Consider the following 72,089-nt stretch of genomic DNA (forward strand, 5'->3'; position numbering starts at 1 on the left):
AGGGGTGGGGGACAAACCATCTTTGGCCCTTTCAGTATATCACAATATTATCATTTTTAGTTTATTTCTGCCAGAAAATAATCCCATCATGCTTTATATCACTTTGTAGCACAAGATGGGCTGTTTCAATACAACACTCTCATGGGTCACTTATGAAGGCAGAAAGTTGTTCTATCCAAAAAAGACTAAACATTTACAAATGTTTCATGAAAAAGAAATCTGCCCTACCTGTACAGGTTTAACATACATAAACCCCAACTTACATGATATCCACCCTGACTCTCTCTGTGTGTGTGTGTGTGTGTGTGTGTGTGTGTGTGTGTGTGTGTGTGTGTGTGTGTGTGTGTGTGTGTGTGAGAATTTTACTGAAAGTTAAATTTTATTTTAAGTTTTCAGACAGTTTAGTAAAAAGTCATTGTTTCAGTTGGTGGCATTATTTCATCTTGTTGTGTAGTAAGTTTATTTAAGCAAGTATAGTGAGGTTATTTAACTTTACCCCCTAAAGATCTTAAATTTTTCACTTTTACTTGTTAACAAAGATTTAGAATGGACATGAAAAGTATGTGTTGGTAGAAATGTTGCACAATGGCTGAGAATAATCAGATGAAGGCACAGACATGGTGATTAGTGCTTTAGTGTGTGCTTACATCACCTCTAAACAGGACAGAATCTCCTGAAGATGACTGATACTGATTTATCAGTCATACTACTAGTAGAGATTTCTCTCCATTAATAACTACCTGCTCTATTATAAGAACAACTGTCCCAAGAGACCAAAGGACTCAGTACTGCAGTGCTGTGACTGGTTTCTGATGCTCCATGCACTGGGTGTGTGTAAATGTGCCTTTGTGGGGTCTTGATAAGCACTAGATAAATTCCATGCGTTGTTATTATTGTTATAACTGTAGTGTTTTGTCTTCATCCGCTCCAGCAGAAACAGAGAGATCATCTGCTCAAAGAAAAGAGAGACAGGAGAAGTTTAGGACCTTCTCCAGGTTTCTGGTGATGCAGCTCAGTCTGAGCTGTTATCACTGTCAGTGTCAACAGCAACATTAGCATTGTGTTTAATGGTGGGTTTCTTCTTGATGGATCATACTAATGTTCACACCTTCCATTTCTTCCATTTCTAACACATAGACAGCAGGAGTAGAATGACATATAGATCTACAAAACTCTCCTCTAACAGAAGTGCAACAGTGTTGTCTGTATTGTGTCTTTGTGATTCATTATAGATTTTTTTGTTGACTTGAGTGAGTGTGTTGTGGTTCCTAGAAGAATGATTTTCTATAGATGTGTGTTGTTCAGTAGTGAGTGAGTGTGATGGGGCATCTCTCCTGCACAGAGTGTGTCAATGTTCTGTATCACATCCTCCCCTTCAACACCTGCAGTAGGTCCCAGCTGCAGCAGTGCAGTCTCTGTGCAGTCTGACTGAAGGAGGTTTTTGTACGACTCTCTAACACTGTGTGAACAGCCAGTTTCCACCAATGTTGTGTTCACTCTGACAGTAATAATCTCCTGCATCTTCAGTCTGGACTCCTCTGATGGTCAGAGTGAAGTCAGATCCAGATCCACTGCCACTGAAACGAGCTGGAGTTCCTGACTGTAAGTTAGTAGCCCAGTAGATCAGGAGTTTAGGAGCTTCTCCAGGTTTCTGCAGGTACCAGGCTAAACGATGACCATAGCTACTGTCGTAATACACTGCAGGGTTTGTTCTACAGCTGATTGTGACTGTGTCTCCTGGAAGAGCAGATTTCACTGCAGGAGTCTGAGTCACAGTCCCCTGACACATGGATTCTGGGGGATAAAACAAAAAAAAACAAAGCAAATCCAATTTAAGTCATATGTTATTTTCCATTTCTTATGTTGCTTATATCTGTTAATAGAAGGTTTAGAATATTTTATTAAACAAGACATCTGTTTTTTTTAGGTTATTCACCTCAAAAGCAAAGCATAAATTGATCTTTTACCTTGAGTCCAGAGGACCAGTGCGTAGATGAAGATGGGGATCAAAGTCATGGTTGCAGTGGGTGAAGTTGCTGGGGCAGGCAGCTCTCAGTCATGAAGTGTTAAACTCACAGGACTATAAACACTCCCAGAGCACTGAAGCAGGTGCTGCACATGCAAAGTGACCTCTCTGTATTAATACATGTCTACCAAATACTCTCTGTGGCCTCTCTGTATTAATACACGTCTACCAAATACTCTCTGCGGTCTCTCTGTATTAATACACGTCTACCAAATACTCTCTGCGGTCTCTCTGTATTAATACACGTCTACCAAATACTCTCTGTGGCCTCTCTGTATTAATACACGTCTACCAAATACTCTCTGCGGTCTCTCTGTATTAATACACGTCTACCAAATACTCTCTGCCGTCTCTCTGTATTAATACATGTCTACCAAATACTCTCTGCGGTCTCTCTGTATTAATACACGTCTACCAAATACTCTCTGCGGTCTCTCTGTATTAATACACTTCTACCAAATACTCTCTGCGGTCTCTCTGTATTAATACACGTCTACCAAATACTCTCTGCGGTCTCTCTGTATTAATACACGTCTACCAAATACTCTCTGCGGTCTCTCTGTATTAATACATGTCTACCAAATACTCTGTGGTCTCTCTCTGAAGTAATGCCTCCACTGAATACCTCTTACATAACCATATTTAACAGAACCAACCATACTAGAGAACTATAAACCTTATAATACAATGTAATATATAGATGAATAGAAATAATATTTCTATTCAGTATGAACAATGTCATAAAACTATGCTACAGTGTGCTGATTATTGGATAACTGGAGCTGATGAACAGATTTAGAGAGAATGATAAATAAGAAGTATCTAGTACATTTTAGGTAAGTATTTCTAAAAGTGTGTGTGGTGTAGTGCTCTCAATCGCTCCTCTGTACAGGATCTCCGTTGTGCCTGCAGTCTACATACTTTCCACAAGGGGCGCTGGTGAGTTGCACAGTGGATGTCTAAGAGAGTGTGTTGACCAGAGTAGAAGAACAGAACTGCAGTTACAGCCACAGCAGCTCACTGACTGTTAGTGCTGCATTTAGGGAAGAGGAGGAGGAGCTCTACCATCTTCCATGATGACCTCAGTCAGCTGTAATGTGATGTAACACACTTACACAGCCCTGAACAATGGAGCTTATAGTCTGAAGAATGCTCTTTTTTCTTAATTCACCACTCGGGTGGGTTTAATTATTGAGTTTTGTTTTCACTTCAATAAAGCTTCATTTTGAACTTGGTCTGTTCTTGTATTATTTTATTATTCACTATCTGCACTGTAAGATTCTTTGCACTGGAGTGTGTTGCGCTTGAGTAAGTTGGGCTAATGAAAGCTGAACATCTGCAAAAAGTGTTGTTCTATTCTGGGAAGGAGCAGGTTTCTCAGGGCTGTAAACATTAATCTGTTTCACCCCACTGCTCTCGCTCTCTTTCACTCTGACTGGTAATGACATTACTAGAGACTAGTTTCAGTTCTTCATTTTATATCTGAACATTACATACACAGGAAAAGGAAATAATTACCAATAACACAGTATCAAGATTGAATAAAAATTATGTTCTCTAGTAAGTAAGTTTAGATAATGAATATAAAATGTATTGAAAAATGTAATGGAATGCTTCTCCCCCCATGAGTCACGTGGTTTGGCCCACCGCATGCAGGGGAATTACGTTTGTTGTCACGCCCCCTACATGATGGCACGCACCTGTACGGGGTTCACGCTGAGTGTATGTCTGTTTATTTAAAGCCCTGTCAGTGTGGGCCTCATGGTTGGTCATTGTTAGTGTTAGTGTAATGTTAGTGTCAATGAGTGTGTAGCCGCTGTTAGTATAACCCAACGTTTGTACCATTTTATGTTGTCTTTGTTGTTTGTGTGTTCCTGTCTATTAGTGTTATTATGTGTGAGTGCCACGCGTGTCCTTTATGTTTCATGTCATTAAATGTTTCAAGGGAGTCTGTGCGTCCTGCTCAACGCCATGATAGCAAATACATGAATGAATGAATGAATGAACAGTCACATACTAGAACACTTCTGTCCATTTCAGTGAGTTTGTAGGTATTTTATTATTTCTCTATTAGCAGGAGAGCAGAGTGGTGCAGTGGAAGTGTGCTGGGACCATAACCCAGAGGTTGATGGATCACAACCATCCTCTGACAATATCCTATACTAAAATAAAACTACATTAACTCCCTAAGTGATAACACAGAGAAAATAACCCAGGGCCCAAACACAACGGCAGCCCTTCCCTGCTTTCCAGAGCACACACAAATACATACACACTATATACAAATTTACAACAGTGGCCAAGTTAGAGGGATCAAACAAGCTCAGAATCAGAGCAAGTGGGAAAAGAAGCCAAGCACTGAATCAAACATCAAAACTATCACTCGAACAACCAGATGTCCAAAATATCATCTTTCTCTTTCTTCTTCCTCCAAAACACTTCCTTATATCCCTCCTCCAGGCAGGGCCTTGTTTCAGGGCTGGACAGTGAGTATGAAGATCTGTAGAGGAACTCTGGACTGGGTCTTGGGTAACTGGAACTGGAGAGAACAGAGCTTCACACACATACATATGACACAGGGGGACACAGGACGTAACTACTGTCTCATGCTCTTCACCTGCAGGTCATGAGCATTAATGTGACTGTCCCCACTTTTACATCTTAATGAGTTAAATGTAAATGTTGTGATAATCTTGTGTCCCTCAGTGTGGAGGTGCAGGTGTATCCAGTACAGTTCAGAAGCAGCCCTTCACTCTCTGTTCTGTAATGGTGATTTAGATCAGTGGATGTGTGGAAGCACATGAACAGACAGCACTCCAGTTGTCTGGTAGATGTGGGGACTCTTTAGGAGGAAGGATTTCCTGTCTGCTGGTGTTTTGGTCCTCCTGGGCTAAAATTTATTTATTTATTTCAACGTCAGTAAAATATTAATCATATGAAACTAATAATACATTATTTGTGTTGAAATGATGTTCCTTCCTTCTTAGCATAGCAAAACTTTAGTTTGTGTAAATGGTAAATATTGTGACTTTTTCCCTGGAGAGAAATTCCCAGGATGATGGACTCAGCTACACTACACAGTAATTCTAGATTGTCACCCTTTGTCCCATCATCACCTGAAATTATCCAGAAATTAACATAGCAGGACTTTAAAATAACTCTTTTATTCTAAAAAGAGGGAAGAATTAACTTCACATACCAGTTGCTGTCTGGACAGTTTAACACAGTATTTCCTCAGCAGCTTTTCCAGGATCTCCAGGCTAAAAACAGCAGTAAAATGATTAAAAGAATCAAGAGTAACTCAGACCAGTTCACTAGGTAGTGATCACCTGTCCTTATACACCACAGTGATGTTCATATATTACTGCCTTTGTCCAGAACCTGAGTGTGGAAGCAGGACGTTATCAGGGGTTGGTTTAAAGGAAAGATGTTAATCTGCTACATATGTAGTGATGTAAGTATCTATTACACAATGATGACAATTTAAAAGAGCAAACGGTTCAGTACTGTAGTGTTTTGGAGTTGATGATTTGAGTTGAGTGCAGATTTAGCAGCTATTCAGCTGATCTCAGATCAGTCTGTGTTTGAGTCAGAGCAGTTCCTCTACAGCTGAGGGAGGTTTTTGTACAGCATTCTAACACTGTGTGAATGGAGTGTAACCCTGCTGACAGTAGTAATCTCCTGCATCTTCAGCCTGGACTCCAGTGATTTTTAGAGTAAATTCTGTACCAGATCCACTACCACTGAATCGATCTGGAACTCCAGTCTGACGGTTTGATGCATAATAGATCAGGAGTATAGGAGCTTCTCCAGGTTTCTGTAGGTACCAGTGGAGATAATTGCTAACACTCTCACTGGCCCTGCAGCTGATAGTAACAGTCTGTCCTGCTGTAAGAGACTGAGATCCTGGAGTCTGAGTCAGGATTATTTCCCCAAATGATTCTAAAAAAATGATCACATACATAATAACATTTAAATTTGGATGAATTTTAAATAAATAAAATCCAAATTAAAAATATTGTAACTCTGAAAATTAAAATTGCAGCAAATAAACATGAACATCCAAAACCAAGTAAAAATGAAAACTAAACTTATTTCAGTTTGTCTCACCCTGAGTGAGGAGTCCCAGTGTCCCCAGCAGTAGAATGAGTGACATCATCATTGTGCTGTGTGTCAGTGTGTGTTAAAGGACTGAACACTCTCTGATCACCACTACAGCTCTTAAAGTGTGTGGAGCAGTGAAGCAGCTCACATATGCAAACAGGACAACTGACATTTCACCTCACAGCACTAGTTTGTACGTCTGATTCACTTTATCAAATAAATGAAAGAATCTCTCCTCTTCTCTCCTCTTCTCTCTCTCCTCTTAGAGCTCTCAGTAATCCTCTCTTATGTGCTGCACTCTCACATTCAGTCATGATTTTTCTACACTTGGTTTTCCTGACATTGAAGATCATGTTGGTATTGATGACACCTGTGTTATGTCTGCATCAGTAGAACATTTAGAAAAGACAGTATGTAATGTCTACATTCAATAGCACTATGGACACGTGGTAGTGGAATTGGAACTCTCCTTTTTACTAGGTCATTCACCCAAGCTATGTGAATATAGATAGCAGCAAGTTTAAGCAATACACATTTCTTCCCACCTTATTAAGAAAGTCTTAGAAATTACAGTTCTCTAACTTTTTTTTTTTCTAGAGGTAGAGGGTAGACGGCATCTGACCCTGAGCCAGTTTAGGGGAATATTCTGCCCCATAACAGAACAGGCCCCCTATAGCAGACAGTACTCTGGGTCTCAGAGTATCAAGTACAAAACTGCAGCCCTGATGTGGAGTATTACAGTAGGTCAGCAAAACTGTGTCTAACCTCTGCTGGACACTGGTGGAGGAGGACTTGGAGGATCTCAGTGCAAACTTGCACAAACCTTTCGGCAGCTGAGTGAATGTTTCAAGTTTCAAGTTTGAAATTTGGTTTATTCTTCCCACAGGCCATTCGGGCCCTGAATCAGGGAAACTGATAAACTGTGGGGACCACCACCACCATGTAGCATAACTGTATATATATAGATATTCTATTACCACCATGTAACATAACTGTATAACTGTATATATATATATATATATATATATATATTCAATTACCCTGTAACACAACTGTAACTATGTTATGTTATTATACAAAACGGATCTGTACATTCTGTACATTGTGTACATATATACACAACCATATACTTTGTAAATTGTGTATATAATCATATTATACATATATTGTACATACATTGTTAATATATTTTGTACATACATAGAATATATATATTTCTCTTTGCATATATATATTTCACGTATATAGAATATCTATGCACCCCTGTTTTCTTTCCTCAGTTTGGGCAGAGCACTCTAAACCATTTCCCTGCGAGTTATACTGTGTATGACTATGTATGTGACAAATAAACCAAACTTGAACTTGAACTTGTGTACATATGTGTGTGTCACTATAATGTCAGAGGTTTTTGAATGACAGCTTCATTAGAATGTATCACTATGGGTGACTTGTGGATGAGGCACTAAACTCAGTGAGTGGTAAGCTGGACTGTGGATGTCTCAGAGGTGCAGGAGGCAGTTCTGACCAGTGCAGGAGAACAGAATGCAGCAGCTCTGTCTGTATTCTGTTCTGTGTCCTGGCATTTCTGTTACTTCCACTGAAATAAAGCTTCATTTTGGACATTGTCTGCTCTTTTATAACTGATAAACATCTTTAATAATGTTACCAGACAGTTCTTGGTAATGGGACAAGCAGGAATGATTACTACTTTAAACAAATATAACGCTTTTACCCTGTGATTCAACTTTCGGTGCTTTGTTGTAAACTTCATTTTTATGCATATTTTCCAACTTCAAGTTGAATGGTTAATGATTTTAAGCATATCAGGTGATGTGTATTTGTGTAATGAGGGAGGGTGTGGGCTAAGGAGATCAACACCCTATAAGAAGCTGTGCATAATTATTAGGCAGCTTCTTTTCCTCATGCAAAAAGGGGACAAAAAAGAGATTTATCTGACTCTGAAACATCAAAAATTGTAAAAAGTATTCGAGACGGATGCAGCACTCTTAAACTTGCTAAGATATTGGGGCATGACCACAGAACTGTCAAACATTTTGTTGCAAATAGTCAACAGGTTCACAAGAAACATGTTGAGAAAAAAGATTCAAATTAAAGATTAGAGAAGAATCAAATGTGAAGCGACCAGCAACCCATTATCCTCCAGTACTGTCATATTCCAGACCTGCAACCTACCTGGAGTGCCCAGAAGTACAAAATGTTCAATACTCAGAGATATGACCGAGTGAAATGTCACATAACGTGAAATGTCAAGACTGGGCCAAGAAATATCTGAAGATATCTGATATCTGATTTTTCAAAGGTTTTATGGACTGATAAGATGGGAATGACTCTTGACAGATCAGTTGGATGGACCCCTGGCTGGATTAGTATTGGGCACAGAGCTTGACTTCGACTCAGACCCCAGCATTGTGGAGGTGAGGTACTGCTATGGGCTGGTATTATTAAAGATGAGCTAGCTGGACCATTTCTGGTTGAAGATGGATGCAAAATCATCTCCCAAACCTAAGGCCAGCCTTTCGAAGACACTTTCTACAAGCAGTGGTAAAGGGAAAAATCTGCATCTTTCAAGGAGACCATGATTTTTATGCAGATGTAACGGCACTCCGGTCTGTTCCATGTGGACAAACAGGAGAGCCAAATATTAGAGGGATAACGTGGACAGTACAAGGGGTTGAAAGACTTTTATAGTAATTACACTGTTATTAGAGGGAACAAACTTGCTGGAGTTCTGTAAAATAATAATTGTAATTGTCTTACATTGTTCAGGGTGGCCAACTGACTGTGTAGGTAACTACTCGAGTTAATGCATATGTGTAGGTAACTACTAGAGTTAATGTATATGTGTAGATAACTACTAGAGTTAATGCATATGTGTAGGTAACTACTAGAGTTAATGTATATGTGTAGATAACTACTAGAGTTAATGTATATGTGTAGGTAACTACTAGAGTTAATGTATATGTGTAGATAACTACTAGAGTTAATGCATATGTGTAGATAACTACTAGAGTTAATGTATATGTGTAGATAACTACTAAGGTTAATGCATATGTGTAGATAACTACTAGAGTTAATGAATATGTGTAGGTAACTACTAGAGTTAATGTATATGTGTAGGTAACTACTAGAATTAATGCATATGTGTAGATAACTACTAGAGTTAATGTATATGTGTAGATAACTACTAAGGTTAATGCATATGTGTAGGTAACTACTAGAGTTAATGTATATGTGTAGATAACTACTAGAGTTAATGTATATGTGTAGATAACTACTAGAGTTAATGCATATGTGTAGGTAACTACTAGAGTTAATGTATATGTGTAGATAACTACTAGAGTTAATGTATATGTGTAGATAACTACAAGAGTTAGTGCATATGTGTAGATAACTACTAGAGTTAATGTATATGTGTAGATAACTACTAGAGTTAATGTATATGTGTAGATAACTACTAGAGTTAATGCATATGTGTAGATAACTACTAGAGTTAATGTATATGTGTAGATAACTACTAAGGTTAATGCATATATGTAGATAACTACTAGAGTTAATGCATATGTGTAGGTAACTACTAGAGTTAATGTATATGTGTAGATAACTACTAGAGTTAATGTATATGTGTAGATAACTACTAGAGTTAATGCATATGTGTAGATGTAGATATATTTACTATAATAAGGTAACGGGAGTTTGGCTTCAAAGCATGTACTTGTTTTGTTCAGCGGTTGTAAGGGGACAAGTCAAGCGTAGTGCCCCGAATTGAGGGGGAGATGTAGTTTTGGTTCACGTTATTGGAGCAGGTAATTTTCCAAATAGAAAGGAGGAAGATAAAATTGTGACTACTGGCTCTGTTTGGATATGGGTATATTTTATTTTAATAAGAGAATATTTATATAATGGGAAAATGTTTTAAATTTAAATGTTTTGAACCATAGGGGAGAGATATTATGAATTCTAGATTATGAAGTATCTAGAATTGTTCGTTCTAAGGGGCAAAGATTAAATATAAGGAGTGGCGTTGGAATGCAAGGGAGAGATTGAATGCCATAATTGGATGTACGTTAAGTTGCCTTATTTGGGTATAATTCTTTGTTGGCCTGGATGACTGATTTTTTTTTTTTTCTCTATGGTTTTTTTGGATTTTTTTTTTTTAATTTTTTTGTCTGCTTATGGCATCATGCCCCTCTCACTGGACTTTTTGAATAAATCTCCATCATTGGCACACTTACTACTGGAATCATTTTGACTGATAGACTTACAGTCCTGAAGATGTTCAGAGGAGGCTGCAGTGTCTCGGCCAAAGAAAGTAGGTGAAACCAACTGACTAGCTACAAATGAGGCTGCACTGTGGCTCAGCAAGGGTTTAACAGAGTCCTCTACAAATATATCTGACACTGAAATTGGCCTCTCACAAACAGTGCCATCCTCTCTGATGGTTGAAAGTACTGCACACAGCAGAGCACACTCACAGATTCAATGAGTTTAACAGGTGAGGAAGCCTGTCCCTCTCTTGAAAATGATTCCTGTATCCCATGGAGCAACCCCAAAACCTTCTTCTGCATGGTTCTGTAAATACTCAGGGGAGCAGAGAAGGAACCCTTTTGTTTTGGGCTTGGTCCAATTACAGTGCTAGCATTCTCAGACATGGCAGCTGAACTCTATGAAAAACCTTCAGTTTCCTTCTTCAGCTTTTCTTCTTCACTGAGACCTGCTTCTATCCCACGTACAATAACAACTGTTGGATACAGTGAGATAGCAGATTTTGTGACTGATCACAATGGTTGCACACAAAATCCCAAACTCTGGTCGTTGTATTTGGCTATTAGGGAAAGATGGATGTGTGTGTATATGTGTTCCAGGTACACTGCCAGGATTTCTACCCTGTTTGAGACTCCGCCCCGTACCTTGCCGGGTTTTCCAGGCAACTGTATCAGCTATTTAAAAGTCCTTCCCACAATAGAGGGAGAGAGAGAGAAAGGAGACTGTGTGTTAGTTTGGAGTTTGTTTGGTTGTGATTGAAAATTTGTATGTTTTGTGTATGACCTTGTTTTTCTCCATTTTTGAACTTTGGCTTCACCCCTCCTGCTTCGTTAGCTGTGTATATATACATATATGTAGATTGTGTAAAGAGTGTAAATATTGTTTGTTTGGTACTTTGGTGTTGGACACTGGTGGTAGGGAGTGACTGCCATTTTTGTTGGGTGTGGGTTTTCTCTCTGTTTATGTATCAGAGAGTTAGGAAAGTCTTTTGCATGTTTCTGCTATTATTAGGATTAGTTAGTGTGTAGTTTTATTTGATTAGTGTCGGTTTTGGTTATTATTTTGGCCTGGGTCACTCCTGAGGGAATTGCACCAATAAGATTATTTGTAAATGATAACCTCTGTACAATACACTAAAAAAAGCTTCCATTTGTGTTTCTGTTTGTTTTGTTGCTGTTCCTTTTTTTCACAAATTCTATTACATTAGCCATTTGCACTTCTTTTAGCTTGATACGGCCTCACAGCCTAGACGGGGGCGTAACATTGGCGTATACTTCATCAAAGTCATCCATTCCCAGGAAACATGTTACCCATGTTTAGCACATATATGCTTAAACCCCATTCTCGTGTACCATATCATAATGAATAATATAGAACTGAAGGTCAGATAATGATCATACTCACTGCTCATATTTATGACTTCTCCCAACGTTCAGACGGCTCAGACCCCTACTGGGTCTTCTGAGCAGTTTGTCCCACAGGGTCTGGTGCTCCCAGATCACATCTATATCTATCTATCTATCTATCTATCTATCTATCTATCTATCTATCTATCTATCTATCTATCTATCTATATATATATATATATATATATATATATATATATAAAAATTGTTCCATAGGTAGGATAGACTGGATGGATATATATTCTTCACATAAAATTAATTCGGTTGTAATATGTTGGACCAGTTATCGTTAAAAAAAAAGTACTATTAAATAACACATTAACAAGCTTCTTTATACAACAACTGATCTTTATATTCTCATTCATGTTCAGACATTCTTGCATCAAGCCTGTAATTCAGATACGAGTTTGTCTGTATTCTCAGTAAAACCCATTTAATAATGTGCAATGTACCCAATAAATGTCCATTCTATAGGCCCAGCTTACCAGATATGTGCAGCATCCTGAACATTTATGGTGTTATGATCTTCCCAATAGTCGAGAGAACAGTTTTAAATGTGAGACCCTTCTGAAACAGATTAACAATTTTTCCACGACCACAGGATGTGTCTTTTGACATGGTTGTTTAACAAATGAGAAGCTACTCACTGCATCAGTTAGGGTTAAATAACTTGTTGCCAGCTGAACCATAATCACCCACACAGTAATTAGCCAATGGGAGGCTCTTACCTATTTGCTTAGTTAAATACAGGTGGTGACCTTTTTTTTTTTTGTCCAGGCAGTGTATATGGAGTTTTAAGCATTCCTCATTTGTATATGTATTAGCGTTGATGTAAACAAGGACATTGTTGGGAAAATACTTTTAAATTCAAACAATCCATGGTTTTCAAACGTATTTCATTCTTAAAAATCTACTCCTCAAAATAATTGATTTGAGTGAGTAACGGTGCTTTTGTTATTTTTGCAGTGGTGCTTTTGTTATTTTTGCAGTGTGGTGGGTAGCATTTAGCTCGTATAGTTCCATACTTTTACAACTCAACAGTTGTTTCACACAATAGGACATGAAATAAATTCCTATCTGCTGTTAGAAGTGAATTTAGTCTGATTAAATGATCAGATTTCAAAAGTGGCCTCTATTGGCGGTAACTGCTGAGTGACACGAGCCTTTATGTAGAGCACAGCGCTTGTGACGTCATCGAACAATGACGTCACTCAAACGCTGGCGATAAAGACTTTTATGTTTTTGTTCTACAATAGGCAGAGGCACAGGCAGAGAAGCAAAGACTGCAACAACTGTGTTATACTCCTGCCTCTTCATTTGCAGCTCTAACTCATGCAGCCATACCAGTAAGTGAGGGTCTTCCAGTTTGGATGGAGACTCCTCTGATTCTACGCCCAACTCTGACTGTGGTTCATCCCCACCACTAGCCTCTGCTGAAGGTGGAGATGTCACTGGTTGAGCTGGAACCCAGGGACCTCATTTCTTTATGGCAGGATACCCTCCACTACCGATACTTCCTAAAAAACAGCCTTCACCGCCACCTCAAGGTATCGCCACATCAAGGTATCGCCACATCAAAGAAATCCTCTGTAGTGTGAAGTGTTACAACACCTATCAAACACCTCCAAATTAGAGCAGAGTGAGAATTCCACTATTGTGAAAGCGTCCATCCTAACACAACAGCCAACAGTAAACTCACACCCCCTGGACAAAGTGAAAAAATGCCAGACAAAGCACACAAACAAAAAAGGGATGAGCCCTTAATTTCTGTTATGACCCAGTCCAGGTAGGGTCTGTGACAGAAATCAGCAAATGCAGAGTTGGGCTTAAATGTCAAATGCAACTGAGTGTGAATGATGGATATGTGAGTTTAGTTTACTCGTATTTTGCACTTCTAGGTATCAGCATTGATCCCTGTATTCTACAGTATTCTAGTTCATTGGTATATTGGACTCTAACCTACTGTACTGTACTTGGATATATTCTATGAGTAAATGACAAAGCGCTTTTGTAAGTCGCTCTGGATAAGAGCGTCTGCTAAATGCCGTAAATGTAAATGTAAATGTAAATGTAAATGATATAAGAGTGTAATACAATAGGCACAAATAACACCAGACAGACTTCAGGTGGGTCAACAATGAAAATGGTAAATCAGCAAACAAAAATAAAGAAACTGACTGACCAAAGTGGAACTGCATAACCTAACGAAAACAAAATGAGAAAACAAAAACACATACACACTTTCCTATCTCCCTCACCAGACACAAAACAGAGACAAACCCAAAACTGCAAAACAAACAGCAGCCCACACTACACCTGGTGTGAAGTGACACAAGTGAACACAAACTATATGCACTAGAATATAGACACTGTATACACTATATACACTAGATATAAGGGCAACAGAACAAGCAGAAGGCCAAAGCGAATCTCAATGTGGAAGTAGACTAACAGGGTCAGAGCACAGAACACTCAGAACAGCAAAGAACAAACACACAAGTGAAAGCACAAGATTGAGCATGAAACTTCCTAATACCGTCTTCAGGACCCTTTTATACCCATAGGAAGGGAAGACGTGGCACGTGGGTGACGTCATCGCCAGGTATGTGGACGTCAGGGTCTTCAGCTATCTGAGAGGATTAAGGACTCAGTGAGGAACCGGAAGGTCTCAGTGGGGAGGAATCAGATACACTGATCCTGGATCAGATCATGCACATGGATAATCTGTTTAATCCACTGAAGCCTTAGGGCATTGTCTCTGTTTTTGCATATTTTCTTAAATTCAGTTTAAAGGTTCTTAATTATAATTACATTTAGTTATTTTTGAACAAAAATATAATATTTTCAATTTATGATATTCTTACTTATCAAGTTCCTAGTACAATTACTGCAATCTGGACTTTCAGATTATTGTAGTGCTTTCTCAAGAACCAGTGGAGGGCAGCCTCACATTGTTCAATGCATCTTAAATTTTGTTTGTTTACAGTGTCACTCTCTGTGACTGTTGTTTTTGTTGATTCTTTGGTTTCATATTTGTTTGTATTGAAGATGCTGCCAAACAAAATCAAGGCAGTAAATAAATCAATATTTTATTGGATCATTACTTGGTTATATAGTTGAATTTCACAGTAAAGTTAACAGGGCCGTTCAGATAGAATCTTTACTTTTCTCAGCATTGATTATTGGTTTTGTAAAGTTATATTGACACGTCCCAAAAAAGAACTCTCAAAACGTTATTTTACAATAAAATATTTTTTTAACATTTTAGTGAACAGATATTTTGATAATACAAATTAAAACTAATTTTAATATTCAAAAAACGAACCAAAGGAAAAATATATGGGCTGCAAGAAATTGATTTATTTTTAGTCTTTCTAATGCCTAGATATTTCCCTGCATATTTTAACAATTAAAAATTGTAGCAGTTAATTATTGTTTTGTAAAAGGCTTTCTAAAGGTCAGAGTGAGCGGCTTCTTTACAGCAGGAGGTTTTTGTACGACCACTGAGCGAGTTTGTATCACTGTGGAGCACTTTTGGTGGCGGCACAAAACTCTCAGTTGGACGTGAGTATCTTTCACTGCTTATCCAAAAGTTCGTATTTTCTGAAATAATAATCGATATGTTTGATCTTTGATAATGATGGAGACTTAAAACATGTTGCGGTTGCATTTCTTGTGGTTTACGGTGCAACAGGTGTTACGAGGTAATTTATCTAATAATATAATGTATGTTTGTATTTTGTTTAATTATTTTAAAAATCTGAAAAGCGTTTGGCTAAGTTTATGAGTTTTCTAAAGCATTAATGTCGAAGCTCCATATTACGCGGTATATAGTGGAGAGAGCGGCGTGTTTAGATCAGGAGGTTTTTGTTCGGACAGTAAACGAGATTGTAGCTCTGTGGTGGACTTTCGGTGGCGGAACAAAACTATCAGTTGGACGTAAGTAGACTTTAAGTTTTCTTCACAATTAATCCACGTTGTCTAAGCACGTCAATATGCCCCATGGTTCTGTAAACCACCCGTAATCTTTTGTAGACTAATTGTGACTTTTTTAAGTATCTTCCTATATAATAACCGTTGCTATGTCGTTAGCAATATCGACTTTTTAATTTATACCGATGGAAAGTTTCTTAAGTGTCGTTCAGTAGTAAAAACATACATGTTTCAGAAATATCTCTCAACAAGCCTTCATCTGCTTGCTGGGTTCATTTTAAAAGGTAGTAATATCGGTGCATGATTGGATTTTATCGGTGCAGTTCACTTATACCGTAATACTCGCATACTGAAGATCAAAACGTTAGCTGTTACAAATACTCAAGTTCTTATATTGTACATCTAGAACACAATAATGTATGTCTTTAGATAAATTATCTTGACCTGGATGTTGCCTTAAACGTTGTTATTAGCGTACAAGAATATGAAAAATATCTCTAAAAACACAATTTTTGTAATCAATTGCTGTGATTCTACAGAGTCTACATATATCTAACGCATGAACAATAACGATATAAGTCTGAAATAGTGTAAAGGGAGCACCGAATTCAGTTTCATACACACAGTTTTAGAGGGACAAAACTCTTGTATTTAAGTTACTTTCACTCCTTACTCAAAATTAATTTAGTTTCTGTCTTTGTTTTTCTATCTTTATTTCTAATTGTATATTGCATGTATGTAGTATCTTTAATAACTTCTTTCATTACAAAAAAGAAAAGAAAAACAAGCGTCTTTGGGGTTGTATCGTTCACTAACTCTGAAGCTAAACTACGGCGCTGTAAAGAGAGGAGACGGCAGTGTGTTTAGAGCAGGTTTATGTACGGACCTTAAACTAAGTTAGTGTGTAGGACACTGGACGTAAGAAGAACTTCACTTTTTATTCCCAGTAAATCACAGTTTTAAGTAGGTATTGTTTGTAATAAAGGTCTCTTTATTAAAGCGCATTAAAGGTGAATTTATTAGCGCGTTTATCCTAACCGTTACAGTGTTGTTACAGCTTTTAGTGTAAATCGAACCTCATTTTTATCGTTTTTTTTATCAAAAGCATAAATGTTTCAGCAAAATCCCTCATCAAACATTTATTCTGCCTACTGGATTAATTTTCATTAGTATAAGTGTTTGTCCCTGACTGGAGGTTGTCGATGCAAAGCAGTTTAACCGTCATACTCGCATACTGAACAATCACCGTCTGTTAAATATACTTCCATTTTAATTCATGTATGATTAGAAATTATATTGATTTAAATGGTTCATAAATTAAATATACTGCCAGGGCTTTAATGCCAATGGAAAATTATATTGTTGATCTAGAACATTTAACGTTTCTTGCCTGTCTGAGCTGTAGACCGTGTTGTGTCTCCTAGGTGACGCCCCGCCCACCCTCACGGTCCTGCCCCCCTCCAGTGTACAGCTGCAGCAGGAGAAGGTCACACTCGTGTGTCTGGCCAACAAGGGCTTCCCCTCAGACTGGAAGCTGAGCTGGAAGGTGGCTGGTAGCAGCTGGAGCTCGGGGGTGAGCCAGAGCTCCGGGCTTCTGCAGAAGGATGGCCTCTACAGCTGGAGCAGCACCCTGACCCTCCAGAAGGAGGAGTGGCTGAAGAAGACAGTGACCTGTGAGGCCACCAAGGACTCCCAGTCTCCTGTCACACAGACACTGAGTAGAGAGCAGTGTGCTGAGGCGTGAAACTCCCACATGTGTACTGAAGTGTGCTCCTCTCACTCATTAATGTGCTGTGTTTAGTCTGTGTTTATTACTCAAATGTTCCTCTGTTTATTGGTCAAAATGAAATAAAAAAAATTTGAATAAATATTATAGTCTCTTATTTAAAACATTTCTCACAAGATTACTCATAAGAATAAATACCTTTAGTCCTAAATTTCTGTTCTGCAGAAATACTAATGTGTGATGAGGTATAGGATTAAACTTTGATACAGCTGCCATTTCATTAATCACGGTAAAGAATGAAGCAAAAAATAAGACATTTCAACATGTTTCATTCACTAGAAACTGTAACACGAGTAAGTTGGTATATTTTAGGAACATCAGGGGCTGGGGGACAAACCATCTGTAGCCCTATCACTATATCACAATGTATTAAGAGTAATAACAAAGAACTGCTTAATATTTGGTACATGTTCTTTTTATTAATTGAGTCACACGGTGCTATTATGACACAGCCTGGTTTATCACACAGTGTTACTGAACTAAATGTGTGTTGCTCTAAGTTACCCTGTACAGGTTTAACATACATACACCCCACTCACCTGATATCCACCCCGACTCTGTGTGTGGGAGTGTGTGTGTGTGTGTTACTGAACTAAAGGTTTGCTGCTCTAAGACACTGGAAACCTGGACACAGTGCTGCTCTGTTCTGGGTGACAGAAATCTGCATTGCCTGTACAGGTTTAACATACATACACCCCACTCACCTTATACACAGCCCAACTCAGTGTGTGTGTGTGTGTGTGCGTGTGTGTGTGTGTGTGTGTGTGTGTGTGTGTGTGTTGTGGGGGCGGCAGAGGGCGTAGAGCGGGCCATGCGTTTGTGTGTGAGAGAGAATTTTACTGAAAGATTTCAGTCAGTTTTTCAAAAAGTCATTGTTTCATTTGGTGGCATTATTTCATCTTATTGTATAATAAGTTTATTTAAGCAAGGATAGTGAGGTTATTTAACTTTACCCCCTAAAGATCTTAAATTTTTCACTTTTACTTGTTAACAAAGATTTAGAATGGACATGAAAAGTATGTGTTGGTAGAAATGTTTCACAGTAGCTGAGAATAATCAGAGGAAGGCACAGACATGGTGATTAGTGCTTTAGTGTGTGCTTACATCACCTCTAAACAGGACAGAATCTCCTGAAGATGACTGACACTGATTTAGCAGTCATACTACTAGTAGAGATTTCTCTCCATTAATAACTACCTGCTCAATTATAAGAACAACTGCCCCAAGAGACCAAAGGACTCAGTACTGCAGTGCTGTGACTGGTTTCTGATGCTCCATGCACTGGAAGTGTGTAAATGTGCCTCTGTGGGGTCTTGATAAGCACTAGATAAATTCCATGCGTTGTTATTATTGTTATAACTGTAGTGTTTTGTCTTCATCCGCTCCAGCAGAAACAGAGAGATCATCTGCTCAAAGAAAAGAGAGACAGGAGAAGTTTAGGACCTTCTCCAGGTTTCTGGTGATGCAGCTCAGTCTGAGCTGTTATCACTGTCAGTGTCAACAGCAACATTAGCATTGTGTTTAATGGTGGGTTTCTTCTTGATGGATCATACTAATGTTCACACCTTCCATTTCTAACTGATAGACAGCAGGAGTAGAAGGACATATATATCTACAAAACTCTCCTCCAACAGAAGTGAAACAGTGTTGTCTGTATTGTGTCTTTGTGATTCATTATAGATTTTTTTGTTGACTTGATTGAGTGTGTTGTGGTTCCTAGAAGAATTATTTTCTGTAGATTTGTGTTGTTCAGTAGTGAGTGAGTGTGATGGGGCATCTCTCCTCCACAGAGTGTGTCAATGTTCTGTATCACATCCTCCCCCTCAGCACCTGCAGTAGGTCCCAGCTGCAGCAGTGCAGTCTCTGTGCAGTCTGACTGAGGGAGGTTTTTGTACGACTATATACACTGTGTGAATAGACGTGTACTACTGATATCATGGTAACTCTGACAGTAATAATCTCCTGCATCTTCAGTCTGGACTCCTCTGATGGTCAGAGTGAAGTCAGATCCAGATCCACTACCACTGAAACGAGCTGGAATTCCTGAATGTAAGCTAGTAGCCCCATAGATCAGGAGTTTAGGAGCTTCTCCAGGTTTCTGCAGGTATCAGTTTATATAATGTCCATAGCTGCTGTGATAAAACACTGCAGGGTTGGTTCTACAGCTGATGGTGACTGTGTCTCCTGGAAGAGCAGATTTCAGTGCAGGAGTCTGAGTCACAGTCACCTGACACATGGATTCTGGGGGAAAAAACCAAAACAAAACAAAGTAAATCCAATTTAAATCACATTTTATTTTCCATTTCTTATGTTGCTTATATCTGTTAATAGAAGGTTTAGAATATTTTATTAAACAAGACATCTGTTTTTTTAGGTTATTCACCTCAAAAGCAAAGCATAAAATGATCTTTTACCTTGAGTCCAGAGGGCCAGTGTGCAGATGAAGATGGGGATCAAAGTCATGGTTGCTGTGGGTGAAGTTGCTGGGGCAGGCAGCTCTCAGTCATGAAGTGTTAAACTCACAGAACTATAAACACTCCCAGAGCACTGAAGCAGGTGCTGCACATGCAAAGTGACCTCTCTGTATTAATACACGTCTACCAAATACTCTCTGTGGCCTCTCTGTATTAATACACGTCTACCAAATACTCTCTGTGACCTCTCTGTATTAATACACATCTACCAAATACTCTCTGTGGCCTCTCTGTATTAATACATCTTTACCAAATACTCTCTGTGGCCTCTCTGTATTAATACACAGTCTACCAAATACTCTCTGTGGCCTCTCTGTATTAATACACTGTACTACCAAATACTCTCTGTGGCCTCTCTGTATTAATACTCATCTACGAAATACTCTCTGTGGCCTCTTTGTATTAATACACATCTACCAAATACTCTCTGTGGCCTCTCTGTATTAATACACGTCTACCAAATACTCTCTGTGGCCTCTCTGTATTAATACATGTCTAACAAATACTCTCTGTGGCCTCTCTATATTAATACACATCTACCAAATACTCTCTGTGACCTCTGTATTAATACACACCTACCAAATAAACTCTGTGACCTCTGTATTAATACACTCTACCAAATACTCTCTGTGGTCTCTCTGTATTAATACATGTACACCAAATACTCTCTGTGGTCTCTCTCTGAAGTAATGCCTCCACTGAATACCTCTTACATAACCATATTTAACAGAACCAACCATACTAGAGAACTATAAACTTTATAATATAATGTAATATATAGGTCAAATAGTATTTCTATTTAATATAAACAATGTCAGAAAACTATGGAACAGTGTGCTGATTATTGGATAACTCAAGTTCAAGTTCAAGTTCAAGTTCAAGTTTGGTTTATTTGTCACATACATAGTCATACACAGTATAACTCGCAGTGAAATGGTTGAGAGTGCTCTGTCCAAACTGAGGAAGAAGAAAAACGGGTGCATAGAGAAATATATATTCTATATATGTACAAAAATATATTAACAATGTATGTACAATATATGTATATTATGATTATATACACAATGTATAATGTATAAGGTTGTGTGTATATATATATATATATGTACACAATGTACCGAATGTACAGATCCAATTTGTAAAATGGCATATTCACAGTTTTTATGTTACATGGTGGTAATAGAATATCTATATATATACAGTTATGCTACATGGTGGTGGTGGTCCCCACAGTTTATCAGTTTCCTTGATTCAGGGCCCGAATGGCCTGTGGGAAGAAACTCCTCTTCAGTCTCTCTGTCTTGGTTTTCAGGAAGCGAAAGCGCCTCCCTGACCTCAACAGAGAGAAGAGTCTATTGTAGGGATGGGTGGGGTCCTTCACAATCCTCCTGACCTTGGTCTGGCAACGCTTGTAGTAGATGGTCTGCAGGTCAGGAAGTTCCGTGTGAGTGATGCGCTCTGCTGAACGCACTACCCTTTGGAGTGCTTGTCTGTCCTGCTTGGTGCTATTCCTAAACCAGACTGTGATGTTCCCCATGAGGATGCTCTCGATAGTGCAGGTATAGAAGTTCCGCAGTACCTTGGAGGGCAGTCTGAAGTCTCTTAGGCGTCTGAGGTGGTAAAGACGCTGACGAGCCTTCTTTGCCAGGGAGTTGGTATGGCAGGACCAGGACAGGTCCTGCGAGATGTGAACACCAAGGTACCTGAAACTATCTACTCTCTCCACCGTGGTTCCACTGATCCTCACAGGTTGGTAGTGCCGCTCCTGCTTCTTGCTGCAATCCACGATCAGCTCCTTTGTCTTACTGACGTTTAGGAGGAGATTATTTTCCTGGCACCAATTTTCCAGGTGTTTAATCTCCTCCAGGTAGGTCCTCTCATCATTGTCCGAGATCAGGCCCATGACAACGGTGTCGTCAGCAAACTTGACAATGATGGTGGAGCTGGAAGTGGCTGTGCAGTCGTAGGTGTACAGTGAGTAGAGCAGAGGGCTTAGGACACAACCCTGAGGAGCTCCAGTGCTGAGTGTGAGGGTGGATGAGGCACAGTTGCCCACGCGTAACTGGAACTGATGAACAGATTTATAGAGAATGATAAATAAGAAATATCTAGTATATTTTATGTAAATATTTCTAAAAGTGTGTGTGGCGTAGTGCTCTCAATCGCTCCTCTGTACAGGATCTCTGTTGTGCCTGCGGTCTACATACTTTCCACAAGGGGCGCTGGTGAGTTGTACAGTGGATGTCTAAGATGTGAAGCAGAGTGTTCTGACCAGAGTAGAAGAACAGAACTGCAGTTACAGTCACAGCAGCTCACTGACTCTTAGTGCTGCATTTAGGGAAGAGGAGGAGGAGCTCTACCATCTTCCATGATGACCTCAGTCAGCTGTAATGTGATGTAACACACTTACACAGCCCTGAACAATGGAGCTTATAGTCTGAAGAATGCTCTTTTTTCTTAATTCACCACTCGGGTGGGTTTGATTCTTGGGTTTTGCTATCACTGCAATAAGCTTCATTTTGAACATGGTCTGTTCTTGTATTATTTTATTATTCACTATCTGCACTGTAAGATTCTTTGTACTGGAGTGTGTTGTTCTGGGGTATGTTGTGCTTGAGTAAGTTTGGCTAATGTAAGTTGAACATCTGCAAAAAGTGTTGTTCTATTCTGGGAAGGAGCAGGTTTCTCAGGGCTGTAAACACAAATCTGTTTCACCCCACTGTGCTCGCTCTCTTTCACTCTGACTGGTATTGACATTACTAGAGACTAGTTTCAGTTCTTCATTTTATATCTGAACATTACATACACAGGCAAAGGAAATAATTCCCAATAACACAGTATCAAGATTGAATAAAAATTATGTTCTCTAGTAAGTAAGTTTAGATAATGAATAAAAAAATTATTTAGCAAATGTCATGGAATGCTCCCCCCTCACGAGTCATGTGGTTTGGGGGGAATTACGTTTGTTGTCACACCCCCTACATGATGGCACGCACCTGTACGGGGTTCACGTTGAGTGTATGTCTGTTTATTTAAAGCCCTCTCAGTGTGGGCCTCATGGTTGGTCATTGTTAGTGTTAGTGTAATGTTACTGTCAATGAGTGTGTAGCCGCTGTTAGTATAACCCAACGTTTGTACCATTTTATGTTGTCGTTGTTGTTTGTGTGTTCCTGTCTATTTAGTGTTATTATGTGTGAGTGCCACGCGTGTCCTTTATGTTTCATGTCATTAAATGTTTCAAGGGAGTCTGTGCGTCCTGCTCAACGCCGTGACAGCAAATACATGAATGAATGAATGAATGAATGAATGAATGAATGAATGAACAGTCACATACTAGAACACTTCTGTCCATTTCAGTGAGTTTGTAGGTATTTTATTATTTCTCTATTAGCAGGAGAGCAGAGTGGTGCAGTGGAAGTGTGCTGGGACCATAACCCAGAGGCTGATGGATCACAACCATCCTCTGATAATATCCTATACTAAGATAAGACTGCATTAACTCCCTAAGTGAGAACACAGACAAAATAACCCAGGGCCTAAACACAACGGCAGCCCTTCCCTAATTAGCAGAGCAAACAAAAATAATAAATTTGTATGCTATGCGCAAATACATACATACTATATACAAATTTACAACAGTGGCCAAGTTAGAGGGATCAAACAAGCTCAGAATCAGAGTAAGGGGAAAAAGAGGCCAAGCACCAAATCAAATATCAAAACTGACACAAACAGATGTCCAAAATATCATCTTTCTCTTTCTTCTTCCTCCAATACACTTCCTTATATCCCTCCTTGGGGCAGGGCCTTGTTTCAGGACTGGACAGTGAGTATGAAGATCTGTAGAGGAACTCTGGACTGGGTCTGGGGAAACTGGAACTGGAGAGAACAGAGCTCCACACACACATACATATGACACAGGGGGACACAGGACGTAACTACTGTCTCATGCTCTTCACCTGCAGGTCAACAGCATTAATGTGACTGTCCCAACTTTGACATCTTAATGAGTTAAATGTAAATGTTGTGATAATCTTGTGTTCCTCAGTGTGGAGGTGCAGGTGTATCCAGTACAGTTCAGAAGCAGCCCTTCAGTCTCTGTTCTGTAATGGTGATTTATATCAGTGGATGTGTGGAAGTACATGAACAGACAGCACTCCAGTGGTCTGGTAGATGTGGGGACTCTTTAGGAGGAAGGACTTCCTGTCTGCTGGTGTCCTGGTTAGGAGGAAGCTGGAATGACAAAGTCTCAACTTGATTCATAACTCTTTGAGTAGTAGTGGACTTGTGTGTGTGTGTGTGTGTGTGTGTGTGTGTGTGTGTGTGTGTGTGTGTGTGTGTGTGTGTGTGTGTATATGTGTGTGTGTGTGTGTGTGTGTGTGTGTATGCGTGTGTGTGTGTGTGTGTGTGTGTGTGTGTGTGTGTGTGTGTGTGTGCGTGCGTGTGTGTGTGTGTGTGTGTGTGTGTGTGTGTGTGTGTGTGTGTGTGTGTGTGGGGTCCAGCTGATTAAACTGAGTCTGCTGGTTCTTGGTTCCCAGCAGTTTGGTCTCTTTTACTCTCTCTGTATTGAGTGTTTTTGTCCTTTAAGGAGTTTGTGTTTTGCCTCCTTTTCTATGTATCATCTGGTATACAAAGTTATTTTCTCCCTTTTTTTAAATAAATTAATTTAATGTACTACTGTATTACTGTCCATCATTACAGTGGAAGCTGACTGATCTAGTCTGGATGGTGGAATCCCTTCACTCTGTGCTGTTTGTAGATCTCTGGGTGTGTGCTGTTCTATATGTGCCTGTGTGGTCCAGGAATATGATTAGTCTGCCCCCCATGGTCAGTATCGGTATTGCACCCTGGTTTGCCAGTTTCCTCCTCCTGTGGCAGACAATAATTTTGGAAAATAAAAGTGTAAAGTTATTATTAATTTAATTGCAAAATGTGGAGATCACTAAAACATATGATTGTATAGTTAATGTTGGTTTAAAACGTTGTAATACAGGTGCATTATTAATGCAGGCTTTTAAGCTGAGCCAAATAAAATTCGTTCATTTATTTCAACTTCAGTAAAATATCAAATCATACGAAATTCCTTCTTAGCATGGCAAAGCTATTTAGTTTGTGTGTAAATGGTTAAAATTGTGAATTTTTCCCTGGAGTGAAATTCCCAGGATGGTGTATTCAGCTACACTTCAACAGTTATTCTAGATTTTCACCTTGTCTGTCCCATCATCACCAGATGTTCCATTAGCAGGACTTTAAAATAACTATTTTTATTCTAAAAAGAAGGAAGAATTAACTTCACATACCAGTTGCTGTCTGGACAGTTTAACACAGTATTTCCTCAGCAGCTTTTCCAGGATCTCCAGGATAAAAACAGCAGTAAAATGATTATAAGAATCAAGAGTAACTCAGACCAGTTCACTAGGTAGTGTTCACCTGTCCTTATACACCACAGTGATGTTCATATATTACTGCCTTTGTCCAGAACCTGAGTGTGGAAGCAGGACGTTATCAGGGGTTGGTTTAAAGGAAAGACATTAACCTGCTACATATGTAGTGATGTAAGTATCCATTACACAATGATGACAATTTAAAAGATCAAACAGTTCAGTATTGTAGTATTTTGTAGTTGAGTTGAGTGCAGATTTAACAACTCTGCAGCTGTTCTCAGATCAGTCTGTTTGAGTCAGAGCAGTTCCTCTACATCTGAGGGAGGTTTTTGTATGGTGCTCTAACACTGTGTGAATGGAGTGCTGTAATCCTGCTGACAGTAGTAATCTCCTGCATCTTCAGCCTGGACTCCACTGATTTTTAGGGTAAATTCTGTACCATATCCACTACCACTGAAACGATCTGGAATCCCAGACTGACGACTTGATGCACCATAGATCAGGAGTTTAGGAGCTTCTCCAGGTTTCTGTAGGTACCAGTCAAACTCATTACCGCAGTGCTGACTGGCTGTGCAGGTGATAGAAACAGTCTCTCCTGGTAAAACTGATAGAGATGCTGGAGACTGAGACAGAATTCTGTCCCCCAAGGACACTACAAGTTAATAAATACAGAAAAAGAACATAAAAATCAAATAAGAAAATATTAAGGTATATCCTTTTTAAAGCAATTTTTAATTATGATAGATAGATAGATAGATAGATAGATAGATAGATAGATAGATAGATAGATAGATAGATAGATAGATAGATAGATAGATAGATAGATAGATAGATAGATAGATAGATAGACTGATTGATTTTCATGTTAAGTAAAATCCTCTCACCCTGAGTGAGGAGTCCCAGGGTCCCCAGCAGTAGAATGAGTGACATCATCATTGTGCTGTGTGTCAGTGTGTGTTAAAGGACTGAACACTCTCTGATCACCACTACAGCTCTTAAAGTGTGTGGAGCAGTGAAGCAGCTCACATATGCAAACAAGACAACTGACATTTCACCTCACAGCACTAGTTTGTATGTCTGATTCACTTTATCATATAAATCATAAAATCACTCCTCTTATCTCATCTTAGAGCTCTCAGTAATGCTCTCATGTGCTGCACTCTCACATTCAGTCATGATTTTTCTACACTTGGTGTTTCCTGACATAATTGAGCTCATGTTGGTATTGATGACACCTGTGTTATGTCTGCATCAGCAGAACATTTAGAAAAGACAGTATGTAATGTCTACATTCAATAGCACTATGGACATGTGGAAGTTGAATTGGAACTCTCCTTTTTACTAGGTCGTTCACCCAAGCCATGTGAACAACACTGCCACCTAGTGGTGTATAGAGATAGCAGCAAGTTCAAGCAATACACATTTTCTCCCACCTTACTAAAAAAGTCTTAGTAATTGCAAATATCTGTCTTTTTTTTCTAGAGGTAGAGGGTAGACTGCCTCTGACTTCGAGCCAGTTCAGGGGAATATTCTGCCCCATAACAGAACAGGCTCCCTACAGCAGACAGTACTCTGGATCTCAGAGCATCAAGACGAGTACGCAACTACAGCCCTGATGTGGAGTGTTACGGTAGGTCATCAAAAATGTGTCTAACCTCTGCTGGACAGTGATTGAGTAAGAATTGGAGGATCTCAGAGCAAACTTGCACAAATCTTTCAGCTGGATAGTGCGCAGCTGAGTGAATGTGCTTGACATGGTAGGCCTTTAAGAATGCAACAAATCCCTCTGCAATGCATTGTGGTACATTATTACTGACATGGACCTCAGGTATTCCATAACAGCAGAATAGAGTCCTCAGTACCCATATGGTCCTGTTTGTGGTTGTGGCCTCCATGAGCTCCACTTTAGTCCACTTTGAATGGGCGTCCACAATAACCATGAACATATGGCCTTCACTTGAGCCTGCAAAGTTCACGTGTTTACACTGCCACGGTTACTGGGCCAAACCCTCAGGTGGAGAGGAGCATTGGCACAGCATTTTCTGAATCTGCTGGCAGGTCTGACAATTCTTAGCCTGAAGCTCAATGTGAGCATCAGGACCAGGCCACCACACACAGCTTCAGGCTTTAGCCTTCATTCTGACCACCCCAGGATGGCCAGTGTGCAACTCTTCAAGGATTCTGGAGCTCAGTTTAGGAGGGACAGTGACTCTCATGGCCTACATTAAGCACCCTTACTGCAAAGTTCATTAAGTAAGGAAAGGTGTCAACTCACTGTCACTTGCACTACTCATTGTTTCCTTGCATGTCCAGTGTCAGGACTACTGATAAGTTGGGTCTACCTGTGTCTCATAACCAATGCCACTGAAGCTCACTGGTACTGTGCAAGCCTGCGGCATCAATTTTGAATCCCAAATGCTCCAAAGAGTCTGAATAATTCATACTTTTCCTTTTCAGCTTGCAAGCCAAAGTCCTCCAAACATCCAAGAACTGTATCCAAATGCTCAGGGTGTTCAGCATCAGTATGTCCTGTTACCAGAATATCATCCAGATAGCAGTGGACGTTAAGTAGCCCTTGCAGTATCTGGTCCACACCCTTGTGAATGATAGCTGGCACTGAGGCAATACAAAAGGTAGATGATTATAACAAAAGAGGCCCTTCTGTGTGGTGATTGTCAGGACCTTTTTGAATTTTTGTCAACCTGCATTTGCAGATAGGCATGTGACAGGTCTCTCTCTCTCTCTCTCTCTCTCTCTCTCTCACACACACACACACACACACACACACACACACACACACACACACACACACACACACACAGAACCAGCTGCATGATCCCAATCAGTCTGGCTTCAAACAGGCACATTTTACAGAAACAACCCTCATAGCAGTGATGGAGAATCTTCATGCTGCTAAAGCTGCCAAACTGTCATCTGTTTTGATTCTTCTAGACCTTTCAGCAGCTTTTGACACAGTGAACCACAACATTCTCCTCTGTTCTCTCCAGGCTTGGTGTGACTGGCTCTACATGGAGATGGTTGCAGTCCTACCTGGAGGGACGGTTCTATCAGGTGACATGGCCCCTTTCTCCTCTCTTTGTATACTCGTTCTCTTAGTGATGTAATATCTTCTCATGGTTTCTCCTACCACTGCTGTACTGATGACACTGAATTATTTTTATTTTTTTCACCCTCTGACACGCAGGTCTCCAGACATATCTCCACATGCTTGACTGACATCGCATCATGGATGACAGCGCACCACTTGAAGCTCAAGCCAAGTAAAACCGAGCGTCTGTAAATTCCAGGTACTCCAAACCCTTATCATGACCTCACAATTTCCTTCGAGACCTCCCTGGTATCACCATCCAAAGCTGCTCGTAGCCTGGGCATAACTTTGGAAGGCCAGTTGTCATTCTCAACTTCTAACCCAGTCTTACAGATTTCTCCTTTGTAACATAGGAAGGATTCGCCTCTCACTCCATGGCTGTGGACATTTTTATTTATCACCACAAGGGGAGCTCTGGTGACATGAGCATGTCCTGGCAGGAACACAGAAGTGGACCTGCAGTGCTGTGTGCATTTTGGCTTTATGGTTCTTGACAGATGTGTGTGTTCAGTAGTGAGTGAGTGTGCTGTGGTTCCACAGAGTGTGTCATTGTGCTGAGTGGTGCAGGACAGAAATACATCTGTGATCTACTTGTGGAGTATAAACCCAACAGGCCACTGAGATCACCAGCAAGCAGTCAGCTAGTCACGCCTAGAGAGCTTTTTAACATCCTTCACATTTAACTTTCACTTTTAATTTTAGCACTAAATTCACTTTTATGCCTTTACATTTTTTTCTGTTTTTTTTATTTTTTTTTATTTTTTTTTTTTTTACCTATATTTGAATTCTTTGCACTTAAATTTTTAGCAGTTCTGTCACAGTTGGCCAGTCATCCAGAAGGCTGGACATGCCCACTCCTGCTAGAGATAGCACTACATACCTGCCTATTAATCACCTAAACCTGTTCCTTGTTCGCTTCCTCTATATAAACTCAGAGGTCAACAGTGAAGGCGCTGCACATTTGTGAAAGGCCAGACTGCTCGCTACCATGTTGTAGAACATGCTACACCATGTAGTGCACTGAGTATTGTCTCTTCGTTGCTGGGATTGTCTAAATTAAATATGGAGAATAAAGAGCACTTTGGCTTGACCTTGCCTACAGCGTCCTCTGTGCCACTACCGCCACAATTTATTTTAGTTCCTAGTGAATTTACATCTTTCTTCTTGACACCTTCCATTTGAAGTTTGTTGTGATTAATCACTTCTTTTTTGTTCTATTATATTTTCCCTTTGCATCAGTAGTTTTATTTATCTGTGTAATCCATTTATTTTTTACATAAGCATGATTCCTAACATGATAGATCTAAGGATGTAATAAGGTTGTTATGTAACTCTTTTGTGAAGTATTTTAAATTACCATTGTGTACAAAGTGCTACATAAATAAACTTGTGTTGCTTTGTATCACATCCTCCCCCTCCACACCTGCAGTAGGTCCCAGCTGCAGCAGTGCAGTCTCTGTGCAGTTTGACTGAGGGAGTCCAGAGGGCCAGTGTGCAGATGAAGATGGGGATCAAAGTCATGGTTGCTGTGGGTGAAGTTGCTGGGGCAGGCAGCTCTCAGTCATGAAGTGTTAAACTCACAGGACTATAAACACTCCCAGAGCACTGAAGCAGGTGCTGCACATGCAAAGTGACATCTCTCTACACAAATTCATCCGCAAACACACACACACACAAATAAAACTTATCCCCAAATGTAATTTAACAGACCATATTACATATCTGTAAATTGATTTTTATGGAGAGGGTTTTGAAATTCTATAAGGGATTATTTCCAACATTTCAGAGCTGCATAGGAATTAATGACACACACACACACACACACACACACACACACACACACACACACACACACACACGTAGCCATGTGCTGATCAGTATAAACAGGGACAGGATCAAAACTGCCACTGAGGTTCACTTCTAAATGTTGTAGAGCAAACAGAAGTGCAAGGGACTCTCTCCCTATTGTGCTGTACACTACCTGGTCCTTGTTAAACTTATGCGAGAAATAACAAAGGGGTGATCTCTTCCACTGAAATCCTCTTGTAGGAGGACCGAACCAGCGCCAGTCCTGGTGGCATCTAAGTTGCCTTTTCGTTAGGGGAGGAGGAAATGAACATATGGCTTGCACGTTGGCATTCAGAGGGCGCACTGTACCACGTCCAACAACTTTTACAAGATGGGTGATCTCGCCTTTAACAAACTCACACTTTTCCAAATTTAGAACCTGAGAAGCTTCTTGCATTCTTAAAAACAGTCTTTAGTGCCTGCATATGATGAGCCCAGATGTAAGTATAAACTACCATGTCATCCAACTAAGCTTCACAGTTAGGCACATCACCCAGTACCAAAGTCATTAGCCACTGAAAGGTGGATGGCATCCTACATTATATATATATATATTGTTGTAGCAGGAAAGTGCGAGTGGGGACAGCAGAAAACAAAGAGGGGAAGGCCAGACAACTTGCAGAAGAGCTTGCAATGTGAGGGTATTGGGGAGACGGGCACAAGGTAAGCAATTCCAGCTGAGATGCAGGTCATCCTGCTTGGGTGAATACTCACTAGTGACTGTGGTGGTAGCTACTGGAACAGACACAGGAGAATGAGTTTGTACGGTAGCAAAGTGATCTGAGTTAGGTGAGTGCTGGTGGTCTACATATGGCTTTAACAGGTTCATAGGACATAGACGTGATTTGTGTCGACGGTCTGGGGTAGCTAATACATAATTATTGGGAGAAATCTTGGATTGCACAACATACGGGCCAGAAAATCGTATACCTGAAATGGGCAAAAAGGCAAGCACACAATCTCCTACTTCAAAAGAACGTGATACAGTTTTCTGATCAAAGCAAGTTTTCTTAGCTGCTTTGGCTGAACATAGGCTTTTGCTAGCTAAAACATGGATGGCGCACAACCTCTCACCAACTACTTGTGCAAACAGGGTCGACATGAAATTAGAACCATGATCTGTCTGTATGCATTTAGGTAAACCAAATGTGGTGCAGAATGTAATTAACACTTTTACTATAGCCTTAGATTTAAGGGAACGCAAGGGAATGGCCTCAGGGAACCTTGTAGCAGCACAATTAAGCGTAAGAAGATCACTATTTCCAGAGCAGGTCTTGGGCAAGGGCCCAACATAATCTACTAACAATCACTCGAAAAGGCTCACCGACAACTAGTATGGGGCAAAGCAGAACAGAATGGATCACTTGGTTAAGTTTCCCAACCATTTGACAAGTGTGACAAGAACGACAGTAATGGGCTATGTTGCCATTTACAGAGGGCCAAAAGAAATGTGACAAAATGCACTGAACAGTTTTCCTAACTCCTACATGTCCAGAAAGTGGATGTTCATAATCCAAATACAAAACATGAGACCTAAATGGTGTCAGGAGGACTATTTGGTGGACAGCCTCCCACCCTTCACTTACAGTAGACAGAGACCAGATCTTCATTAATACACCATCTTGAATGGAGTAGCGCTGTTGCTGAGTGAGGGTACATGTTTTTCCTTCAGCCAACTCAAAGCAGTTTGTAAGGGATTGGTCTGTCCTTTATGCAGACATCAACACAGCTCAATCTATAGGCTCTGTTGAAATGGAGCTAGACAGAACAGGCTTATCAATAGCAGCACACACATTGTCGGATGTTGAAAGAGCAGGCTTAAGGACAGAGGGATCACTCATAAATGTGTCAGCCAACGACAGAGTATTCCACAATTTGTGTTCTTGAGCACACTTTAATACACAAGCAGGAAATACTGCCTGTTTAATGGCAACAAGACTATCTTCAACAGGGCATTGCTAGTGGAATTGTATTCCCCTAACCTGAAGTAGTTTCGAACTACTTCAGGTTAGGGGAATACAATTCCATTAGCAATGTCATTTCCTAATATAAAGGAGACCCAATTCACTGGAAAAGCTGAACTAACAGCTACTCTAACCATGCCTGTGATTCTGTCAGTTCTTAGGAAAATGTCTTGCAGTGGGAGCCGGAGTATGCACCCGTTTTTCCCTGTTTATCCCTATTTTTCTTTTCCTCAGTTTGGACAGAGCACTCTCAACCATTTCACTGCAAGTTATACTGTGTATGGCTATGTATGTGACAAATAAACCAAACTTGAAACTTGAAACTTGAGTACTCCACTAACCTGTCACTACCACAATAATACTGATTTGAAAAAGACAACACAGTATCCAAGATAAGAGACACAGCAGCAGCCGTATCACGTAAACCTGTGATGGGCTTTTTGTCTTCATCTGCTTCGCAAAGAGAACCAGATCGCTCAGAAAGAAAAGGCTGAAACACAGCATCTATGGGAAGAAGTGTAGGCTTATCTGTAGATACAGTACTTACTGCATTTACCATTTTTATTAAGGCATTCTTGCGCTTAAGCGCAGGACAATTAGCTATAATGTGTCCATGCCCATGGCAGTAGAAGCACTTTCGTGTTTCCACAGAAACAGACAAAAGGGGGCATCCGATTTCGGGAAGCTCACAGGAGTACTTGAGCGAGTTGAACGACTGGGAGCTTCACTACGGGAAACAGGTGCATTGAAAACATTTCTGTAAGTCAGCACTAATTCATCTGCAAGCATCGAAGCAGCAGATAGATTACACTTTTTTTGTTTATTTAAATACATTACAATGTTATCAGGAAGACAATTCTTGAATTCTTCAACCTGTATGAGCTCTTTAATTTGGTCAAATGTGGTAGTTAAGCAGCACACCACTTCTCTAATAAAACATTTCTCTGAAAAATTCCACAATTGTCTGCCTGGGGTTATTCTTTTAGCATCTAAAATTCTGTCTGTTTGCTTCCTGCACTGGTTCATATGCTCAAAGAACAGCTGCTTTCACAAGGTGGTAATGTAGGCTCTGCTCAAGCATTAGGGACGAACACACATCTCCCTACTAATTTACACTGTAGTAAAATGGCCCATACATCCTTGGGCCAATTTTAATCCAGCACACAACCCCATACTGAAAACACTGCAGACCAGCCTTAATCCAGCACATGGACCCGTTACTGAAAACACTGCAGACCAGCCTTAATCCAGCACACAACCCCATACTGAAAACACTGCAGCCTTAATCCAGCACATGGACCCGTTACTGAAAACACTGCAGACCAGCCTTAATCCAGCACACAACCCCATACTGAAAACACTGCAGCCTTAATCCAGCACACGGACCCGTTACTGAAAACAATGCAGACTGGCATTAATCCAGCACACAGACCCCATATTATATATGGAATATTAAAATTTTATCTGAAAATGCACTTTAAGCACAAAAATCTTGCCTTAAGACTCAGTAAAACCATGAGACATAGCCTTCTTGTTTTGAGGGAGTTCATGTTGTCTGTTGTAGTGGTAGTGATGTTTGATTATTATTTTGTATTATTATCCCAGAAGATATCTTCAGATGTATTACACTATTTAACAGACAGGAGCTCAGGGATAGTGGGAGTAAAGATTTCTTAGCCTGTCAAAAACTGAATAAAATGCAGGGAGCCAATATGCCTGTTGTCTGTGTATGATCTGATTATGCAATTTGTATTCTTATGACTACATGTAGAACACAAAATAAATATTCAACCAAACTGATACACATCATGCACACATCTATGTACCTTCAAAATAAACAGAAGATAATTCAGTCTGGAAGATCATCTGGTATTCTGGAATGTTCTTCATTCTGATGGGATGACCCACAGTTCCCACAGTTATACTCCGTGACGTCACTAAAGGAGAGGTTCTGTGACTTCACTGATAACAGCCTCATGTCCATTTATTTTGCCAGAATATTTTGTTAACGGGAGTAGGAAAGTTCTCTCTTAGTGTGAAATGGCTGGGATGTAACAGGAAGGACACTGGTTGGGTCAGACCTTTATTGCCTTTTTGATTTGATATCTGACATTTTTATTTATCACCACAAGGGGAGCCCTGGTGACATGGGCATGTCCTGGCAGGAACACAGAAGTGGACCTGCAGTGCTGCGTGCATTTTGGCTTTATAGTTCTTTACAGATGTGTGTGTTCAGTAGTGGTGAGTGTGGTGTGGTTCCTGTCCTCCACAAAGTGTGTCATTGTACTGATTGGTGCAGTACAGAAATACATCTGTGATCTATTTGTGCAGTATAAAGCCAACAAGCCTCTGAGATCATCAGCAAGCAGTGAACTAGTCACGCCTAGAGAGATTTTTAACATCCTTCACATTTAACTTTTCACTTTTAATTTTAGCACTGGAATTCACTTTTATGTCTTTTAAAGTGAAGTGAGTTTTCTGTTTTTTAATTTTTTACCTACATTTGGTAAATCCTAGTGTATTTAGAGCTTTCTTCTTGGCACCTTCCATTTGAAGTTTGTTGTAATTAATAACCACTTTATCATTGTATTATATTTTCCCCTTGCATCAGTAATTTTATTTATCTGTGTAGTTTTTTTTTTTTTTTACATAAGCCTTCCTAACACGATAGATCTAAGGATGTAATAAGGTTGTTATGTAATAATCTTTTGTGAAGCATTTTAAATTATCATTGTGTATAAAGTGCTACATAAATAAACTTGTCTTGCGCTGTATCACATCCTCCCCCTCAACACCTGCAGTAGGTTTCAGCTGCAGCAGTGCAGTCTCTGTGCAGTCTGACTGAGGGAGGTTTTTGTATGACTCTGTAACACTGTGTAAACAGCCAGTTACCACCAATGTTGTGTCTGCTCTGACAGTAATAATCTCCTGCATCTTCAGTCTGGACTCCTCTGATGGTCAGAGTGAAGTCAGATCCAGATCCACTACCACTGAAACGAGCTGGAATTCCTGACTGTAAGCTAGTAGCATAGTAGATCAGGAGTTTAGGAGCTTCTCCAGGTTTCTGCAGGTACCAGGCGAGATCATTATTAGTATACCCCGCAGGGTTTGTTCTACAGTTGATGGTGACTGTGTCTCCTGGAAGAGCAGATTTCACTGAATCCTGAGTCACTGTTACCTGACCTCTGGATACTAAAGAATGAATACAAAACACAAAAAAGTTAACAATTAACTGTACATATGCTTTTATTTAGTCGTATTAACATTGTGAATATTGAATTTTAAACAAGAGTAGTAGACCTGTGTCACATGGATAGTTCACCACAGAGGTAAAGCAGTGAGTTACCTTGAGTCCATAGGACCAGTGTGCAGATGAAGATGGGGATCAAAGTCATGGTTGCTGTGGGTGAAGTTGCTGGGACAGGCAGCTCTCAGTCATGAAGTGTTAAACTCACAAGACTATAAACACTCCCAGAGCACTGAAGCAGGTGCTGCACATGCAAAGTGACCTCCCTGTATTAATACACATCTACCAAATACTCTCTGTGGCCTCTCTGTATTAATACACTTCTCCCAAATACTCTCTGTGGCCTCTCTGTATTAATACACATCTACCGAATACTGTGTGTGACCTCTCTGTATTAATTCATGTCTACCAAATACTCTCTATGGTGTCTCTATATTAGTTTTTCATGATTCATTACACACTATAATTAAAAATAACTCAAATTTAGTGAAATCTGACACTCAAGAAGCAAAACCTCAGTCCAGATCTGAACATCTATAAGCACATTCTCAGCCTCAAATCACTACACACGTACACCACTTCTACTCAACACACTTCTCTATATTATACACAGAAATTTAACATGACATGTCTACTCAACACACTTCTCTTCATTAGACACAGAATATAACATGACATCACTTCTACTAAACACAGTCTCTACATTAGATACAGAAATCTAACATGACGTCACTCCTACTAAAAACACTTCTCTACATTAGACAGAGAAACCTAACATGATGTCATTTCTTTGCCTTTCAAAACCTCCCACCTGTGAACCAACTGATCAAATACAGGTGTCAAATGTACTTGGGATGATTAATTGGGATGATCACGTGGATGATTAATTCAGGCATAAGCACTATAAAATGCAACAGGTGAGTTTATCTGTCTTTAAGTAAAAGACCTGTGACATAAATATATGGAGGTATGTAATGTGTTCATGTGATGTCTGCACTTCAGTATCGTTTGCTGCACACAACGTTTTTACATGTACGTTTGTAGTAGTTCTGCACAATGTTATATGGACCTGACAAAAGTAAGAAGAGGGAGAGGCATCACTGGCCACAGAGATATTTTGAATGTCCAGGGCCAACGTGGTGGTGGTAACATCACAATGTGGCTGTAATCACACAGAATGGAGTCCTCCATTGCCACGGCAACCTGGGTCCTTACAAGAACACAGTTCACAAACTCATGTTAGACAGACTACACACCATCATCACAGTCCACACTCACATTAGACAGACTACACACCATCACCACAGTCCACACACTCACGTTAGACAGAATACACACCATCATCACAGACTACACACCATCACCACAGTCCATACACTCATGTTAGACAGAATACACAACATCATCACAGTCTACACTCATGTTAGACAGACTACACACAATCATCACAGACTACACACCATCACCACAGTCCATACACTCATGTTAGACAGACTACACAAGGCCCTTAATCCTCAGTTGCTCAAATTGTATTCATTCAAAATTGTAAGCTGTTTTAGATAAAAGTGTCAGCTAAATTCCATACAATGTAAATTTTATTTTGGGTAAAGATGGGAAAAGTAATTAAAGATTTAAAAACTGATCCATTTCTGAAATATGAATCTTAGGGTTGTGCATGTGTGTGTGTGTGTGTGTGTGTGTGTGTGTGTGTGTGTGTGTGTGTGTGTGTGTGTGTGTGTGTGCATGTGTGTGTGTGTGTGGTCACTATAATGTGAAAGAGGTTTTTGGATGACAGCTTCATTAGAATGTATCACTATGGTTGACTTGTGGATGAGGCACTAAACTCAGTGTGAGTGGTCAGATGGACTGGGCGGCTCAGAGGTGCAGGAGGGAGTTCTGACCAGTGCAGGAGAGCAGAATGCAGCAGCTCTGTCTGTATTCTGTTCTGTGTCCTGGCATTTCTGTTACTTCCACTGAAATAAAGCTTCATTTTGGACATTGTCTGCTCTTTTATAAGAGATAAACATCTTTATTAATGTTACCAGACAGTTTCTTGTGCCTGAGTGAGCTTATCTGAACAGACCAGAACATCTGGTGAAAGTCCTGCTGAGGTGGATTATGTCGCCCCCTGCTGTCCAGGTTGGTGGCTCACTCTCCCTGCAGCTACACCAACACCACCTAACATTCATTCCTCTTGTGGTGGTGAGTGTATCATTACCCTGATTAAATGAACTAAATAAGAAAAACAAAAGGCCTCATTCTTAGTAAAGAGAACATGTTTATGCCCCATAACAACACAGTCCATTTTCCTACACTCACTTCACTGTTCACACTTCCTGTTTACACTTCATTGTTTGCACTATCTAAGTCTGATGTATACATATGTAGCACTGCTAATATTTCTATTTCCATTCTATAGCTCTTATATTATTTATTATTGTGATTCCTGCTGGTGCCTCTGTGAGCTAAGTTTTGTTGTACAAGTACAATGATAATAAAGTCTTTTCTTATCTTATCTCATCATAGACAAGAACTAACACAGGTTGTGTTTGACCCCCACCTCCACACCACATGGTTAGACCTTTAGTGTTTAACATGTGGATGACCTCACAATCTTATGCTGAAATATTCAAAAACTTCCAAGGCTAATATCTTTTTTTTTCTGTAACTCCTTGTTATGTCCTTGTGATTTTCTGAGTTGTTTCCTCGTGCTGTGGTGTTAAAATTTGTTTTTCAGGTTACCCGCATGAGGGCGCACTAATAACCAGTGAGCTGTAGAAATAATACGGTCAAAACAACGGACAACCTGATTGGTTAAAGGGATAATTAACCTTCTATCTGTCATATACAGTCATATACAGATATTTGATTGTCAGAAACATTAAGTGTTGTTCTTTTCTTATTGTTTGGAGTTGTAGGGATGAAGTTGTGTTCTTTTTGCTTTGTTGTTGTATTTCTGTTTTTGTGATTAAGGAGTTGAGGTAAGAGTGATTTGTGTTTTATTTTCTTTTGTTTTAGGGGGGTTAGTGATTGAATTCACTTTAGTAGATTTTTTTGTTTGTTGTTTTGTTGTAAAGCCCACCCTGAAGAAACACTCCTGTTTAGATTCGGTTTTACATATATATATATATATATATATATATATATATATATATATATATATATATATATATATATAGTGAGAGAGAGAGAGAGAGAGAGAGAGGGAATGTGTTTTTGTTTCCATATAAAATAAAAAAAACAAACATCACTGACTGAAAACCCTGTACAGAGTGTGTCTCCGTGTTTCTTTTTATGTTGTGCCCTTCTTAGTCCTTACAGCATCTTACAGCATTTCTTTTGGCCAGTGTTAGTCTGACGTGAGGGACTATTGTCGGTCTTGTCACACCTGTCAGCTAACCGGCAAACCAAAGCAAAAGATGCCGCCTGCCCTGTTTCGGCCTATACCTGTGGTGGGTGTTCCTTTTGATACACTTCTTTTAGACTGCGTAGGCCCACTGCTCAAAACAAAAACGGGAAATCGGCTTCTGACAGGAATGTGTGCCATTACAAGGTTTCCAGAGGCTATTCCATTACGCAACATAAAAGTTAAGTCCATAATTTAACTTTTGTTCTATTTTTGGTTTACCACAGTACATTCAGACCGACCAAGGATCCAATTTTCTATTCAAAATATTTGCCCAAGTTTTACAACAGTTGTCTATGAACAGTTGTCTATAGGGTATCGAGTACTTACGACTCTGAGACCCAAGGAGCTTTGGAATTCCTTTAGTTTTATTTGCGCTTGGACAGACTGTTCAGGAGTCTCTTGGTTTCAGTCCTGCTCAATTAGTGTTTGGATATACGGTTAGAGAACCTCTGAAACTTTTGAAGGATTGATGGCTATAAAGCGATGAGCCGCATTTAGGATTGCTAAATTATGTGAGTCATTTTAAAGAATCGTTAGAATCTGCTTGTTAACTTGTTAAAAGGAGTTAGCTGCAGTGCAATCAAAAATGAAGAGGAGATACGATAAAATTGCTACAGTCTGTTCGTTTTAGCCAGGTGATGAGGTGTTGGTTTTGTTGCCTCATGTCATTCTAAACAAGATTTTCAGGACCATATGTTATCACGTTTGCCCAACTCCTCTATACTACAGGACTTGGATGGTTATTTATCAAATCTAGAGCCAAAAGAGTGTTCTGATGTTAAGTCTTTAATTACCCGATATCATGGTTTGTTTTCTGATATACCAACTCAGACCTCCGAGATCGTTCATGATATGGATGTGGGAGATCATCCCCCAATTATGCAACATGCATATCGAGTTAATCCAGTTAACTGCGCATGTATGCAGGCCGAAGTGCGATACTTGGTAGACAATTTGCTGTTCCGAGCTCCAGTCTTTGGAGTGAATCCTTATACGTAAGCCTGATGGCACATCACGTTTTTGCATGGACTACCGCAAAGTAAATGCTGTTACTTGATCGGATGCTTTTCGTTTGCCACTAGTAGAAGATGATATAGACAATATAGGCTCAGCTCAGTATGTGAGTAAATTAGACATGTTGAAGGGTTAGTGGCAGGTCCCTTTGACATCACATGCTTCTGATATTTCTGCTTTTGTTACACCGGATTATTGTCTCCAACACAATGTTATGGTTTTCGGCATGAAAAATGCACCTGCTACGTTTCAGCAATTAATGAATCGTGTGTTGAGCTGGATATCTAAGTGTGATGCTTATTTGGTTGATGTCATTGTACATTCGGCAACCCGGTCTGAACATTTGAGACTCTTTTTGTTCACTTGCAGACTGCTTCTCTTACACTTACTTTAGCCAAGTGTCAGTTTGGAAAAGCCATGGATGTGTATCTGGGTAAGGAGGTAGGACTAGGATGTGGACGCCCTGTTGATGCCAAAATTGTCGTCATAGTGAAGTTTCCAGTCCCCACTACTAGACAAGAATGACGTCGATTTATAGGTATGATTGGGTACTATCAAGGTTTTTGTCACAATTTTGCTTCATTGGTGTCTCCCCTTACAAATTTGTTACAGAAATTCTCTGAATTTGTTTAGTCTCCAAAATGTCAACATGCATTTGAGTCTGTAAAGGCATTGCTTTGTTGCTCTCCTGTGTTTGCTGCTCCAAATTTTGAGTGCCCTTTTAAATTAGAGGTGGATGCTAGTAACATCGGTGCAGGTGCTGTGTTGGTACAAGAGGATGTTTCAGAAATAGACCATCCGGTCTGTTACTTCTCGAGAAATACCTCTAGATGACAGTTAAATTACTCCACGATTTAAAAAGAAACCTCTGTTGTTTGTTGAAACATTTCAAGGTGTATGTTGGTTCTAGTTTACAACCATAGTCTTTACAGATCATAAAACGACTATGATCCATATGTTGAACCATATGTACAACACAAATCAATGGCTTATGAGAAGGGCACTGTTCTTACAGGAATATGATTTGGATTTGGATGTACAGCACAAGAGAGGATCCGAGAATGCCTTGGCTGATGCTTTATCTCAAACGCACTGATCTTTGACTCTTTTCCTTTTCGATATGGGAGGGGGTGTTATGTCCTTGGTACTTTCTGAGTTGTTTCTTGTTGTCTCACAAAGGTGCAGGTCATATGGTCGTAACACTCCTGCAAGAAGAACTTCTTCTCAAATAGTAGAGGACTATCCAACCCATAAACCATGGGTCTCATCAAGCATTAAGTCTCTGACTGTTGAATGCCAGAGAATCTTCTAGATCCATAACATAAGGAAAAATCCCAAGGAGACAACAAAGTCCTTCTATAAGCCATTCTGAGAAGACCACATGAGGATAGTGGAAAAGACACAACAGGAACTGGGACAAGACCAGGCACAGAACATAGGAAGGCCCACAAGGCAGCCACAGGAGACTGGAAGCAGTTTAGAGGTGTGCGGGACCCGGGGCTTGACCTCCATCCAGCTACAGGAGAAAAAGGACCCAGCCAGAGAAATAGGACCCGCTAGCAGTCCCCACCCACTCTCACTGCTCCACCCACAGAAGCTCACATGCTGCTCAGCATCAGAAAAGCTGCCCTGATACTAGTGCCCCACACTACACACATCTCCCTGAAAATAGTGCCCCATGCCGCACGTCTCCCTGATACTAGTGCAGCCAGGCAGTGTATTTTTGCAGTTGTGTATAGAGTGTAGCATTTAGCTAGTATAGTTCCATACTTTTATTAATCAACAGTTGTTTCACACAGTAGAACATGAAATAAATTCTTATCCACTGATAGACGTGAATTTAGTCGGATTAAATGATCAGATTTCAAAAGTGACCTCTACTGGCGGTAACTGCTGAGTCACACAAGCCTTTATATAGTGCACGCTGGCAATAAAGCCTTTCATGCTTTTGTTCTACAATAAACCAAGCAGGAATACAGGTTTGCATATTAAGCCATTTCATGTTTAGTAGGAAATTTTGATGAGAACAAAATTATTGTGCTTAAAACAGAAGTTTCTATCTGGTCTGACTGGTTTATTTTTCCATGGTTTCTTTTACCTATACCATATCAGGGCTGGGGTGGTCCAAACCCACATATCTCCATAACTTCAGCAAGTGTCTCTAGATTACTAATCGCAGCACAAACTGTGTTTTGTGTGTTGCTTCTGGTTTGTTGAATCTCCGCCTGTGTTTTGGATTACTCTCTTTGCCCGATCCCTATTTGTTTTGGTTTACATTGTGCATTGCTTTTCTGAATTATGAACTTGGCTTATGTACTTTGGATTCTGTTTGTGAACTAAATGTGTTCTCTAATAAAGCTGAAACTGGCTTACTGTGAGTGACTCCATCTCTGTACGTGCTCAGAACATTACAAGATGACAAAAAACTTTTGTAAATCACTCTAGATAAGAGCTCCTGCTAAATGCCAAAAATTTAAATGTAAAATGTAAGTGTTTGAAAAATTATTTGGAGTCAAATCTGCAGGGTAAACTAGCTTATATGAATTAAAGTTGTCTGGAATCTTGTAAATATTAATACAAAGAAAGCCAGTTAAAAGTGTGGTTCCTTGGGAAGGGTGTGACATCATCATCACAGCCTGGAATGGTACATTTCTTTATGTAATCTGCCATTTTCATTGTTGGTCTGTTGTCATTGTTTTGTTCTTCACAACACCTTCAGAACTGCTGAAGCTTTAACTGTGCAGGTCGATGGTAATGTCACCTGGGCTAGAATGTGACATATGCAACTTTTAGGAGCATGAATATCAATGAGTCAAGACTGTTGTGTAATATTCTAGGATTTTGGAACAGGCTCATTTTACTGCCTTGTTTGGCTTATGTGGTATTTGTATTTGAAAGAGGAGTAAATAGTGTTTGAGGTTCGCAGTATGTCAGTTCCGTGTATCAAACTCTCCTTATTCAACTTTGTGAAGGAAAATGCCATTTTTTCTTTTTATAAGACTGTGCATAGTAGACAGCAAGCCTCTCTACTCTACACAGGCTGCTACTCACCTGCTCTTCCATGGCGAGATCTTCTCTACCCATAGCAGGTTACATCTCTATAACAACACTGACCCAGAGTCACTGTGAGAATCCAACCGCAGTTTATTACAAAATGAACGCAACATGAATGATAAGCCAGACAGTGCAAGGAGAGAAGCTTACCTTTGTTTTAATTACATGATCAGCAGGCTGTTGTAATAAGGTATTTATTGTTTATTTCTGTTGGTTTCTGTTGTGCAATGTGACCTGTGCTATTTCTGTTCAATACATTGTAGGACAAACAGGAAACACAGAAGAATATATCAGGAAAATTCTTTATATTTGGCCAGGTGTGGGTAAGAATCTGATGTGTTTTGTAAATCTGCTTGTTCATTCAGTTCTCTCGACTTTTGGGGATCACTGGCTCTCTTCCTCTGAGAAGAAAATGAGCAATGTGTGAGACAACAGCAGTTCCTCCCTCAGCACAGCTGGCTCTTCATCTGGCTCTGGGCTGATTGGAGATCAGTGGATTGGGTGAGTTCAGGAGTGTCTCTCTGATGAGCTTCACCTGGGTCTCATTAGCTCTGTTCTGGGATCTGTCCAGGGCTCTGACACACATTGAGTTCCATGTTGCTGAAACAGAAGTTACAACCCAGTCTAGATAGGGGCAGTGACAGAAATTATTAAATGATGAATAGGATGAATTTAACACAAACAATAAACAAAAATGGACCGACAAAACTGACCGACCACATTTACCTTTCATGTCTTTGTACGCATCAAAGCTGGACAAGCGGCTATCAAGTGCCCTCTTTTGTGACAGTAAAAACACGTCAGTTTCGCAGGGACTTCACTTTTTCTGTGGGGTAATGGGACAGTCTTGCAAGGATGGGTTTCTCTTTTTGGCACAGGCAGAGAAGCAAAGACAGTTTTGTGTATTAACATGAATTCATTGGCAGCAAAAGCTGTCTGAGAGAGTCGATACTTCTGCTTATTTAAACACACCACTACCTGTGTGGGAGTGTAGATTTTGAATTCTTCTAACATGAGTTCCTTTAGCTCATGAAAGCTCTGACTGACTGGCAGCACACCATTTATCAAATTACACAGATTTCCCGTACAAATTCTACATAAGTTTAGAGGGGTGTTTGTCTAGTTGCCTGAAGTTCTGCTGGTAGGCCTCTGGGATTAACCCAAGAGGTTGAGGCGGAACCCCAGGGACCTTGTTTCTTCATGGGAGGATATTCTCCAATACCAAGACTTCCTACAAAATGGCCTTCATCTCCACCTTGAGGCCAATTTATCATTATGTCAAATAAATCTGCTGTAGCATGAAGACCGTCTTTACAACACCTATCAAATACCTCCAAAGTAGGGCAGAGTGAGAAATCCACTATTCTGAAAGGAACCATCCTAACCCAACAGCCAGCAACAATCTCACACTCCCCACCAAAGGGAAAAAAAATGCCCAACAAATGCACACAACCAAAAATGGATGAGCCCCTAATTTCTGTTATGACCCAGTCCAGGTAGGGTCTGTGACAGAAATTAGTAAATGATGAATTGGGGTTAATTGGCAAGTGAAAGTGAGTATGAATTATGGATATGTGAGTAAACAAAATGGAACAAATCAGAGATGAAACAGTGACTGTTGTATTATGATCAATTATATAATAGTATAATACAATAGGCACAAATCACACAAGAAAGACTTCAGATGGGTCAACACTGAAATCTGACACTTAGATAGCAAAACCTCAGTCCTGAATTGCACAACTATAAACACATTTTCTGCTCTAGACATTAATCAAATCACCACACACACACACACACACACACACACACACACACACACACACACACACACAAACACACACACATCCCTTCTATTCAACACACTTCTCTACATTATACATAGAAATCTAACATGACATCACTTCTTTGCCTTTCAAAACCTCCGACCTGTGAGCCAACTAATCAACAAAGCTGTCAAATGTACTTGGGATGATTAACTGGGATGATCATGTGGGTGATTAATTGTGAACTCAGCAATCAGGTGTAAGCACTATAAAATGCAACTGCTGAGTTTATCTGTCTTTAAGTAAAAGACCTGCAGCATAAATATATGGAAGTATGTAATGTATTCATGTGATGTGTTCACCTCAGTATTGTTTGCTGCACACAACCTTTTTACATGTACGTTTCTATCAGGTCAACGCAATGTTATCTGGACTTAGCCTGACAAACGTAAGAAGATGGAGAAACATCGCTGTCCACAGAGATGTTTTGAATGTCCAGGGCCAACGTGGTGGTAACATCACAATGTAGCTGTGATCACACAGAATGGAGTCCTCCATCGCCACGGCAACTTGGGTCCTTACAACATCACACTGTAAACACACACATTAGACAGACTACACACCACCATCACAGTCCACACACTCACGTTAGACAGACTACACACCATCCTCACAGTCCACACACTCACATTAGACAGACTACACACCATCATCACAGTCCACACACTCACATTAGACAGACTACACACCATCATCACAGTCCACACACTCACGTTAGACAGACTACACAACATCATCACAGCAGGAGACCAAGTGGATGCAGAGCAGATGAAACACAATGTCATTGTCATGTTATCGTATGAATTATTTTGCAAACGAACTGAGGTATTCTGCACCTTTTTGACAATACAGAATATACTAGATTATTAACATTCATTAAATATTAGTTTAGGTGGAGATGGGAAAAATAATTAAAGATTAAAGATAAAATATGAAGCTTAGGGTTGTGTGTGTGTGTGTGTGTGTGTGTGTGTGTGTGTTTCTGTGTGTGTGTGTGTGTGTGTGTGTGTGTTTCTGTGTGTGTGTGTGTGTGTGTGTGTGTGTGTGTGTGTGTGTGTGTGTGTGTGTGTGTGTGTGTGGTCACTATAAAGTCAAAGAGGTTTTTGAATGACAGCTTCATTAGAATGTATCACTATGGTTGACTTGTGGATGAGGCACTAAACTCAGTGAGTGGTAAACTGGACTGTGGACGTCTCAGAGGTGCAGGAGGGAGTTCTGACCAGTGTAGGAGAACAGAATGCAGCAGCTCTGTTTGTATTCTGTTCTGTGTCCAGGCATTTCTGTTACTTCCACTGAAATAAAGCTTCATTTTGGACATTGTCTGCTCTTTTATAAGAGACAAACATCTTTATTAATGTTATCAGACAGTTTCTTGTGCCTGAGTGAGCTTATCTGAACAGACCAGAACATCTGGTGAAAGTATGGCTCTATTCTGGGAGAAAGAGAATCACTCACCCCTGGTAATGCAAATCTGAGTTACAACCCACTGCTCTCTCTCTCTCTCTCTCTCTCTCTCTCTCTCTCTCTCTCTCTCTCTCTCTCTCTCTCTCTCTCTCTAATCCTGCTGAGGTGGATTATGTCGCTCCCTGCTGTCCAGTTTGATGGATTACTCTCCCTGCAGCTACACCAACACCACCTAACATTCATTCCTCTTGTGGTGGTGAGTGTATCATTACCCTGATTAAATGAACAAATAAGAAAAACCAAACGCCACATTCCTAGCAAAGAGAACAAGTTTATGCCCCCATAATGGCACACTCCATTTTCCTACACTCACCTCACTGTTTACACTTCCTGTTTACACTTCATTTTTTCAAGTCAGCTGTATACATGTGTATCTCTCCAAATGTTTATATTTCTATTTCCATTCTATTTCTATTATATTATTTTATTATTTTTATTGATGCTGTGAGCTACCTGTTTTGTTGTACAAGTACAATGATAATAAAGTCTTTTCTGACCTTATCAAATCATAGACCAGCGCCCTCCAAACAGAACATGTTTCTTTATTAGTTATCGATTCCCCCTCTTGTCACGGTAGGCTGGTTGTCCAGCAGGAGGGACACACCTACTCCTGCCCAGGACCGCACTACACTACACTACACTACACACTACACTACACTACACACTAAATTTGCATAATTTTCCATATCTGCCACTTCCCCCAAACACATCCAATTCAGACATGTTTGTTGTCTGACAGTTACTTTTTTAGTTTTGCTTTGAGGCTTTTACAAGTAATGTAGATATTACAACCAACACCTTTCTGTAAGTACATGCCATAAATGTGCTTTACAGATGTATATGCTATTGAGAGCTCTTTAATCAGGTTTGAAAGCACACACACTGCTGAAACACACACATACATGTTTGTGCGAGCTCTTTAACCAGGTGATACACACACACACACACACACACACACACACACACACACACACACATGCTAGTAGAGCTGTTTAACCAGGTGATACACACACACACATGCTAGTAGAGCTGTTTAACCAGGTAATACACACACACACACACACATGCTAGTAGAGCTATTTAACCAGGTGATACACACACACACACATGCTAGTAGAGCTGTTTAACCAGGTAATACACACATACACACACACATGCTAGTAGAGCTGTTTAACCAGGTGATACACACACACATGCTAGTAGAGCTGTTTAACCAGTTAATACACATGCTAGTAGAGCTGTTTAACCAGGTGATACACATGCTAGTAGAGCTGTTTAACCAGGTAATATACATGCTAGTAGAGCTGTTTAACCAGGTAATATACATGCTAGTAGAGCTGTTTAACCAGGTGATACACACACACACATGTTAGTAGAGCTGTTTAACCAGGTGATACACACACACACATGTTAGTAGAGCTGTTTAACCAGGTGATACACACACACATACACATGCTAGTAGAGCTGTTTAACCAGGTGATACACACACACACACAGACACACACACACACACACACACACACACACACACACACACACACACACACACACTAGTAGAGCTATTTAACCAGGTGATACACACACACACACACACACACACACACACACACACATGCTAGTAGAGCTGTTTAACCAGGTGATACACACACACACACACATGCTAGTAGAGCTGTTTAACCAGGTGATACACACACACACACACACACACACACACATGCTAGTAGAGCTGTTTAACCAGGTGATACACACACACACATACACATGCTAGTAGAGCTGTTTAACCAGGTGATACACACACACACACACACACGCTAGTAGAGCTGTTTAACCAGATGCTTCACACACATACACATGCTATTTAAGAGTTCTTCAACAAGGTGATTTGCACACACACACACACACACACACACACACACACACACACACACACACACACACACACACACACACACACACAAACATGCTAGTAGAGCTGTTTAACCAGGTGATACACACACATACACATGCTATTTAAGAGTTCTTCAACAAGGTGATTTGCACACACACACACACACACACACAAACATGCTAGTAGAGCTGTTTAACCAGGTGATACACACACATACACATGCTATTTAAGAGTTCTTCAACAAGGTGATTTTCACACACACACACACACACACACACACACACACACACACACACACACACACACGTGAGAGAGTTCTATAACCAGGTGCTTCACACACAGTTCAGGATCAAACTGACTTTGGTGTAAGCATCATGGTCTCATGCATCTGCTAGAGTTGTCATTGTTTCTGTCAGCTCTCAGGTTGTTCCAGCACAGTGGACAGAGGGAAGGAAGCTCTACTGCACAGCTCTAGGAATGTACCACAGTGCTCAGGCAGTCAGGGGTGCTGCTAGTGGAGCTCTTGGACTGGACCACAGTGCTCAGATGGCTGGGGGTGCTGCTAGTGGGACTTTTTTGTTGGCTTTGAGAGAGCTACTGGAGAGAGACAATTAGTGTGTGTTTCTGGGATGAGGAGAGCAGATGTGCTGATTTCTCTCCCTCCTGTGGCCAGAGTGTGTACTGAAAGGGAGTGTAAAATGGGATCCGCTATACCAGTGTTCTTCAGTCCTTGAGGTTATGTGTTTTATGTTGTTCAGTGTTTTCAGTACTCTAGCACTCACATGTGCGCGCGCGCACACACACACATACACAGACACACACACAGACATTTACATTTACATGTCTGACAGTTGGCAGACGCTCTTATCCAGAGCAACTTACAAAAGTGCTTTGTAATTTACTCATAGAGCACATCCTAGTACAGTACAGTAGAGTCCAATATACCAATGAACTAGAATGCGGTAGAATACAGGTATCAGTGCTGATACCTAGAAATGTGAAACAAACAATAACAAACAATATCAAGCTATACGTGTTAGAGTTTCAGTTACCCAACAGGTTCAGAATCAATGGTCATTTAAATATTCTACAAATGGATAATTCTTCAATTATTATTAACAAAGCATCTTAGCTACAAGTAATGTGCTGATAATGGTACCTGTAAAACTGTGAATATTATGGCTTTATGATTCTTCAGATTTAAGTGTGTTCAGTACTGAGTCAGTGTGTTCAGTAGTGAGTCAGTGTGTTGTGGTTCCTCTCCTCCACAGAGTGTGTTATTGTGCTGTATCACATCCTCCCCCTCAACACCTGCAGTAGGTCCCAGCTGCAGCAGTGCAGTCTCTGTGCAGTCTGACTGAGGGAGGTTTTTGTACGACTATATACACTGTGTGAATAGGCGTGTACTACTGATATCATGGTAACTCTGACAGTAATAATCTCCTGCATCTTCAGTCTGGACTCCTCTGATGGTCAGAGTGAAGTCAGATCCAGATCCACTACCACTGAAACGAGCTGGAATTCCTGACTGTAAGTTAGTAGCCCTGTAGATCAGGAGTTTAGGAACTTCTCCAGGTTTCTGCAGGTACCAGGCTAAACGATGACCATAGCTGCTGTCATAATACACTGCAGGGCTTGTTCTACAGCTGATGGTGACTGTGTCTCCTGGAAGAGCAGATTTCACTGAATCCTGAGTCACTGTTACCTGACATCTGGATCCTAAAAAAATGAATACAAAACACAAAAAAGTTAACAATTAACTGTACATATGCTATTATATAGTAGTACTAACCCTGTGAATAGTTTTTTTAAATAAGAATAGTAGATCTGTGTCACAGTGATAGTTCACCACAGAGGTAAAGCAGTGAGTTACCTTGAGTCCAGAGGAGCAGTGTGCAGATGAAGATGGGGATCAAAGTCATGGTTGCTGTGGGTGAAGTTTCTGGGGCAGGCAGCTCTCAGTCATGAAGTGTTAAACTCACAGGACTATAAACACTCCCAGAGCACTGAAGCAGGTGCAGCACATGCAAAGTTTCCTCTCCCCTCCCTCCCAGGATGAACATTACAGCTCTAAGTGCCCCCTCTCATACTGTGGCCCAAGAATGAAACAGTCTGTTTTCCCTTTACTGATGGGCTCATGAATATTTTAAAGAGCTCTGCTCTGATTGGCTGTAGTTAGCTACAGAGTTGATATTTTTAACAACCAAATTAGTTATCTTCTGAGTTGTCTTGTTGATGAAATATGAATTAAAATTTACCTGACAGGAATTGACAAGGAATCATCTTCTATTGTGGATTTAAATGACAGCTTTAAATGGCAGGAAAATAAATTGAACCTCTGTGTAAATAAGATAGATGGACATTACTATTTAACTGCTATTTTTTACTATTTTAACATTATTAATATTAGCTACTCGCTTTTGATCTCGACAACAACATGAAGTAAATTAAAGTTGTCAGCTCACTATGAAACTGTCTATTTAAGATGATCTGACTTAAAGCAACAAAATGTGTAAAAGAATCACACAGCAGCGCTGGCTGCTTACAGGTTGTGCTTGAGATCATGATGCCAATAAAACTGGAACTGCCTCTCTCTTCAGTGTCAGACACTGAGTGACGCTGCTCCATATTGTACTGGCACTTTTGTAATTCACTCACACATTTATATTTTTAAATGACAAAAATGTAAATATAATACGTAAATGCTTGGAAAATTCTCTGGAGTAAAATCTGCAGAGTAAACGAACAAATTTGAATGAAAGTTGTCTGGAATCCTGTTAAATATGAAATCAACAAAGCCCATTAACAGTGTGGTTCCTTGAGAAGGGTGTGACATCATCATCAGAGCCTGGAATGGTACATTTCTGTATGTAATCTGCCATTTTCATTGTTGATCTGTTGTCATTGTTTTGTTCTTCAGAACTGCTGAAGCTTTAACTGTGCAGGTCGATGGTAATGTCTCCTGGGCTAGAATGTGGGCTGGTGTATGCAAATTTTAGGAGAATAAATATTAATGAGTCAAGACTGTTGTGTAATATTCTAAGATTTTAGAATTGGCTCATTTTACGACCCTGTTTTGCTTATATGCGATTTGTATTTGAAAGAGGAGTAAACAGTGTTTGAGGTTCACAGTATGTCAGTTCGATGTACCAAACTCTACTTATTCAACTTTGCCAAGATAAATGACTTTTTCCATTGTATAAGTCTGTGCATAGTAGACAGCAAGCCTCTCTACTCTACACAGGCTGCTACTCATCTGCTCTTCCATGGTGAGATCTTCTCTACCCATAGCAGGTTACAACCCTGTAACAATGTTGGCCCAGAGTCACTGTGAAGATCCAACTACAGTTTATTACAAAATGAGACCAACATGAATGATAAGCCAAACAGTGCAAGGAGGGAAGTTTACCTCTGTTTTAATTACATGATCAGCAGGCTCTTGTAATAAGGTATTGTTATGTCCGCCTGTATATCTGCCTTCTGTGTTCCAGGTTTTGCCTCTTCCTCTCTGGTGTCCCCCATCCTGATCCACACCCATCCTGATCCACACCCATCCTGATCCACACCCGGTTTTCCAGTGAGCAGAGGATCAAAATAAAAGGACGAGGAAGAGACAAAGGGCTTGGCTTGAGGGCTCATGGGAGAAGAGTTTGGTGTTGTTGGTTTTGACTTGTCGCTACATTTTTGAGCTTGTGTTTGTGTATGACTTTGGATTTTCCCCTTGATTTACGGTTGGTTTTGCCCCTTTGGTTGATTGCTGGATAATATAGTTTCTTGTATCTTGTATGTATGTCTTGTCCTGTCCATAGTTACACACTGGTGGCAGGGAGGGCTGCCATTGTGTTTGGGTGTGGCTTTATCTTTGTTCTAACGGTGTAGTCAGTGTCAGTTTCTTTTTGTTAGCTTAGTCAGTCGTCGTTTTGTTTCTAGTGTGGTTTTGTTTGTTGTGTTGGCCTTGATCACTCCTGATGCAATTGCACCAGTTTCTTGTCTTTAAACACCAAAAACATTTAAATACACTAGATGTTTGCTGTCATCTTTGTCTGCTTATTCATTCCATTACTCATTTCTACTGTAGTAATACTCAAAACCCTCCCAGCCTAGACGGGGTCGTAACAGTATTTATTGTTTCTTTCTATTGGTTTCTGGTGTGCAATGTGACCTTTGCTATTTCTGTTCAATACATTGTAGGACAAACAGTAAACACAGAAGAATATATCAGGAAAATTCTATATATTTGGCCAGGTGTGGGTAAGAGTCTGATGTGTTTTGTAAATGTGGCTCTTCATTCAGTTCTCTGCACATTTGGAGATCACTGGCTCTTTGCCTCTGAGAAGAAGATGAGCAATGTGTGAGACAACTGCAGTTCCTCCCTCAGTACAGCTGGCTCTTCATCTGGCTCTGGGCTGATTGGAGATCAGTGGATTGGGTGAGTTCAGGAGTGTCTCTGTGATGAGCTTCACCTGGGTCTCATTAGCTCTATTGTGGGAGCTGTCCAGGGTTCTGAAGCACGTGGAGTTCCGTGTTGCTGAAACAGATGTTACGACCCAGTCTAAGTAGGGTCAGTGACAGAAATGATTAAATGATTAATTAAATGACAACAATTAAACAATAAATAAAAACACATTGACCACATTTACATTTCGTATATTTTTATGCATCAAAGCTGGACATGCAGCTATCAAGTGCCCTCTTTCGTGACAGTAAAAACACTCCTGTTTCCCAGGGACTTCACTGGTTTTCTGTGAGGTAACGGGACTGCATTTACAACCAGATACACTGATCCTGGATCAGCTTGTATACTTGGATAATATGTTTAACCCACTGAAATCTCAGGGCATTGCCTCTGTTTTTGCATATTTTCTTAAATTCAGTTTTAAGATTCTTAATTATATTTTCATTTACTTATATTAGAGCAAAATTGAGTATTTTCAATGTATGCTACTTTTCCTGATCAAGTTCTTAATACAATGACTCAGGCAGTCTGGACGTTCAGATCGTTGTAGTGTTTTGTCAAGAACCAGTGGAGGGCAGTCTCACGTTATTCAATGCATCTTAATTTTTGTTTGTTTACAGTGTCACTCTCTGTGACTGTTTTTGTTGATTTTTTGTCTTGTTTCATATTTGATTGTACTGAAGATACTGCCAAACAAAAACAAGGTATTAAATATACAAACATTTTATTGGATCATTATTCGGTTATTTAGCAGAAATTCACAGTACATTTACAATGTTCAGATAGAATGCTTTCATTAGTCCTCCTACTTTTCTCAGCATTGATCATTGATTCTATAAAGTTATATTGATACGTCCAAAAAATTGTATCAAAAGGTTATTTTATATTAATTTTCCATAAACTTTTTAATGTACAGTTATTTCGATAATACCAATTCGAAAAACGAGCAAACGGAAAAATATGAGCTGCAAGAAAATTAGTTAATTTATTTTTAATGCCTAGATATTTTTCTTGCATATTTTAAAAAGTAAAAATTGTAGCAGTTCATTATTGTTTTGAAAAAGGCTTTCTAAAACGCAAAGAGGGAGAGCGGCTTCTTTAGTGCAGGAGGTTTTTGTACGACCACTGAACGACTTCGTATCACTGTGGTACACTTTTGGTGGCGGCACAAAGCTCTCAGTTGGACGTAAGTAACTTTCACTGCTTATACAAAAGTTGGTATTTTCTGAAATCATAATCGACATGTTTGATGTTTGATAATAATGCAGACTTAAAAACTTGTTGCGGTTGCATTTAATGTGGTTTACGGGGCAACAGCTATTACGACGTAATTTATCTAATAATAAAATATATGTGTGTATTTTATTTTATTATTTTAAAAATCTAAAAAGCTTTTGGGTAAGTCCTTTATGAGTTTTCTAAAGCATTAATATCGAAGCTATATATTACGCGGTAAATAGTGTCGAGAGCGGCGTGTTTAGATCAGGAGGTTTTTGTACGGACAGTAAACGAGATTGTAGCTCTGTGGTGGACTTTCGGTGCTGGAACAAAACTATCAGTTGGACGTAAGTAGACTTTAAATTTTCTTCACAACTATCCACACATGTAACGTTGCGTCAGTGTGCACGGTGGTTTTGTAAACTACTCGTACTCTTTTATAGACTAATTGTGACGTTAAGTATCTTCCTATATCATAACCGCTGCTATGTCCTTATAGACCTTTTACTTTATACCGATGAAGAGTTTCTTAAATGTCGTTCAGTAGTAAAAACATACATGTTTCAGAAATATCTCTCAACAAGCTTTTATCTGCATGCTGGGTTTATTTTAAAAGGCAGAAATACAATACTCCCATACTGAAGGATCAAAACGTTGGCTGTTACAAATACTCAAATTCCTGTATTATACATCTAGAACACAAGTGTTTAAATGAATTGTCTTGACTTGGATGTTGCATTAAATGATATTAGTGTACAAAAATATGAAAAATATATCCAAAAACACAAATTTTGTAACCAATTGTTATGATTCTACAGAGTCTACAAATATCTAACGCATAAACATTAACGATACGAGTCTGAAATAGTTTAAAGGGATCACCGAATTCAGTTCTGTGAAACACAGGTTAATGCACACACGCACACTTTTAGAGGCACAAAACTCTGCTGGATTTAAGTAACTATCAGCCCTTATTCAAAATTTTTAATTTCTTTAGTTTCTTTTAATTTAGTTTCTGCCTTAATTTTTTATATCTTTATTTAGCTGTATTTCTAACTGTATATTTTATGTATGTAGTATCTTTGATAACTTTTTTATTACAAAAAAGAAAAGAAAAACAAGCATCTTTGGGGTTGTATCGTTCACTAACTCTGAAGCTAAACTACGGCGCTGTAAAGAGAGGAGACGGCAGTGTGTTTAGAGCAGGTTTATGTACGGACCTTAAACGAAGTTAGTGTGGAGGACACTGGACGTAAGAAGAACTTCACTTTTTATTCCCAGTAAATCACAATTTTAAGTAGGTATTGTTTGTAATAAATGTCTCTTTATTAAAGCGCATTAAAGGTGAATTTATTAGCGCGTTTATCCTAACCGTTACAGTGGTGTTGCGAGATTTTAGTGTAAATCGACCCACATTATTATCGTTTTTTTATCAAAAGCATAAATGTTTCAGCAATATTCGCCATCAAACCTTTATTCCGACTACTGGGTTAATTTTCATTAGTATAAGTGTTTGTCCCTGACTGGAGGTTGTTGATGCAAAGCACTTTAACCGTAATACTTGCATACTGAACAACCACCGCCTGTTAAATATACTTCCATTTTAATTTATTTATGACTATAAGTTATATTCATTTGATTGTTTCATTAATTATATATCCTAGGTTCTGATGTCCAGGGAAAATAACATTGAAAATAAAGGTTGTTGATGTAATACATACAAACATAAATAAAATAATATAAATAATAAAAGAGGAAGTGAAACACAACTGATTTTCCTGCTAACGGTTCCTGCCTGTCTGAGCTGTAGACCGTGTTGTGTCTCCTAGGTGACGCCCCGCCCACCCTCACGGTCCTGCCCCCCTCCAGTGTACAGCTGCAGCAGGAGAAGGTCACACTCGTGTGTCTGGCCAACAAGGGCTTCCCCTCAGACTGGAAGCTGAGCTGGAAGGTAGCTGGTAGCAGCTGGAGCTCGGGGGTGAGCCAGAGCTCCGGGCTACTGCAGAAGGACGGCCTCTACAGCTGGAGCAGCACCCTGACCCTCCAGAAGGAGGAGTGGCTGAAGAAGACAGTGACCTGTGAGGCCACCAAGGACTCCCAGTCTCCTGTCACACAGACACTGAGTAGAGAGCAGTGTGCTGAGGCGTGAAACTCCCACATGTGTACTGAAGTGTTCTCCTCTCACTCATTAATGTGCTGTCTTTTAGATAGTCTGTGTTTATTACTCAAATGTTCCTCTGTTTATTGGTCAAAATGAAATAAAAAATGTGAACAAACAACATTATAGTCTTAATTGAAGATTCTTTGCCAACATTGCACAGAACAAGAAATGCCTTTAAAGTGCTAATTGTCTGTACTTCAGAGGTCCGTGTGTGTAATGAGTTATAGGATTAAACTTTGATAATGTTGCTATTTGACCACTCTTGCTAAAGTTTGTTAAGGAACCAGGAAATAAGATGACTCAACATAAGTTTCATTCACTAGAAACTGTAATGTGTAAGTCAGTGTATTTTTGGAACATCATGGAGTGGGTGCTAAAACATCTTTGGTCCTCTCCATATACCATAATATTATTATTGTTTGTAAATTTATGCCTGAAACTAACCGCATATCACTTTTTAACACACGCTGGGCTGTTTTAATAAAATATTGTTATGGGTCCCTTAGGAGGTAATAAAGTTGTTTTTTATTGCAAAAGAAAGTACAGGTTTTATATTAAAAAACAACCAACTTTTTATTAAAAACCCACAGTCCTAATATATTTTGCCAAAATATTTTATAATAGAAACTTTATGCTCCAGGCCTCTGGTATCTGTTTAAAATAAAGCTTTAAGCTAAATGTAATAAATGTAACAGTAAATAACTGCTTAATGTTTGGTATGTTTTATATTATTTGAGTCATACAGTGAATTTATGACACAGGCATGTCCTTCACACCAAAGCAAATGTTTTAGTGTGAGATAGAAGATTTTACTGAATGTTCTTTGGCTGGTGGCATTTAGTAAATTATAATAAGATTATTAAACATTACCCCCTAAATATCTCTACTTTTACACCTTTGATTGTTGGTAATAAACATTTATAATGAACATGAACTGTATTTTTTGGTAGAAGTGTTTCACAGTGGCTGAGAATAATCAGATGAAGGCACAGACATGGTGATTAGTGCTTTAGTGTGTGCTTACATCACCTCTAAACAGGACAGAACCTCCAGAAGATGACTGACACTGCTTTAGCAGTCATGCTACTAGTAGAAATTTCTCTCCACTAATAACTACCTGCTCTATTATAAGAACAACAGAGTGAAGTCAGATCTAGATCTACTACCACTGAAACAAGCTGGGGTTCCTGACCATAAATTAGTAGCATAGTAGATCAGGAGTTTAGCAGCTTCTCCGGGTTTCTGCAAGTACCAAAACAGATCAACACCATCATCCACTCTGTGGCTGGTCCTACAGCTGATGGTGACTGTGTCTCCTGGAAGAGCAGATTTCACTGCAGGAGTCTGAGTCACAGTCACCTGACACATGGATTCTGGGGAAAAAAAAAAATGAAGTCAGTATGAATCATGATTAAACATGAGAGAATAACAATGGCCTGACCTCTGGATTCAGAATAAGAGAAAATGCAGGAATAAGAAAGATATTATGTCTAACTATTATTAAAATACTTAATCATTCACTGACTTAATTTAATTTTATTCATTCAACTTATTTAAATCCTACCTTGAGTCCAGAGGACCAGTGTGCAGATGAAGATGGGGATCAAAGTCATGGTTGCTGTGGGTGAAGTTGCTGGGGCAGGCAGCTCTCAGTCATGAAGTGTTAAACTCACAGGACTATAAACACTCCCAGAGCACTGAAGCAGGTGCTGCACATGCAAAGTGACCTCTCTGTATTAATACACCTTTACCAAATACTCTCTGTTACTGCTCTGTTTTAATACACGTCTACCAAATACTCTCTGTGGCCTCTCTGTATTAATACATCTTTACCAAATACTCTCTGTGGCCTCTCTGTATTAATACACCTTTACCAAATACTCTCTGCGGTCTCTCTGTATTAATACACATCTACCAAATACTCTCTGTGGCCTCTCTGTATTAATACACCTGTACCAAATACTCTCTGTGGCCTCTCTGTATTAATACGCATCTACCAAATACTCTCTTTGGCCTCTCTGTATTAATACACATCTACCAAATACTCTCTGTTACTGCGCTGTTTTAATACACGTCTACCAAATACTCTCTGTGACTTCAATATTAATACACATCTACCAAATACTCTCTGTGGCCTCTCCGTATTAATACACATCTACCAAATACTCTCTGTCACTGCTCGGTTTTAATACACGTCTACCAAAAACTCTCTGTGGCCTCTCTGTATTAATACACATCTACCAAATACTCTCTGTTACTGCGCTGTTTTAATACACGTCTACCAAATACTCTCTGTTACTGCGCTGTTTTAATACACGTCTACCAAATACTCTCTGTGACCTCAATATTAATACACATCTACCAAATACTCTCTGTGGCCTCTCTGTATTAATACACATCTACGAAATACTCTCTGTGACCTCTGTATTAATACACATCTACCAAATACTCTCTGTGGCCTCTCTGTATTAATACATGTCTACGAAATACTCTCTGTGGCCTCTTTTTATTAATACACCTGTACCAAATACTCTCTGTAGCCTCTCTGTATTAATACACCTCTATCAAATACTCTCTGTGGCCTCTCTGTATTAATACATGTCTACGAAATACTCTCTGTGGCCTCTTTTTATTAATACACCTGTACCAAATACTCTCTGTGGCCTCTCTGTATTAATACACCTCTATCAAATACTCTCTGTGGCCTCTCTGTATTAATAAACCTCTACCAAATACTCTCTGTGGCCTCTCTGCATTAATACACATCTAGTAAATACTCTCTGTGGCCTCTCTGTATTAATAGACATCTACAAAATACTCTCTGTGGCCTCGCTGTGTATTAATACAAGTCTACCAAATACTCTCTGTGGCGTCTCTGTATTTGTTTTTTATGATTCATTACACACTATAACACTATAATTAAAAATATAGTTAGTGAAATCTGACACTTAGATAGCAAAACCTCAGTCCAGAATTGCACAACTATAAGCACATTCTCAGCCTTAGACGTTAATCAAATCACCACACACACACACACACACACACACACACACCCCTTCTATTCAACACACTTCTCTACATTAGACATATAAATCTAACATGACTTCATTTCAAAACCTCCCACCTGTGAACCAACTGATCAAACACAGCTGTCAAATGTACTTGGGATGATTAACTGGGATGATTACTTGAGTGATTAATTGTGAACTCACCAATCAGGTCTAAGCACTATAAAATGCAACTGGTGACTTTATCTGTCTTTAAGTAAAAGACCTGTAGCATAAATATACCAGTCTAAACACACACATTAGACAGAATACACACCATCTTCAGAGTCCACACTCACGTTAGACAGACTACACACCATCATCACAGCAGGAGACCAAGTGGATGCAGAGCAGATGAAACACATTGTCATTGTCATGTTATTGGATAAATTATTTTGCAAATGAACTGAGGTATTCTGCACCTTTTTGACAATACAAAATATACTAGATTATTAACATTCATTAAATATTAGTTTAGGTGGAGATGGGAAAAATAATTAAAGATTAAAGATAAAATATGAAGCTTAGGGTTGTGTGTGTGTGTGTGTGTGTGTGTGTGTGTGTGTGTGTGTGTGTGTGTGTGTGGTCACTATAAAGTCAAAGCGGTTTTTGAATGACAGCTTCATTAGAATGTATCTCTATGGTTGACTTGTGGATGAGGCACTAAACTCAGTGAGTGGTAAGCTGGACTGTGGACGTCTCAGAGGTGCAGGAGGGAGTTCTGACCAGTGCAGGAGAACAGAATGCAGCAGCTCTGTTTGTGTCCTGGCATTTCTGTTACTTCCACTGAAATAAAGCTTCATTTTGGACATTGTCTGCTCTTTTATAAGAGATAAACATCTTTATTAATGTTACCAGACAGTTTCTTGTGCCTGAGTGAGCTTATCTGAACAGACCAGAACATCTGGTGAAAGTGTGGCTCTATTCTTGGAGAAAGAGAATCACTCAGCCCTGGTAATGCAAATCTGAGTTATACCCCACTGCTCGCTCTCTCTCTCTCTCTCTCTCTCTCTCTCTCTCTCTCTCTCTCTCTCTCTCTCTCTCTTTCTCTCTCTCACTCGCTCTCTCTCTCTCGCTCTCTTTCTCTCTCTCTCTCTCTCTCTCACTCGCTCGATCTCTCTCTCTCTCTCTCTCGCTCGATCTCTCTCTCTCACTCGCTCGATCTCTCTCTCTCTCTCTCTCTCTCTCTCTCTTTAGTCCTGCTGAGGTGGACTGTGTCGCCCCCTGCTGTCCAGGTTGGTGGCTCACTCTCCCTGCAGCTACACCAACACCACCTAACATTCATTCCTCTTGTGCTGGTGAGTGTATCATTAGCCTGATTAAATGAACTAAATAAGAAAAACCTTATTCTTAGTAAAGAGAACATGTTTAACAACACCCTCCATATTCCTACACTCACCTCACTGTTTACACTTCTTGTTCACACATCATTTTTGCACTTTCCATGTCTGCTGTATATATATGAAGCCCTGCAAATGTTTATTTTTAAATTGCCATTCTATTCCTATTATATTATTTTATTATTTTTTATTGATGCTGTGATCTACCTGTTTTGTTGTACATGTACAATGATAATAAAGTCTTTTCTGATCTTATCATATCATAGACCAGCGCCCTCCATACAGAACACGTTTCTTTATTAGTTATCGATTCCCCCTCTTGTCACGGTAGGCTGGTTGTCCAGCAGGAGGGACACACCTACTCCTGCCTAGGACTGCACTACACTACACTACACTACACTACACTACACCACACTACACTACACTACACTACACTACACACTACACTACACTACACTACACTACACTACACACTACACTACACTACACACTACACTACACTATACTACACTACACTACACTACACTACACCACACTACACTACACTACACTACACCACACTACACACTACACTACACACTACACTACACACTACACTACACACTACATTACACTACACTACACTACACTACACACTACACTACACTACACTACACACTACACTACACTACACTAAACACACTACTCACTACACACCTCTAATCCCATCAGTTGAAGACTACCCTGGTTACACACTCACCACCCCCTCATTTACTGGCAGAGCAACAACATTCTTGAATGTTCACCCCATTGCCACATCACTGCCTCACCTCAGTGGTCCTGCCCTCCCAGTTCACCTCCATCAAGAGTCCAGCGCTGAGTCTGACATCTCCATCCCAGCTCCCTATCAAGACCTCACTGAGGTATTCAGCCCAGTAAAGGCCACACAGCTTCCTCCACACAGAAAAACCGACTGCTCCGTCAAACTACTGGATAACACCTCCCCTCAGTGTAAGGTTTACCCTTTATCTCAGTAGGAAAACCGAGTGATGGAGCAGTATATTCAGCAGGCCTTAGAGCAGGAGTACATTTACCCCTCCACCTCCACCTCAGTGTCTTCTACGTATAGAAGGACAGCAGGCTGAAGGCTTGAAGGGACCACAGAGTTCCTAATGACCTCCTGGTGAAATATCCTCAATGCTGCTTTTGTGCATAATTCGTGAAATTGATTTGTAATACAATAGTCATGACTTTTGTTTGAGAAACTTAAATGTCAAATAGCAAAGGTTTACATTGTAGACGTTTTAGTGTGAAAGGTAGTTTAGTATATGGATGGACTGACATGTTTTGGCTATGCTGAATACTGTACTGTGCAGATGAGACTTTTCTGTTTTTTGGCATATTTTGGTTATAGTTATAATGCTCATTTTTCACTTATACACATGAAGCTTTATATTTTGATATTCTGTAAGGCTTGATATCTAATTTAACGTCATTGTTCAGTCATATTTTATGTCAGTCCTGTTAAGATTTAGTGAAAGTAATGTGACAGACCACACTTTTACTCAATAAATGATTGCACAAAATTTCATTTTAAACATTTATTACATTTATTACATATTTCTATACTACTTTATTTCACTACATTTGTGACCCAAACAGTTTGGTAAACTTATTTCAAACAGTTGTTATTTCTTTATGCAGTACTCTAGGTCAAATGGTACCTCATTAGGAATAGAGCTGAGATTTGTCTAAACATTTTCATGTAAAACATATGGGTATCACACTATAAGAACCTTTAAAGTGAATTTAAGAAAGTATGCAAAAACAGAGAAAATGCCCTGAGACTTCAGAAGATTAATTAGATCTGGGTATATCCATCGTTGTTTACCTTGACAACATACTGGTATATTCCTTTTCCCTAGACCAAGATGTTGATGGAGGTACAGATAGATGGTGTTTTTGATGTAGGTAGGGGTAGATGGTGGGGTGGTGGTAGCTCAGTGGTTATGCTACTTGATTTGTATTCAGAAGCTTGTGGGTTCAAGCCCTGCCACTGTTGGGCCCCTGAGTAAAGCTCTTAACGCTCAAGTTGTAATCAGTCATTGTTGTAAGTTGCCTAGGAACAAAGCATCAGCTAAGTAATGTAAGTTTAATGTGTCTTTGTTGGAGGTACAAGTAGGTAGTGTTGTTGATGGAAGTACGGGTAGATGGTGTTTTTGTTAGAGGTACGAATAGATGGTGTTTAATGGAAGCACAGGTAATTTCTTTTTTTAATGGAGGTACAGGTAGATGGTGTTTTTGATGGAGGTATGGGTAGATGGTGTTTTTGATGGAGATATGCGTCTATGGTATTTTTGATGGAGGTATGGGTAGGTGTTTTTTTTAATGGAGGTACAGGTAGGTGGTGTTTTTGATGGAGGTACAGGTAGATGGTGTTTAATGGAGGTACAGTTAAATGTTTTTTTAATGGAGGTACAGGTACATGGTGTTTTTGATGGATGTTGTGATGGAAAATATTATTCGATCATGTATTATCGTGTGATTCGTATGTAATGATTCATATATAATCATGTTAATCCTTTCATCATATAATCCTATATGAATAGTTTAGTCTGCACACTCTGTCTCTGTATATTGTGTGAACAAAATGACTGTGGCAATGTTGCCTTATGACCTGCATGTGTCGTGACCTCGCATGTGTCGTAAAAGAGGAATTAGGCTTAGGCTTATCTTGCAAACTGTGTCTGTCCTGGTGAGTGCTCTGGTACTGCAGGAATGTTCATCGCCATAAGGAGCAGGGAATGGGTAAACAGGATTATAGAGCACCCCTCTCTGGGGGTGAAGTTTAGGTATAAGGAGCAGGGAATGGGTAAACAGGATTATAGAGCACCCCTCTCTGGGGGTGAAGTTTAGGTATAAGGAGCAGGGAATGGGTAAACAGGATTATAGAGCACCCCTCTCTGGGGGTGAAGTTTAGGTATAAGGAGCAGGGAATGGGTAAACAGATTACAGAGCACCCCTCTCTGGGGGTGAAGTTTAGGTATAAGGAGCAGGGAATGGGTAAACAGATTACAGAGCACCCCTCTCTGGGGGTGAAGTTTAGGTATAAGGAGCAGGGAATGGGTAAACAGATTACAGAGCACCCCTCTCTGGGGGTGAAGTCTAGGCATAAGGAGCAGGGAATGGGTAAACAGTGATACAGAGCACCCCTCTCTGGGGGTGAAGTCTAGGCATAAGGAGCAGGGAATGGGTAAACAGGATTACAGAGCACCCCTCTCTGGGGGTGAAGTTTAGGTATAAGGAGCAAGGAATGGGTAAACAGGGATACAGAGCACCCCTCTCTGGGGGTGAAGTTTAGGTATAAGGAGCAGAGCCAGTCTACCCCTTTAGAGCTTTTGCTTCAGAGCATTAGTTCTCACACAGCTGTGTTCTGTATGTCCTATTTTCTTTATTAAATTACTCTTTTAATCACGTCTGACTTTTTGTATATCCAAAATTCCACCACAATGTATAGATAGATGATGTTTTTGATGGAGGTATGCATAGATGCTGTTTTTAATGGAGTTACAGGTAGATGGTGTTTAGTCAACTGGTTAGTCAACTTCACCCTCATTCCTTTTGGTGTTTGCAGCTTTTGGGTGGAGTATCCCATACATTGTTTCCTAGTCTCGATGTTGGCAGCTTGCAGTTCTTCTCTTTGCCAACTTATCATGCCTGCTGGATAGCTGATCACTGGCATGGCATACGTGTTATGCTCATGATCTTATTGTTCCCAGTCAACTGAGTCTTGAGGACTTGCCTTACCCTACAGAGGTACTTGAATGTTGCCATCCATCTCATTACTGCCTAATGATTCCCGTGTGATAGGGATTCTTCAAGGTATTAGTAGGTGTCCTCCAGGTCTGAAGACATTTTCTATTTGTACTATTAGCCAACCACACCTTTCCAGTTGAAATGACATGATTCTTGCTGAAGGTCCTGGGTAGGTGCATCACCTACCCAGTCATTGTCTCTTTCTTTCTACAGCAGTAGAAATTAGTAATGGAATGAATAACTAGACAAAGTTGACAGCAAAGATCTAGTGTATTTACAAGTTTTGGTCTTTAAGGACAATAAACAGGTGCAATCGCATCATGAGTGACCAAGGCCTACACAACAAACAAAACCACACTAGAAACAAAAAGATGACTGACTAAGCTAACAAAAAGAAACATACAATGAATACATTGTTATAAACAAAGATAAACCCACACCCAAACAAAATGGCAGCCACTCCCTACAACCAGTGTGTAATTATGTACAGGACAAGACATATATACAAGATACAAAAAAACATACATTATACAGCAATCAAACCAAAAGGGACCAAGAAAACTGTATATCAAGTGGCGAATCCAAAGTCATACACACAAAGCAAAACTAACAAGATCAAAATGCAGCAACACTATCAACAACAATCATTTCTCCAACAAATCCTAAGCTGAGCCCTTGTCTCTTCCTCTTCCTTTTATATGGTGCTCTGCTCACCAGGAAACCTGGTGTGGCTTGGGATGAGGGATACCGGAGAGGCAGAGGCAAAACCTGGAATTCAGGGAAGACGGACACACAGGCAGACATAAAATTACATATATCATCATTCAGCTTGGTGGCTAATATTCCTTATAGAATCTTCCATGTTGTGGACAGGCAGGTTACTGATCTGTAGATGGATGGTGTTTGGCCCTAGTGGGGGTTCTTCTGTTAGTCAGCCCAGATGGGAGCAGGTAGTTCATTTGTTCTGCTAGTCAGCCATGCAGAGCTATATATTTTTTTAGCCTGTAGGCGTGGATCATATCAGGGCCAGGGGCCGCCACGTTCTTCATGTTTCTGACCCACTTTTGGATACCTGCTTTTGTAAAGCTGACCATTTCCTGCTCTGGGAGATTGTGGTGCTCTGCTTTGAGATCTTCTAACCACTGAGCACTGGTGTTCTGTGATGAGTCATTCTCCCATATATTCTTTCTGTGCTGATGTTTTATCTCTGGGTGGATACACAGTGAGGGTTATGATGCACTGCTACTGAAAGTATGCTTTGGTTGATTCATTGCTGAAGAAGCATTTACTCTTTTGGCTGTTGCTTCCTTTGTATGTCTCTGCAGTTTTGATGCCATTGCTGTTAACATTTGTTTAGCAGACTGTATAGCTTCAATTATGAGCTCCCCATTGTATCTCTTATGTATCCAGAGTCCAGATTTGATCTTTATGCCCTTCTGGAGCTTTGAAAATTTTACTTACTTCTGAGCTGTCTTTTATCTTGGTCTCTATTTCCAAGCAGGACAGTGGGAGTGACCTGAGTCTTGTATTTTGTAGCCTATGGTCTCAAGCATTTACATCACATAGACAAATACAAATAATCACAGAATTATTTAGATGGTATATTAAAACATTTAAAACACAATCAAACCTAAAAAAAAAAAAGTTTGAAATTTCTGAGGGACATGGAATATCAGGTTTCAAGTGTTTCGCTCCCAACGACACCCTAACTAAGAAGAATCCACATATTATTAAATAAATACTAATCCAGGATTGAGCTACAGAAAGCCTTTATTCATCAATATCAATGAACCAGTGTTTATGATGGTTTAGCCATGCATCTGAATGAGGCTCGCATGGTTTTGGAGATCGCTGAACACTTTCGAGGCAGAAGTTTACGGCCTTTTTTTCTAGAGGATGTAAAAGCATTTTGTTCTATGTGTGAAGCTGCAAAAGATAAGATTAATCAGAACTGCAGCATCAGTCACCATAATAAAATGCTTATGAAACACGAGCATTCTGCCTGATAGACTTATAGTCCTGAAGATGTCCAGAAGAGGGGCTGGGCTTGTGGTCATCAGCTACCAGGCCAACAGGGTTCACTTTATTTGACTTCTTGAAGAGCAAGAATTAAACAAAGCAAATTGAACAATCAGCATTCACAAAAGTAGCCAATAGTGCTCCTTCAGAATAATCCATTGTTCCAGTGATCTGTGGAACAGCAGTGTATTATGTAATTTCACATGACTGGTGTGAGGTATATAAAAAGTTATACCTACCTTCAACTGAACGTTGATATTAGTAACTTTCTTTGGAATACTGAAACGGAACCCATAGTTCTTTTTCAGCAGCACACAGATTGGATCCATGAAACAGCTGTCAGTTACTCTGTCCTTTATTGTGGAATAAATACATGCCCCCCTCACAGCTGGGCTGGAAACCTTGGAACACTGTTTGGAGAGGCAGAAAATTTCTCTCATGTTCTCAGGAGAAAATTACTGACAACCTGTGTTGTTTTACTTTGGAACTCCTTGCTGAAAAATCCCTCAACCTGATTTGAAGAGCAGCCTACAGGAATATCTTATTAAAAACCGTGTCCATCTTAGAGAATGAAATGTCCTTCCTTCCTCCTAGATCTCAGTTCTTCACACTGCTCCTGGATGAAGCTCTGCTACTTGCGAGTTTTTCCAAACTCTCCATTATACCATGCGCTCATGGTGGGAGACTAGAATCTCTTTTGAACCTTTAGGTCTCACAGGTTCTTAAAACTCAGATTATATTTCTGAGTAATAAACATTTATAATCTCATTGATTATATTGTTTGTGTATGTTACAATAAGATCATCAACCAGGGAAACACCATGGTCATTAGAGAGCTGCAAAGCAGAGTGGTGGGAGGTTGGCTGGCTCTCGCATTTGATAGAGGACTGCTCTTTAAAAGCAGAATTTGGCCTGAAGATACCTACACACCCTGTTAAACAAGCCACAGTTTGTTGGAACTTCTGAAATATCAGATCCACTTAGGCTACAAAAAAATGAATCAAGAGCAATAAATATTGTAGTAGAGTCAGTGTCACTCCCTATCACACTTGATTCAACAATCTTATCCAAAGAATCAACAACTGTAATATTAGCAGCAGCACACTTCAAGTCTGTTGATGACACTGATGGAGAGCTTTGTCCTGTGCTAAGGTTCAAATCAGTTTGGGTGGCTGTACCTCGTGCCATCTGCAGTGATGCGTTTGTGGGAAGGACGTCACTCACTACCTGACTGTCTGTGGTAAGGGATCTCCCAGAGTTCATTGTTGCTTTGCTGATTTCAGACTCTGAGTACTGGGAAGGAGGTGCAGCTGCTGACCTCATCACTCCGAACCCTTGAATGCAAACTCACAGTCTGGCTTGCCTGACATATTTCAGATGAACTGGACTTAGCAGGCTGCATCTCCTTTTTATATAAATCAAGGATTTTGCAGATGTCCTCATCAGTGCAGGAATCACCATCACTCACTTTTTGCAAGACCAGCAAAAAAAAGTTCTCTGCTATGACTTCAATGTCAGAATGCGTAATTGGACTTTTATCCAATGCAACTGGAGTGCGTGTGGAGTATGAAGATCTCCTCAGAAGAATTAAGCATTTGTTACAACCACGTCCAGGCTGTGAGGCCATAACAAGGAAAATGAAATATAAATTGCTAACAGAATGTAAGCTGTAAAAAGTGAATAGCAATAAAACAAACAAAAGCACAAATGGAAGTCTCCTTTTGGTGTATTTCACAGAGGATATTATTTACAAACAATCTTATTGGTGCAATGTCTTCGGCAGTGACCCAGGCCAAAACAATAAACAAAATCCACACTAATGGAAGAAAAATACACACTAAATAATCCCAACAAACAAAAGAAACATATATCAGACTTTCCTACCTGACAGATAAACAGAAGCAAAACCCACACCCAACAAAAATGGCAGTCACTCCCTACCACCATTATCCAACACCAAAGCACCAAACAAAACAATATTTACACTCTCTGTCCAATATCTACAGGTATATATGCAACAGCTACTGAAGCAGAAGAGGCGAAGCCAAAGCACAAAGTCCAAAAATGGGGAAAACAAGGTCATACACAAGTCATACAAAATTGCAACCAAAAGCCAAACAAACCAACAAAACTGTGTGTCTTCCCTCTTCCCTTCCTCCCTTGTGGGAGGGGCCATTAAATAGCAGGAGCAGTGGGAACTGTGTCCCTTAGTAAGCAGAGCACTACGGGCTGTGACCCCCATACTGGGAGAACGGCTCCAGCAGATCCCAGGAGCAACATCTGAGATCTCCATCCAGAAGATCACAGTCTAATTATTAGTACTGTTGTATGTTTCTATAGGATTCATGACAATAGGTGTTACTAATGTTAGTATAGTCAATTATTGAGATATAAACTGGGGGTAGGCAGGAATAAACTAGGTAGAGGCAGGGGTAAACTGGAGAGAGGAGGGGTAAACTGGATAGAAGCAGGGGTAAACTGGAGAGAGACGGGGTAAACTGGATAGAAGCAGGGGTAAACTGGAGAGAGACAAAGGTTAACTGAAGAGAGACACAGTGGTAAACTGGAGACAGGAGGGGTAAACTGGAAAGACACAGGGGTAAACTGGAGAGAGACACAGGGGTAAACTGGAGAGACACAGGGGTAAACTGGAGAGACACAGGGGTAAACTAGAGAGAAACACAGGGGTAAACTGGAGAGACACAGGGGTAAACTGGAGAGCCACAGGGGTAAACTGGAGAGAGACACAGGGGTAAACTGGGCACAACAGAGGAAACTGGAAGGAGCTCCATCAGCAGATTGATGACTTCTCCAGAGGAATAATAAAAATGGGGTGTATTTTTTTTTCAGCTGCAGCTGTCTGAAGGGATTAAGGACTCAGTGAAGAGGAACCAGATACACTGATCTTGAATCAGCTCATGGGCATAGATAATATGTTTTACCATCCACATATTGTTTGTACAGTTTTTCAGATGTAATACCAAACACATACAAAACAAAAATCAATTCTAACATTGTATTGTCGTGAGTCAGTATGTTGTGGTTCCTAGAAGAATGATTTTCTATAGATGTGTGTTGTTCAGTAGTGAGTGAGTGTGATGGGGCATCTCTCCTGCACAGAGTGTCATTATTCTGTATCACATCCTCCCCTCAGCACCTGCAGTAGGTCCCAGCTGCAGCAGTGCAGTCTCTGTGCAGTCTGACTGAGGGAGGTTTTTGTACGACTCTCTAACACTGTGTGAACACCCAGCTACTACTAATGTAATGTGCACTCTGACAGTAATAATCTCCTGCATCTTCAGTCTGGACTCCTCTGATGGTCAGAGTGAAGTCAGATCCAGATCCACTACCACTGAAACGAGCTGGAGTTCCTGACTGTAAGTTAGTAGCCCTGTAGATCAGGAGTTTAGGAGCTTCTCCAGGTTTCTGCAGGTACCAGGCTAAATAATGACCATAGCTGCTGTGATAATACACTGCAGGGTTGGTTCTACAGCTGATCGTGACAGTGTCTCCTGGAAGAGCAGATTTCACTGAATCCTGAGTCACTGTTACCTGACCTCTGGATCCTAAAAAATGAATACAAAACACAAAAAAGTTAACAATTAACTGTACATATGCTATTATATAGTAGTACTAACCCTGTGAATAGTTTTTTAAATAAGAATAGTAGATCTGTGTCACAGTGATAGTTCACCACAGAGGTAAAGCAGTGAGTTACCGTGAGTCCAGAGGAGCAGTGTGCAGATGAAGATGGGGATCAAAGTCATGGTTGCTGTGGGTGAAGTTGCTGGGACAGGCAGCTCTCAGTCATGAAGTGTTAAACTCACAGGACTATAAACACTCCCAGAGCACTGAAGCAGGTGCTGCACATGCAAAGTGACCTCTCTGTTTTAATACACGTCTACCAAATACTCTCTGTGGCCTCTCTGCATTAATACACATCTAGTAAATACTCTCTGTGGCCTCTCTGTATTAATAGACATCTACAAAATACTCTCTGTGGCCTCACTGTGTATTAATACAAGTCTAACAAATACTCTCTGTGGCGTCTCTGTATTTGTTTTTTATGATTCATTACACACTATAATTAAAAATATAGTTAGTGAAATCTGACACTTAGATAGCAAAACCTCAGTCCAGAATTGAACAACTATAAACACATTCTCAGCCTTATACGTTAATCAAATCACCACACACACACACACACACCCCTTCTATTCAACACACTTCTCTACATTACACATATAAATCTAACATGACATCACTTCTTTGCCGTTCAAAACCTCCCACCTGTGAACCAACTGATCAAACACAGCTGTCAAATGTACATGGGATGATTAACTGGCATGATTACTTGAGTGATTAATTATGAACTCACCAATCAGGTCTAAGCACTATAAAATGCAACTGGTGACTTTATCTGTCTTTAAGTAAAAGACCTGCAGCATAAATATACCAAAGCATGTAATGTATTCATATGATGTGTTCTCCTCAGTATTGTTTGCTGCACGCAACCTTTTTACATGTACGTTTCTATCAGGTCAATGCATTGTTATCTGGACTTAACTTGACAAATGTAAGAAGTGGGAGAAACATCACTGGCCATAGAAATATTTTGAGTGTCCAGGGCCAACGTGGTGGTAACATCACAATTTAGCTGTGATCACACAGAATGGAGTCCTCCATCGCCATGGCAACTTGGGTGCTTACAACATCACAGTCTAAACACACACGTTAGACAGAATACACACCATCTTCACAGTCCACACTCACGTTAGACAGACTACACACCATCATCACAGCAGGAGACCAAGTGGATGCAGAGCAGATGAAACACATTGTCATTGTCATGTTATTGGATAAATTATTTTGCAAATGAACTGAGGTATTCTGCACCTTTTTGACAATACAAAATATACTAGATTATTAACATTCATTAAATATTAGTTTAGGTGGAGATGAAAAAATAATTAAAGATTAAAGATAAAATATGAAGCTTAGAGTTGTGTGTGTGTGTGTGTGTGTGTGTGTGTGTGTGTGTGTGTGTGTGTGTGTGGTCACTATAAAGTCAAAGCGGTTTTTGAATGACAGCTTCATTAGAATGTATCTCTATGGTTGACTTGTGGATGAGGCACTAAACTCAGTGAGTGGTAAGCTGGACTGTGGACGTCTCAGAGGTGCAGGAGGGAGTTCTGACCAGTGCAGGAGAACAGAATGCAGCAGCTCTGTTTGTGTCCTGGCATTTCTGTTACTTCCACTGAAATAAAGCTTCATTTTGGACATTGTCTGCTCTTTTGTAAGAGACAAACATCTTTATTAATGTTACCAGACAGTTTCTTGTGCCTGAGTGAGCTTATCTGAACAGACCAGAACATCTGGTGAAAGTGTGGCTCTATTCTGGGAGAAAGAGAATCACTCAGCCCTGGTAATGCAAATCTGAGTTACACCCCACTGCTCGCTCTCTCTCTCTCTCTCTCTCTCTCTCGCTCTCTCTCTCTCTCACTCGCTCTCTCTCTCTCTCTCAATCTCTCTCTCTCTCTCTCTCTCTCACTCGCTCTCTCTCTTTCTCTCTCTCTCTCTCTCTCTCTCTCTCTCTCTCTCTCTCTCTCTCTCTCTCTCTTTAGTCCTGCGGAGGTGGATTATGTCGCTCCCTGCTGTCCAGTTTGATGGATTACTCTCCCTGCAGCTACAACAACACCACCTAACATTCATTCCTCTTGTGGTGGTGAGTGTATCATTAGCCTGATTAAATGAACTAAATAAGAAAAAACTTATTCTTAGTAAAGAGAACATGTTTAACAACACCATCCATATTCCTACACTCACCTCACTGTTT

The 72,089-nt window shown here is 39.9% G+C and overlaps 1 long non-coding RNA gene and 3 gene segments (V, D, J or C); 2 read left to right on the forward strand and 2 right to left on the reverse strand.

The window, feature by feature from the left end:
- Positions 1 to 4,066: 4,066 nt before the first annotated feature.
- On the reverse strand, positions 4,067 to 6,223 carry LOC118240933. Its single transcript, XR_004775710.1, has 3 exons — positions 6,137 to 6,223; positions 5,226 to 5,286; positions 4,067 to 4,565 (listed from the first exon to the last, which is right to left on the reverse strand). It is a non-coding gene; the product is annotated as an uncharacterized LOC118240933 (long non-coding RNA).
- An 8,123-nt stretch (positions 6,224 to 14,346) lies between these two features.
- Positions 14,347 to 17,497, forward strand: LOC118240900. The segment is given in 3 exon segments: positions 14,347 to 14,422; positions 15,267 to 15,759; positions 17,178 to 17,497. Coding segments are annotated over 2 exon segments (456 nt in total).
- Positions 17,498 to 25,735: 8,238 nt separating this feature from the next.
- LOC118240926 lies at positions 25,736 to 26,476 on the reverse strand. The segment is given in 2 exon segments: positions 25,736 to 26,046; positions 26,279 to 26,476. Coding segments are annotated over 2 exon segments (363 nt in total).
- Positions 26,477 to 53,969: 27,493 nt separating this feature from the next.
- On the forward strand, positions 53,970 to 56,040 carry LOC113569461. The segment is given in 3 exon segments: positions 53,970 to 54,000; positions 54,155 to 54,238; positions 55,721 to 56,040. Coding segments are annotated over 3 exon segments (435 nt in total).
- Positions 56,041 to 72,089: the final 16,049 nt, after the last annotated feature.

Source organism: Electrophorus electricus, chromosome 2, assembly GCF_013358815.1.
Source record: "Electrophorus electricus isolate fEleEle1 chromosome 2, fEleEle1.pri, whole genome shotgun sequence".
NCBI classification, from domain to species: Eukaryota; Metazoa; Chordata; class Actinopteri; order Gymnotiformes; family Gymnotidae; genus Electrophorus; species Electrophorus electricus.